The 71,078-nt window shown below is 48.3% G+C and overlaps 1 protein-coding gene across 2 annotated transcripts; it reads left to right on the forward strand.

Annotated features, from left to right (window-relative positions):
• The first annotated feature begins 2,381 nt into the window (after positions 1-2,381).
• TGFBI (transforming growth factor beta induced) lies at positions 2,382-37,731 on the forward strand. 2 transcript variants are annotated; one of them, XM_081495600.1, is made up of 17 exons: positions 2,382-2,679; positions 7,717-7,815; positions 19,561-19,625; positions 20,839-20,999; positions 21,314-21,478; positions 21,708-21,854; positions 23,897-24,038; positions 27,021-27,233; positions 28,069-28,206; positions 28,801-28,946; positions 29,794-29,930; positions 30,767-30,897; positions 33,296-33,420; positions 34,891-34,993; positions 35,577-35,656; positions 36,612-36,636; positions 37,095-37,731. In XM_081495600.1, exons 1-17 carry the CDS (start codon positions 2,546-2,548, stop codon positions 37,133-37,135), a joined length of 2,052 nt encoding a protein of 683 aa, XP_081351726.1. In that variant the 5' UTR covers positions 2,382-2,545; the 3' UTR covers positions 37,136-37,731. The 2 variants fall into 2 exon arrangements, with proteins under 2 accessions (XP_081351726.1, XP_081351727.1); XM_081495601.1 differs by lacking the exon at positions 36,612-36,636 and having other exon boundaries at positions 2,450-2,679; positions 35,577-35,676.
• The last annotated feature ends 33,347 nt before the right edge of the window (positions 37,732-71,078 follow it).

Genomic DNA, 71,078 nt, shown 5'->3' on the forward strand with positions numbered 1-71,078 from the left:
GGGTCCAGCTTGGACTCTGTGCCCCACCTGCTGGTGCTGGTGGCTCTCCAGTGGCCTCTTGGGGTCTCCCTGGGCCTCCATCCTGTCAGGGTTTCTACTCTGTTTCCCCTCAATCTCTCCAGATGGGTGCTCCCCAGGGCCTGCCATCTCCTCCTCCTCTTCTCCCACACGTGTGCTCAAGGGAACCTGCCCAAGTCCAGGACTTCAGCCACCACCTGCTAGCGTGGTGACTCCAACCTGCATCCCCAGTGCTCACCCCTCTTCTGAACTCAAGACCTTTGAAGACAGCTCGCGCCTGCACACCTCCCCTGGGATGGCCTGTCAAGGACCTGTGATCACACCTGGAGACCACCTCGCTCCCCCAGGCAGCTAGTCCAGTGTGCACTTTCCCTTGGGTGCCCATCCTACAGTCCTACATCTGATCATCCCAGCTAGAGACCTTGTGTGGTCCCTGACTCCCTTTTCCCTCCTTGCCCTCCAGTTTCCCAGTCTAGTCAGTGCCACCCACTGTAATCCCCCTGAAACCTGACCCGTCCTCTTCTCTCCCTCTACCATCCCCCCAAGTCAGGCCCTCCATAGCTTTTACTCTCTCTCTACTCTGCCCCTCCTCCAGCCCCAAACTGCTCTGCTCCAGCCCCCTCCTTGCTTTCCCTCTCCCCACTCTGATTATCTCTCTCTTTCTTTTTCCATAGCTTTGACCCCCTCCTTCATCCCTCCTTTCCACCAACGTCCTAACACGTCCAAGCCTCTATGGACGGTGTCCGCTGTCTTCCACCGTGATTCTCCCCTTCCTTTCTCACACAATCTTCTTGGAAGAGTCATCCACACTCTCCACAACCCCATCACTCCATCAAACCACCATCATCTGGCTTTGTTCCTCCTGCTCCCCACAGCCAAGTCCCCAATGCCTGTCTGCCTCACAGCAGACGCCTTCAGATCTCTCTGGTATTCAGCGGTACTCACTGCTCACAGCCCCCTCTTTCTGGGGCTCTCTGTCAGCACTCCTTCGCCTCCTTGCTGGCTGCTCTCTGCCTTGCCTCCCCTCCATCATCTGTCATCACCCACCTCTTGCTCCACATGCTTACCCAGAGGATCCACCCACTCCCACGGCTTCAGCTGCCCGTAGCTGAGGAGGACTCCTATGTCTGGATCTCCACCCCAGAACCCTCACTCCAGCCCCAGATCTTTATATCCAGCTGCCCACAGGACACCTGGATGAACCACAAGCACTTAAACTCAGTGTGTCCAGAACCACTTACCTTCTCCTCGTGAATCTATGGCCCCCTTCATATCTCTCATTTTAAGAAGGATACCACCAGCCACCAAGATGTCCCTGCCAACAGCACTTTAGTCATCCGTGAGTCCTCCTCCTCCCACACTCCCTGGGTACAGTGTCCAAGTTCTGCCAAGGCTGGTACCTCCTTGACACACCTCAGTGCACTAGCCCTCTTCACACCCACCTCTACCTCCTGCCTTATTTTATGTCATCCTCTCCTAGCCTGCTCCTGACACTGGCCTGCTCCTCTATCACCCCTGCAGGACTCTGAGCTCAGGTCTGGGCCCTGTGACATGCCTTCCCATCTCTCTTATCTCTGACTCCCCATGCTTCAGCCAACAGGACACCTTGAAAACCCAGAATGTCCCCATTTTGCCTGGTTCCTTCTCACCATTCCAGCTGAGAGAGGGAACAGGTGTCACTTCCTGCCCCTCCACCCAAGGCCCCAGATGCCCCTCTCCAGAGTACTTTGTTGACTGGCCCACAGGCGTCCCAACTGTGAACTTTTTAAGAAAAGAACCTGGATCTCATTTGTCTCCTGGGGCTAGCAGTGCCAGATAATTGGTGGGTGATTAATAGGCGCTTGAGTGAATTACCTCCCTCCCAGGTGACTATTTGTTTACTTGCTCTGAGCTCCTCCAGGACAAAAATCTTTGGTATCTCTTTGCAGCATCGTTCTCACATATAGTGCTATACAGATGTTGAGTAAAACAGACAATGAGTGTGTACTAAGGTGGCATTCCTGCCCCCCTCCCCCAACCCCGGCACAGTTTCCAGTTGGAGTCGAACAAAACCTGTCTTGTTTTGGCTTCTGTCAGTCATAAGACTTACTCTTTATCCATCTTAAAGTTAGCAGGCCTGGGGGAGAATAGGGGTACTTGTGGAATGCCGAAGCAGATGTGATGGATAGACTATTGAGAAAATCAGCATGGCCTGAGACCGGTGAGGCATCTTTGAGCTCAGGACCTGACAGACCTCGAGGAGGGAGTGAAGTAGTGAGGCCCTGTAGACCTGGGTGCCGGGGAACCCGTTGGGGAACGCCGGGGAACAAGGGAAAGAGGTGCTGGTTGCGAACGGTCGGGCGCCGGGGGAGGGGCGGGGCGGCAGGGAGGCGGGGGCGTGGGGAGCCCGCTGCCCGCCCTCCTCCGGCTCCCCGCCCCTCCCCTCGGGCGGCTCCCTGCGATCCGCTTACTTAACCTGCCCGCGGCCGCAGCGGCGCTAGCACTCCCCCACCACTCGCCTGCCATCGGTTCCGCGCGTCCTCTCTCCATGGCGCTCCTCGGGTGGCTGTTGCCCCTCGCTCTGGCGCTGGCCCTGGGCCCCGCTGCCACCCCAGCAGGCCCCGCCAGGTCACCCTACCAGCTAGTGCTGCAGCACAGCCGCCTCCGGGGCCGGCAGCATGGGTAAGCGGGCGCCCAGACGGGATCGGAGGGACCCGGCGTCGGGGGGACCGTCGGAGCGGGCTGGGGGGGCGTAGGGGACAAAGCCCGAATCAAAAGCAGGCCACTGCGTGGGACACTTGGAGGGACCAGCCCTGCAGGGGATGGAGGGAGGGAAGTGGGAACGGTGGAGGAAAGTCAGCAGGAGGCACTGTGTGGAGGAAAAGGATAAAAGAGTTGACCCGGGACCTCCACTCAGGCCGAGAGCATGAGCGGGATCCCGGGCTTTGAGCTTCTCCAGGCGGATAGGAGTTGGAGGCTGTCTGTGCAGAATCACCGTGGGAAGGTGGCCAGGGCAGGCAGGGAGCCCACCTAGCAGGGCATGGGTTCCAGTCCAGCCAGGTCCCTGTCCAGCACCTTCATATGTGACACTGGGACCACACAAGGTGGGAGCATCCAAGGCCCCCAGGCCCCTGGTCACCCAGCCAGGCCCTAAACCCACCACCTGGCACCAGACAGGGCCCTCCAGGCACAGCAAGGGCAGCATCTGCTCCCCTGCTGGATGAAGAGAGGAGAATGTGCTGGGACTCACACACATTGGACAGATGGGGAAACAGTCTGGAGTGGAGCGGACACACCACTTCCTCACGGTCCAGCAGTATGTATGGGAGCTGGGATCAGAACTGCTCTTAAAACACTGGCTGAGTTTGTAAATTTGGGACGTTATCATTGCATATATTCCTTTGAGACACTGAAGATGTGTTGGTTTTCCAGGGGCAAACCCAGGCAGCAGGTCTGACCTGGTAAAGACCCTGGCCCAGACCCAGGCAGAGGTGGGCTTGTTTCTATATCCCAAACTCAACCATCCTGCTTGACATATAGCCAGGGTTTGCTGCCTACCTGGGTGCATCAACTCCTCTGTGACAGTTAGGTAGAACTATATGTGGATAGGAAGGAAATGGCAACCCACTCCAGCATCCTTGCCTAGAAAATCCCATGGACAGAGGAACCTGGTGGGCTACGGTTCATGGGGTCACACAACTGAAGCGACTTAGTGCATATGTGGATAGAGTTGTGTCGCAGCCCAAATGCCCTTGGGTCTGGCATTTGCTCCCAGTTGGTGCCCAGACCACACTTTGACTGGGCAGATCTATACTTAGATCAGAAGTGATTGGAGTTGACTTCATAGGGTTCTACAAAGCCTTGACTCCCTGCCCTTAGAAGTGGCCCCTCGTTGGGAGAAGCGTCCTTGTTCCTCTGCCTGTGTGTGCCTGTGGTCTTACTTGGCCTTTCAGATGCCCAGGGCTGTGGGGAGGAGACTATGTTGGCAGTGAGTCTGGCCCCTCTGCAGAGTGAAAGCCATCCAGGCCATGCTGCAGCCTCACACTGCAGGAGAGAGGAGAGCACGGGGGTTGTCCCGGAGTCTTTTAGGAAGTGAGAGACTCACCTTTGACTTCTGCTGGGTACAGAAAGGTGAGGGGGGCAGGGCAGAAAGACAGGGAGGGAACGAAGCATCAAGTCAAAACATGAGCCACTGGCATGTTCATTGTCTCTGCCCAGCTCACTGTTGTCCTTCTGCCCTTCCTACCAATGGAGTGTGTCCTGTTTGGGTGCCACAGTCCCTCCTGGGAGGTTTCTGTTCCCTCTGTATCTTCTTAGGCACTCAGTCAGGAAAAGGCATCCATAGCATTCTCTGTCACCTAGAATGGTGGCTCGGGGCACTCCACAGTGAAGCTTCCCAAAGGTGTTGATGGGTCTCCAGCAGGAACCACCTCTGTAACAAACCTCCTTCCCTTTGAAGCCCAGAAAATTCACAGACCAGCTAGAAAATAGTTGTGTTTTTTTTTTTTAATGCAGTGCTCTTTATTATAAGTTTCAGCTATTAAATCAACTTCCTCCCTCCCCTCCCTTCCCCCACCCTGCAAGCTAATCCTCTTGCAGGGCACCTGGAAAAGCCTATAGCGGTCTGTGATGTCTGTGATGGGCAGGATGGGCTACGTAGTCCCGGGTGTGCTCTCTCCCCCTCAGTAAAGTCTGGACACGTGGGCAGGTGGACTGTGACAAACGGTTGCAGATGCAGTTGCGTTTACTCTAACAGCCCCTGAAAACTGACAGGCTGCCTGGCTTAGCCCATGGGGGTGGTACCCTGTGCAAAATGGATAACCTTGTTCAAACTCCAGCCCTCTTTCAAAGTGAGAACTAGTGAGAAGGGAAAGGGAAGCTCTTTTGTTAAGGAAATGTAGTGTGCGTGCTTCACAAGACTTGAAGGAGGAAATAGCAAGTGAGTCCTGCTCACCATTTGGGTTCCCAGGTGGCACTAGTGGTAAAGAACCTGCCTGCCAATGCAGGAGACATAAGAAATATGGGTTCGATTCCTGGGTTGGGAAGATCCCCTGGAGAAGGGCATGGCAACCCACTCCTATTCTTGCCCGGAGAATCCCATGGAGAGAGAAGCCTGGCGGGCTATAGTCCATGGGGTCACAAAGAGTCAGACATGACTGAAGTGACTTAGCAAGCATGCTCACCCTTTATCCATCACCACTTTTACTTTCATCTTCACCACAATACAGTGAGCGCTGTGGTAGTTGTTCCCATTTTACAGATAGAGAAACTGTGGCTTAGTGATGTGGAGTGACTTAGTCCAGAGACAGAAAGCTGTTGGGAGAGTAGCGACTGTGATGCTGTCTCTCGACTCCCGGGTGTTATCTGTGTTGCTATAGAGAAGGAAAACAACAAAACTGAAAGAGAAGTAAAAATGCAGTCACACTTCCAAATGTCAGCAACCAGAACTGGACTGCAGTTTCTGAAGCACTTGGTTTTCAAATCCAAGTTGAATAGCAGAGCTGTTGTGCTTGAGGCAGAAGGCCCAGAAACGGGGTGCTCATGTCAATTAAACTTCAGTATAAATTTCCTATGCACACAGCCCACCCCTCCCACCCCAATGTGAGAGAGAGTGGGTCACAGAGACCCCCAGCCTCCGCTCCTGTCTCAGAGGGCAGCAGCAGTGGAAACTCAGTCCGCAGAGGAATGTTGGAACCACATCCACCAGAGACTCTGAAGGTTCGCCAAACGCCTACAGAGAGTTGCGGAGAATTCATCGACAGTAATTATTTCCTGCTTGGTCAGATAGAACTTCTGAAATTGTACAGAAATAAACAGCACCTCCAGCTGGAGTGTGGCCAGTGGGGAGTCTCTCAGGGTTATTTGGGGACTGCTGTAACCTATGAATACCAGGCAGCAAACTGAGAAACAAGGTGGCTTCTGTAAAAATCCTCTGGAGGCTGTGGGCATTTGGTCAGATCCAGCTGGGAGTAAGGGGGTAGGAGCTGTCCTCCCCCTTGGCTTGAGGTTTCCTCTCCAGCCACAGCTTCTTTTGCCTTCAGGTCCCTACAGTAACTCACAAATATTTGCTATGCCTCCTTGGCCCACTCGGCTTTGCCTGGGGTGAACCACAGACTGAACAAGAGGTGACATCACGTGGTGAAAGAGACAGGACAGAGAATTAAAGGGTCCGTGTGCCCTCCCTCCCACCCAATAAACCGACTCTGAGTATTTGAGACCTGACCAAGTTCCTGGAAAAGAAAAAAAAGCCATGCATCTCAAATGATGGCTCTTGATTATATTTGTAAAGTATCAGAGGAATTGGTATTTAGAATTGACATACCTGAAGTTCTCTGGTCTTCGTTGCTGCACGCAGGCTTTCTGTAGCTGCGAACAGCGGGGGGTGGTGCCTAGTTGCGGTGCATGAGCTTGTCACTGTGGTGCTTTCTCTTGTTGCGGAGCTCAGGCTCTAGGCACACAGGCTTCAGTAGCTGCAGCAGGCAGTCTCAGTTGCAAGTTGCTGGCTCTAGGGCACGTGGGCTTCAGTAGTTGCGACACAGGGACTCATTATTTGTGACTCACGGGCCCTAGATCTTGCATGCTTCAGTAGTTGCAGCATGCGGACTCAGCTGTGGCTCGAGGGCTCGAAAGCCAGGCTCAGTTGTGGCACATGGACCCAGCTGTTCCTCTGTGTCATGTTGGAATCTTCCTGTACCAGGGATTGAACCCATGTCCCTTGCATTGGCAAGTAGATCCTTATCCACTGAGCCACTAGGGAAGTCCTGGGAGCAGTATTTTTGACAAGGCTATTCCAAGTTCCTCTGCATCCAATCTGGTGCTTAGCCCCACCTAGAATATAAAAGAAACAACAAATCAGAACACCTGCCCTCAGGGTTCTTTGGAGGGTAGCTGAAGAGAGGTCACACACACCCTGATTAGTTTTGGGTTGTGTTCGGTACCCAGCATCAAACAAGGGCTGTATCACACACAGGTCAGCGGTGGTCAGAAGAGTATCACCTGGGACACCAAAAGAGGGCTTTCTGGGGGGAGTGGGATGCAAACTGGGGCCTAAGTAATAAACGATTTAGTTCAGTGAGTGACCATCTCCTTCCGAGGTCCTAACAGCAGCTGGCTTGGCCATGCCTGCTAATTTCCAGGGTGGGCACCCCAGATAGGCTGTGTTTGGGAGCCAGGCAGCTGCCTAGGGATGCAGAGGATGTCTATGTGTGGAGCTGCCTGGGGAGTGCTGGGGCCCGGACCACAGGACCAGTGATGCCTGCTGGGAGGCCAGGTTAAATCCTGTGGATGTTTGGGCTCAGTGCGGAGTAGGGGTACAAAGAAAGTCTGCGGGGCCTCTCTCAAAGCTGCTGCTGTTCTTAATCAAACACCACTTTCTTTTTAAGCTGGTGTTCTCCATCTATATAACATGTAGCCTAAAAATCTTAGAACTTTTTTATTTTTACTTACTAAATGTCAGTGTCAAAGAAAAATGTTTAAATGAAATGATGTCACTGTATGATATATACTTTGACAGTTTTTGAGTTTGGGGGGATATTTTTTGGGGGGATGATGGAAGTCTGGATCACGAGGACCAGAATGTACCCCCAAGCTGACCAAAATGACTGCATCTTCTCCATATCTAGAATGTTCTGGTGACCCAGGAGGGCCCACGTGGTGGGAAGGACGAGGAGGTGGGTGACATGCCGACAGTATTGCTAACACTACAGCTTTTGTTTTCAGCCCCAACGTGTGCGCTGTGCAGAAGGTCATTGGTACCAACAGGAAGTACTTCACCAACTGCAAGCAATGGTACCAGAGGAAGATCTGTGGCAAATCAACGTGAGTATCTGTAACCACCGATGACCACCAGCCACCCAGGAGGCTGCCATCGGTGTGCGTGGGTTGCAGGTGCCCCCGGGCGTGGGCCAGCCTTTTGAAAGGTGGCACCGTGTGCAGAGCCATGGAGATGCGTGTGCACACATGTCAGAGAACTATGTGCTTGGGAGTGGCATTTTCAGTAAGCTGGCCGATTTTGTTTTACACTTTTAAGGTGCCTAATAAGACTTGGATATGATTTTTAGGGCTGACTTGGGATCGCAAGAAACATGAAACTGTGTGTGCGTGCATACTTCTTAATCCTCACTAAATGGTACAAATACAATGATTCAGTGTAGAAGCCACCAGCCTCTGACTCTGGGAAAGAAAACCCATTGGTGAACTTATACAGGGTTCCTGCTCTGCGTTTCAAAGTGCGTGCATGCTATGTCGCTTCAGTCATGTGCAACTCTATGAGACCCTGTGGACTGAAGCCCACCAGGCTTCTCTGTCCTAGGGATTCTCCAAGCAAGAATACTGGAGTGGGTTACCGTGCCCTCCTCCAAGGGGTCTAACTGACCCAGGGATTGAACCCGTTTCTTTTATGTCTCCTGCATTGGCAGGTGGGTTATTTACCACTAGCATTTCAAAGTAAATACCCCCCAAAAGACTGAGGGTGCCTAAAGATACGCACATAGTGAGGTAGCATAGCATGTTAAGAACACAGGCTCAGACTCTCTGATTCAAAGGCTGGCTCTGCCACCTACCTGGGCAGTTGGCTTCACCTTTGGAACCCTCAATTGCCTCATCCATAAAGTGGGTATAACAATAGGACTACCTTATGGGATTGTTGAATGAAATCATGCACAGAAGAGGCTAAATTTGGAGCCTGGCACATAGTTAAGTGCTCAGTAAATGCTACCTGCTGTTATTTGCAAATCTCAGCTGCATAAACAGAAGTGAGACGCCAGGGGTTGTGACCCCCTGTCGTTACAATAGAGCTTTCTGGTGCCTCTAGCATCATGAACAGCATGGAGGTAGGTGACGTTCACCATGACTGCCTTGCAGCCTGTGTGTTCTGACAGAATTCCAGGGAAGCCTAATCTATTTTGGCACCAACCATCAAAAGATTGCAAAGCTGGCTCTCTTCTGCAGATGGAAAGATGTGCTGCACAGAGCTCTCTGAGACACTCGTGAGGACCTGGCCTTCCTCTTGTCTGTGTAATAAGAGGATTAAGAGATGCTGAGCCACTATCTTGAACCCTTTCCTGTATTAGGGGTTTTTAAATGTATTGCTTGTGACCCGCTTTGGAGCAGATGTCTCCTCTAACTGAAGGAAGGGAAAACACTCTTTCTGTGAAATGCACATGGAAATAAATATCCCAACTTGTGACACTGACTGTGTCCTAACAATTGTCAATCCTAGTATGAATCAGGGAAATTGTGGATTGGGCAGAGGTGGGGCAAGACCAGTAGCATCCTGTGAGCCTGTCAAGGGCAGGGCAATGACAGTTGGTTCCTCGCTTGACCAAGCCCAGCCCCAAAGCCAAGAGTTAAGTAAGCTAAGAGGACTCACCTCCCAGATTTAGGGAGGGAACAAACCCTCAGCCAGAATTCTTGCTGTTGAGGACAAGAAGAGATTATGTAAATTATATGCTACTTGTCCTTCCCTGGTACCCAAGTTAAAAAAAAAAAGAAAAATTTCAGTACTTTTTGACTTTTCCCATGTGGGTATATTATCAACTAAAATAAACACTTAATTAAACACAGAGCCAGGCCCCACATAATTGCATCTTGGAAGATGACCAGAGCCCTGGGTTTTAAGACGCTACCATTTTGTTTGTTCTGGTTTCCCTAAAAATGGGACCCACTTGTAATGTCAAGCTGGCAAGTGGGGTGCCATTGGCCATGGTATTTCAGCCTGGCCCCATGTTGAAGCGTTTGCCTGACCAGTTAAAGTAGCTTGGGGACATTTCAGCATTCCCCGTGGACGCTGCTCTGGTAATGAGTTACCTTGGCTGATTGGCTCTTGGTACCTACCTCCTTCTCCACCGATGTATCAGGATGGACGCAGGCAGCACGGCTGTGTGTTGTACAAATGTTCTTGATGACGGGTCATCAAGACGTGATGGTGCAGCACCAGAGAGCACAGGGGGAGCCCGGGCACTGGGGGGAGGAATAGATGGTAGATGTGGGCGGGGAACTCAGAGTGCAGAGTTGGGCCCAGGGCCCAGTCCCAGCCATAGAGCTGGTCTTACAAACCCGCAGGGGATAATCTGAACCTACAACTCTACCACGTGCTATTGCTCTGGGCAGCTTTAAAAAGAGGAAGTGGGGATAGAAAATCATGAGTTGATTAAAAAAACCTTATGATCCAGGATAAGGTCCCTCCCTGGAACATCACGTGCAGCAGCAGGAAGGTGAAGCTGACTGGGGGGAAGGCAAGAGAACTTGGGGAGGGAAAGGGGAAGTGGGTGGACTCATCTCCGTTGTCCCCGAGAGAGCTGAGAAGAAGCAGCCTTGCAGTTTGCTTGTGCCCCGGGGCTGAGACCCATGAAGGAACTGCCATCTGGGTCCCAGGAATTTAGTGCCCGTAGGTGGTCGGCAGGGGAGGAAAGAGGGCTGTGAGGGCTGCAGATGATGTCATCCTGGTGAGAATGGGCCCTATGGTACATTTACCTGGGTGAGGACCAAACTGTGAAATGGGGAGCACGGTGGTGGTTGGAGCAAAGAGGGCCATCTCAACATGGGGCCAGCCTGGGCAGTGGGAATTTTCTCAGGGGTGAGGCTGGAGCCAGGGGTATGTGTTGGCGTGAAAGGGAGCCAAGTGTCACTGGAAAGGGGCTGCACAGGTCCCCAGGGGACCCCAGACCCACAGGAGAACGTGAACTTGGGAGCAGATAAGTGGCACTAAGTACAGGACCAAGGCATGAAGACTTTGCCATTTCAGGTCACACAGGGACCCAGGAGACTGGAGCCAAGTGTCTGCCGCTGGGAGGCCCTGACTTCACCTCCAACAGAGGAGGGAGCGGCATAGTCACAGTGGGCGCTCAGCAGCTCAGCACTCCTGTCAGGCCACTGCATCCATCGTCTGCAGACAATAGCTTGTCTGCATTGTCCCAAAAGAGGCCTGGTGCTACTTGTCAAGCCTGATGCATGGGTTTTATTACGGGAAGTAGTTACCAGTGGGCCCCTCTTCAGTGATGCAAGTGAATTTTATTACTTAGAAACTCATTTTATTTCAAATGCTAAAGAGCACCAGTGTGATACAGCAGCTCATCAAGCAAAGAGGGTGATTTTGGGTCTCCATCTGATCAGTAACCATAACATTTTTATGTCCAGCAGCTGAAGCAATGGTGCAGGAAATGGTGCTCAGGAAGCCCAACAGGCCTCCTTTGTATGAACCCCCGTGAAAGGGAGGCCCATTTAACAGCCAAGTCAGAGCTGACATCATGGAGATGTAATAAGCACAGCAGGACCCCAGGCATCCTCAACGTGGCACAGGGAGGGCCAGCACGGGAGCCAGCAGGTGGGGGTGGCTGCTCTCCATTCCAAAAGCTTGCCACTGTGTCACAAGCAACATCATTCACAGGCAACAGTAGCCATTCTCTAGAGCCAAGATGAGCTGGCAGGACACCCCCGTTTCCCCAGTAGCAAGCATGGCTTTGCCCAAAGGCTGAACTATTAACGCTTCTTCAACACTGTGTTCAGGCTTAGGCATTTCCCTTCTACTGAAGCCAGCCAGCGTATGGTCTAACTTTTCCATTGGTTCTATCGGAAACAGCAGAGCTCTTTCCTATAGGTCTCATTCGGGCAGGTCACCCAGGGACATCTGCAATGAAGCTGAGCAAGACCCTTCCTTTCCTTGCCCTCCTTTATCCCACAACCCTGGTCCCAAACGAAAAAACAAGAGGATGGTGAGAAGCCATCTAGGGATGGCAAGCTGTCCCCCAGACCCACAGCAGCACCTCCTCCCCTGCTTCCTGTTCCCTGTGCAGCCCCCTAGGACCCCATGGCCAACCTGCTCTGAAATAACTGAGGTTTGACATACACCAAACACCAGGGTTTTACTAAATGCCTCTACTGTGCAGGGCTTCCTGATGGTTCTGTCCCATTCTGTACACTCCTAGCAGGCAGCTTTGTTGTTCTTGTTCATTTGCTTAGTCGTGTCCGACTCTTTGCAACTCCGTGGACTGCAGCACGCCAGGCTTTTCTGTCCTTCACTATCTCCCACAGTTTGCTCAAACTCATGTTCATTGAGTCAGTGACGCCATCCAACCATCTCATCCTCTGTCATCCCCTTCTCCTCCTGCCTTCAATCTTTCCCAGCATCAGGGTCTTTTCTAATGAGTCAGCTCTTCGTATCAGATAGCCAAAGTATTGGAGCTTCAGCATCAGTCCTTCCAATGAATATTCTGGACTGATTTCCTTTAGGGTTGACTGGTTGGATCTCCTTGCTGCCCAAGAGACTTTTAAGAGTCTTCTCCAGCACCACAGTTGGAAGGCATCAATTCTTTGGAGGCAGCTTAGCTGACAGGAAACCTTGTTCTGTTGAGTATGTACACGAGTCCATGTACCATTTGGGTAAGGCCCTATGGTAGGCAGAATGATGTCCCCCTAATACTATCTACAGCCTCACCCTGAATGTGTGAACATGGTACCTTACAAGGGAAAAGAGACTTGACAGATCTGATTAAGTGAAGGCACTGGGTGGGAGTGTGGCAGGGGGCAGATTATCCTGAATTATCTGATGAGACTAATCATAAGGGTCCTTATGAGATGAAAGCAGGAGAGTGAGAGTCAGAGAAGGCGATATGATAATGAAAACTGAAGTTGGAGTGATGTAACCACAAGCCAAGAACTGTAGGCATCCTCTCAAATGTGGAAAAGACAAAAATAGATTTTCCCCTAGAATCTCAGAAAGGAATAGAGCCTTTGATTTTAGCCTCATAAGGCCAGCTTCTGACACTATCACCCATAATTATAAGATAATAAATTTTTGTGGTTTTAAGTCACTATCACTAAACTTGTGATAATTTGTTACAACCACAGTGTGCTTAGCCGCTCAGTTAAGTTCAATTCAGTTCAGTTCAGTCGCTCAGTCATGTCCGACTCTTTGCGACCCCGTGAATTGCAGCATGCCAGGCCTCTCTGTCCATCACCAACTCCCTGAGTCTACCCAAACCCATGTCCATCGAGTCGGTTATGCCATCCAACCATCTCATCCTCTGTCGTCCCCTTCTCCTCCCGCCCCCAATCCTACCCAGCATTAGGGTCTTTTCCAATGAGTCAACCCGTCGCGTGAGGTGGCCAAAGTATTGGAGTTTCAGCTTCAACATCAGACCTTCCAATGAACACCCAGGATTGATCTCTTTTAGGATGGATTGATTGGATCTCCTTGCAGTCCAAGGGACTCTCAAGAGTCTTCTCCAACACCACAGTTCAAAAGCATCAATTCTTCGGTGCTCAGCTTTCTTCACCGTCCAACTCTCACATCCATACATGACCAATGGAAAACCATAGCCTTGACTAGACAGACTTTTGTTGGCAAAGTAATGTCTCTGCTTTTAAATGTGCTATCTAGGTTGGCCATAACCTTCCTTCCAAGGAGTAAGCGTCTTTTAATTTCATGGCTGCAGTCACCATCAGCAGTGATTCTGGAGCCCCAAAAAATAAAGTCTGACACTGTTTCCACTGTTTCCCCATCTATTTGCCATGAAGTGATGGGACCAGATGCCATGATGTTAGTTTTCTGAACGTTGAGCTTTAAGCCAACTTTTTCACTCTCCTCTTTCACCTTCATCAAGAGGCTCTTTAGTTCTTCTTCACTTTCTGCCATAAAGGTGGTGTCATCCGCATATCTGAGGTTATTGATATTTCTCCCGGAAATCTTGATTCCAGCTTGTGTTTCTTCCAGCCCAGCGTTTCTCATGATGTACTCTGCATATAAGTTAAATAAGCAGGGTGACAATATACAGCCTTGACATACGCCTTTTCCTATTTGGAACCAGTCTGTTGTTCCACGTCCACTTCTAACTGTTGCTTCCTGACCTGCATACAGGTTTCTCAAGAGACTGGTCAGATGGTCTGGTATTCCCATCTCTTTCAGAATTTTCCACAGTTTATTGTGATCCACACGGTCAAAGGCTTTGGCATAGTCAATAAAGCAGAAATAGATGTTTTTCTGGAACTCTCTTGCTTTTTCGATGATCCAGCGGATATTGGCAATTTGATCTCTGGTTCCTCTGCCTTTTCTGAAACCAGCTTGAACATCTGGAAGTTCATGGTTCATGCATTGCTGAAGCCTGGCTTGGAGAATTTTGAGCATTACTTTACTAGCGTGTGAGATGAGTACAATTGTGCGGTAGTTTGAGCATTCTTTGGCATTGCCTTTCAGTTGTGTCTTAGCCGCTCAGTTGAGTCCAATTCTTTGCAACCCCTTGGGCTTTATGTAGCCCACAAGGCTCCTCTCTCCATGGAATTCTCCAGGCAGGCCCTATCTATTAACTTAGATAGCTGTGTTATGGGGAATTTATTACATGTGATTTGATCAGTGGTTTCATGCTGGGCATGGCTTTTGATAAAGTTATTAACCTAACTTTAATTTAAAGTACCTGGGATTTTTTAAGAAGCAACTCAACAACTGAGTGCCTAGTAAATATCAATCATCTGGTAAGTGTTTTTCATAGGTTAGCTTGTTCGGTTCTCACAGTCACCCTTTAAGATCAGTGTGATCATTAGCCCATTTACAGAGGGGAAGACTGAGGCTGAGAAAGCCTAAGCAACCTGCTCAAAGTCATCTGCTGGCAGGTGGGAGGCCACCCAGTTATTCTATTGATACTTGCTGCCCCCAGGGAGAACTGAGCCCAGCAGCTAGCATTGGTGACATGGGGAGAAGTCAAGTGAGTAACCCTGGAGGAACTGGGTCATCTCCCCCAGGTCTCTCTCTTCAGCCCTGAAACTTGTGACTCTGGGTTCCAGGGAGAAGAGAAGGCCTCCTTTGGGTTCGCAGAGGCCCTCTGACCCAGAAAAACCAACCTTTTCCTGGCTGTTCACCCCCAGCCTGGCTGTCATTCTGAACCCCTGTTGCAAGGGTGCTGCTGCTGCTGCTAAGTTGCTTCAGTCGTGTCCGACTCTGTGCGACCCCATAGACGGCAGCCCACCAGGCTCTGCCGTCCCTGGGATTCTCCAGGCAAGAACACTAGAGTGGGTTGCCATTTCCTTCTCCAATGCATGAAAGGGAAAAGTGAAAGTGAAGTCGCTCAGTCGTGTCTGACTCCTAGCGACCCCAGGGACTGCAGCCTACCAGGCTCCTCCATCCATGGGATTTTACAGGCAAGAGTACTGGAGTGGGGTGCCATTGCCTTCTCCGCACTCACCATCTGGACCCTGGTAAATGGGGTGGTAGTGGAGTCTTTGTTGCAGGACAGCAGGTTAAAACAAGCCCTTTCTTACCAGGAGTTCAAGAGTTTGATTTTCTCCGGGGAGGCTTAAGATTGAGCTCAGTCGAGTGCAGAAAATGAACCCCCGCCCAGGCAGGCGCATGTCTAGACGACCTCGGTCTGCATTTGCTCTGCAATTCCCTCAGAAATCATGACGTGCTGGATGGTTTACCTTCGGTCACAGGAAGCTGGCTCTCAGGCCCCATTCCTTATTCCACTGCTTCAGAGTTTCGTCAGTCCCTGGGCATTTACAGCCGTCCCAGCCGCCAAAACTGTGCAGCATGCTTGGGAGAGAGTGATTGTTTTAACTTATTATGTTAACTCCTTGGACAGTTATTCTGAGGACAGAAAAAAAATTATGCTTCTCTCTTTATCCAGTTGTGAGTAAAACTTTGGAGGGGAATGGAGGAGAGCTCTCAAACTCTGTTTCAGCTCTTAGACCTTGGATTGGCACTACTTTTTGTCCCCCACCCCCTACCTCCCTCAAATTCCCTTCTAAGTCATGCATCTTTTCTGATTTTATTCCTCAAATTGCTCTTCTGATCTGGGAAGCTGGAACAAGAAAATTTGTGTCTCATTGCCCTAGAGGATGTGCTTTTTCTGAGGTTTCTGCTTATTGGACTGTGCCAGGCCAAGGAGAAGCCAGGAGGCTTTAGTCAGAGCAGCTTTTGCTGATAATATTCAAGTCAGAGACCAGCAGACTGATCCCCTCTGTGCAGGGAAGCCAGGGAACTGAGGAGACACGGACGGGGGCTCCCTGTGGTTCTCATGCTTTCCTGCACTCACCCTCAGACCCACAACTGTGTGACTACCCCAGGCCCATCTCCCACAGCGCAGCGTGTGTGTTCTCCCCAGGGCCAGAGCCCCAGGAAGGTGACACACGGGGCTGAGAAGAGGGTGTGCCAGTCCTGAAAGATTTGGTCCAGATCGACTCAATGGGCTGTCTTCTTGGGCTGCGGTTTCCAGCTGCCCTCTTCCTCTCTGGGGCCAGGCAGCTGGTTCTAAGAGCTTGTGTTGTTGGGATGGTTGAGCAGGGAACCGGCCAGCTATGGAGGTGTTTCAACCCAGAAGGCCACTAAGCTGAGGTGAGAGGCTTGCTCACCCCATGCACCCAGAAAGTACTGGGGATGCCAGGCTGTGGGTAGCACTCGGGCAGAGGAGGGAGAGGCCAGCAGCATGAGAGGATTAGGAGACGGTCAGAAGGTGTCCTGGCAGGAGCCGCACTGGGCTAACCAGGAGAGAGCCTTTGGCAGGGGGTTGGGGGGCTGTGCCCCTGCAAGGGTTGATGTGTCCCCCATGTCCAGAAAGCCCACCTGGAGAGGAGAGGCAGTGAGTGCTGCCAGGGGTTAGCTTTCATCACATCGGAGAGACCCCCAGGGTCCTTTTGATGTTAGGCTTTTCCAATTAGTCCACTTCCTCCCAAATGTGTACACTGTCAGCAGCAATGGAGGAGGGTCTTGACTTGGTGAAATGCGAGGGGAGTCCTAGATCTGACCCTCCCCAGCCACAAGCCTTGGAAGTGCCTTCACCCCCAAAACATTTGCAGCTTTCTGACTCCATCCCTCATTTCCTCCTTCATGCTGAGATGTCCCTGCTTTCATCTGTCCCTGCTCTCCCACCTGCCCGGCAGCCTCCATTTCTCCTGTCATTGTCTCCCCTCCTTCCCCTCCACATGTGGCCACCGGTAAGTTCACTCTTGGGGACCTGGTTTTCTGTTGTCCTCAGTGAAACCCCGGTGAGCCATTGAGCTCTCCTGTGGTGTTTTAGAATGGAACTCAGATGCTGACACTGTGGAAAGAGAGTCTTTGACCAGCATGAATGAAGGTGCCAAGGCATGCAGGGTCAGCCCTGTGCCCTCAGGGGACCCCAGAGATGAGGACTACTTCGAGGAGAAGACTCCTCCTCCAACTCCAGGGAGTGTCACCCAGGCATTTTTAGAAAGAAGCTATGCTTTGTGAGACTTGACCCCATCCCACTTCCTCGACCCCCACCACAGAGCCCCGGTATTTATCAGACAAAGCCTGAGAGTCCGTGCATGCGTGTCCCCAGTCCTGTGGGCTTGAGGCTTGTGGCTCTCCCTACGTTTAGCTATGAGACTCTGGCAGACACTCTCCTTTGAAAGAGTGCTTTTCTGCTCCCTAGGAATTATCCCATTGGTTGGAATTGTGTGAGATTTAAGGAAACTTGGAGATCATCTGGTTGAACTTCACCTTCTTTTGTAAATCAGGAAACTGAGACCCAGAGAAAGAAATGAACTTTCAAGGCCACCCTGCAAGTTACTGATAGATGACAAGCCTAGTCTCCTAATCCTATTTAGTTACCTCACGTTGCCTTTGAAAGGCAGTCAGATCTCACTTTTGTTGCAGACGATGACTGGTTTCCAAAAATAAAACTGTGAGTCAGTCGAGATCAGTCCTGAGACCACCAGCCTGTTTCACCCTTTTAAGCAGGGCTGAAAGGTTCAAGAGGACTGGGATGGGAGGAGGGCTGAGAGAAAAGGGGGGAAGAAGGAGTCAGAAGGATGCAGAAAGAAGGACAGAGAAGAGTGCGTGTGATGTCACTCCTCAGAAATGTCCTAGGGGCTTGTTCCTGGCACAGGGACACCTGTAGCTCCCTGGCAGCCTGAGTATCCTAATCTGTGTCTGAGACAGCCCCCTGGATGACAGATGAACTGGTTCACATGACACCCAGAGCTTCCCCGAGACAACTCCAGTGGAATTAGTGACAGCAGAATGTCCCAGCTCATTGAGAGCAGCACCCCCTCCCTCCTACCCCCAAAGCTTAAACTTCTGCCCCATCTGCCTGCTTCTCTTCTATCTATAATGTCATTAAACAGCCTGTGAGAGGCTGTGGTGAGCAGTTCGGAGGTAAACCCACTGTGATTCAAGGCTATGTTCTCTCCTGTCCTGAAGGACAAATGGGCAAGAAAGGAAGTGGCTGGACATGGCTCTTGGCTTCAGGCCCCAGGGTTGCCAAGGAAGGGGCTGTGCTCACAGCGCTGGTGCAAGAGTGGCCTTCGATGGGACAGGGGGTTTTGATATGAAGCTGGTCTTTCCTGGAACACTTACTTCCTTGTGTTGCTCTTTGAAATCTTCAGTCTTTTGGGTTTCCCTGGGATGTTGGGTTAACTGAAGCTTTATGTTTCAGACCTCCAGAAGGTGGTGAGTGTGCCATGATGGGCTGGTCTAAGTTTTAATGTCAGGTGATGTCAAAGTTTAAAACTATAAACTGCCAGTCTTGTTCATCCATATACAAAGAATCTCACAAACTGGCAATATCAGTTACCTCCTGGAAGGAAGATTGAAGGATGAGGGTGGATGGAGAACACATTACTATCGAATCCTTTGTAGATTTTGAAACCATATAGAGGTTTTCATTGATTAAAATTCTGTTTTTAATTTAAGGAAGCAGTAAGCATCTTGATACGGAGAAGGCAATGGCAACCCACTCCAGTACTCTTGTCTGGAAAATCCCATGGACGGAGGAACCTGATAGGCTGCAGTCCATGGGGTCGCGAAGAGTCGGACACGACTGAGCGACTTCACTTTCACTTTCCACTTTCATGCATTGGAGAAGGAAATGGCAACCCACTCCAGTGTTCTTGCCTGGAGAATCCCAGGGACGGCGGAGCTTGATGGGCTGCCGTCTATGGGGTCGCACAGAGTCGGACACGAATGAAGCGACTTAGCAGCAGTAGCAGCAAGCATCTTGATAAAAAGAGCTTTGTTTTAATTGTAAAGTTTGGTTGTGAAAATGGAATAAAACTTGATGATCATAAATATGCTACCCTTCATGGTTATTAAGTCAGAGAGCTAGAATTTCATGGGCTATTTAGTCCGATGACCATCACACAGTACATGTCTACGTCTTATAGATGAGGAAACTGAGGCCCAAAGAGGAGATAAGACTGTATGGCAAGGCCCGGGTTGGTTAGTTAGTGGCAGACTCAGAACCAGAAAACTCCAGAGCTCCTCCTCCTCCTTCCTGCTGCCTCTCAGCAATTGTTCCCACTGGGTTCCTCATGAATTATACTGGAGATAAATTTCAGGTGAGGATGTTTTCTAATGCCACTGTGAATATGCTGCCACAGTCCTCTGGCTGTATCCCAGTTGCATGACTGTAAATGACGGCATTGCTAGTACCATATACAAAGCTGAGGAGGTATGACAAGCTCCTTGCCAATGAGAGGTGCAGAGATGACCGAGTGTGTGATCTCCTCCAGGAGCAGGCTGTGTGCTCGCCCCATCATGTCCCTTCCCAGAGCGAGGACCAGTGACACGGGAGGGGAGGGAAGCCCTGCCTAATACATGTGTGTGTCTCATTGCAGAGTCATCAGCTACGAGTGCTGTCCTGGGTATGAGAAGGTCCCAGGAGAGAAGGGCTGTCCTGCAGGTGAATAAGCCTTGCCTATTGGTGCAGATGGAGGGGAGGAGGGAGGGAGAGAGGAGGGCCCATGTGAAGGACAGCAGAGTCTGAATGGGGGTCTAGAGGAAGGAGGCTGGAAACAGCCAGTTTCCCATGGTGTCCTTCCTGTGCAAGCCGACCTCCTTAACACGCTGGAGAAACAAGACTCTGGTCCTGACCCGCCTGTGCCCTCCACACCAGGCATAGGCTCCTGCCTTTGTGCTCTCTGGCTGCAAGAGATTCTAAATACATCCAGCATTGCTGAGCAGCCCTGCTGGAGAGCAGACAGGGCAGGCCTGGCCTCCAGCTGGGCTGGACACATCAGGCCACCCCACCTAACTGTTGGAACCTGGCCCCTTTGGAGCTCATAGGGATGGGAGTAGCAGGCTGGCTTTCCCGGAGTCAGCCAAGGGTACCATCTGGGCCCACAGACAGTGTGGTACCTGTGAATTCACCTGTGTGAAATCAGATCCTGTCCTTTAGTCCTGCACACCTCTGGGGACCGTGCAAGGAAGATTTTTTGTTTTAACTTTGAAATCTTTGCTAGTTCATTAGTTGAGAGTGTGAGATTGAGGTTTAAGAGGTAGGGGGGTGATTTGGTTGGTACCAAGGTCACAAAGAGGGTGACAAGGGCAGGGGCTGCAGCCTTCCTACTGAGTAGCAGGACAGGCCCAAAACGTGGGAAGAGAAGGAACTGGAGGGGGCGGGGTGCCTTAGGGCCTTAGTTTCAGCTCCTTTAAAAGGAACATGAGAAACTCCCGGTGTGAGAGGAATGTCCTCCAGAGCTTCAGGCTATTTCAGGAAATAACATTTTTTACTTGCAAATACCCAGAGCACTTCTGAGATCTCTTTCATTCTAGTGGAAGCCATTAAGGAACCAGTTTCAAAAACAACTAGATAAGTCCTTAAGACTAGCTTGTAATTGGGCTATCTGTTTCTGGTGTATGTTCCTACCTGTGTTATCTGATTGTCTATGAACAAAAGCTTTGCTCTGCTGTAGTCAAAAATGACCGATCCCTTGAGCTCACATAGGGAAGCCCTTGGCTGTGGAGCTGTTCTGAGAAGCACGTGACTGGTCTCTTGGGCTCCCCACAGCAGGCTGTCTCTGGCCTCCTCCAGTGGGTGTGCTCAGACAAGGAAGGGTGTGGTCTGGCCGCGGGAGTCCCCCAGGCCATCCCTACTCCATCCTCTGCCCCTGCAGCCCTGCCACTCTCTAACCTGTACGAGACCCTGGGAGTCGTCGGCGCGACCACCACTCAGCTGTACACGGACCGCACGGAGAAGCTGAGGCCCGAGATGGAAGGACCCGGCAGCTTCACCATCTTCGCCCCCAGCAACGAGGCTTGGTCCTCTTTGCCAGCTGTGAGATGACCTCCTTATGCCCAGGGCTCTCATCCCGGGGACCGTCTTACTGAGACTGCAGTGGTTTCCCACCGTCTCAGGACATGTCTTCTTTAAGCCCTCAGATAAAGCCGTGGCTCTTGAGCTAAATATACCTCCCCAGGTGTCTACCAATGCCCCATCCATTTAGGTGGCAAGACAGGTCTCAGTGCTCACAGAGGAGAGGTCTTTGGAGGAATGGGGGTCCCCGGGGCAACTTTCCCAGGGTGGCAGGGCCCCATCTGTTGAGCATGGGGCCTGCAGCCCCCTCACGGCCATGCTGACCCTCCTCCTAGGAAGTGCTGGACTCCCTGGTGAGCAACGTCAACATCGAGCTGCTCAACGCCCTCCGCTATCACATGGTGGACAGACGGGTGCTCACGGACGAGCTGAAACACGGCATGGCCCTCACCTCCATGTACCAGAATTCCAACATCCAGATCCACCACTATCCCAATGGGGTAGGGAGTCCTACTTCCACGGCTCTGCCCCATGCCCACCCTGAGCCAGCGCCTGGTCCATGTGTGGGCGGGTTTCTGGGGTCGTGTCCTGCAGGTGAGGTCATCTGTGGACAGTCCTCTGCCTCCTGCACCTGCTTCTCCACATTCCGTCCTGTGGTTTCCCCTCCTGGGGCTTCTAGGCTGTGCCTCCATGGTGTTAACCGCTCACGCTCACTCCTTTTCTGGGCAGATCGTGACCGTCAACTGTGCCCGCCTGCTGAAAGCAGACCACCATGCAACCAACGGCGTGGTGCACCTCATTGATAAGGTCATCTCCACCGTCACCAACAACATCCAGCAGATCATTGAGATTGAAGACACCTTTGAGACCCTGCGGGTAAGGGACAACCCCGGGGCGGGGGAAAGCCTGGGGATACACCACCTCCCAAGAGGGCCTTCTTCTGTGGGAAGGGTGGAGGATGTCTCTATGCTCATGGGCATTTAGGTGACCATGGAGCAAGTTCCTCTGATGCCCATAAACATGGTGAATTTACTAGTTAGGTGGTCAGTTTGACCACAAGAAGACATCATAATCTTCTGCTGGGAATGTCCACCTGCCGGACTTCTCCCTTGTAAAGTTTCTTTTCCTTGACTCCCCTGGAAAGTTCCAAGGTTGTGGCTGTAGCTGTACTGCAGCCTGGGCATGCATTGTGCGTTCCGGAGTGGGAAGGCTCCTCCTGCCAGGGGCTGGTACTTACCTGTGGGACTAGAGAAATGGCCTTTCAGGCTGCATGGTCTTCTGGATCACATGTCCCCACCATGGGATCCTTGTTCCATTCATACCTCCTGTTTCTTTGGAGCCCAGACCAGCAGAGAGGCCACGAGTATAGACACAGGAGCCTGGGAACTGACATCTGGCTTGGCTTCTGCCTGCTCTGAGTCCCAGAACGCTGTTCCGGTCCCCCTGCCCAGCAGGCATTTATCTTACAACTGTGGTGGCAGGCGGGCGTTCCTCTTAGCCACAGCTGCCCAGAGGAAGTTAGCACAAGCTTCCCTGTCAGGGTTTTTGCCCTGATTCAAGGAGAACTTCCTGACCACAAAGGATGCCAAGTGGGAGTGGGGTGGTTCCTCCCCTGGAGATCTCCAACACAGAGAGACAAACACCCCCAGGCTGGGCTGGCACTTGAGTGGACTCAGGAGGAGGCTCTGGGGGCTCCTGGGGACCCCATTGTCCACCCTCTTCCCCTGCCTCCTTCTGGGTCACTCAAAGGTTGGGGGTCTGCAGGGGGCTGCTGTTCCCACAAACTTGGTGGCACAGCTTTTGATTAGTGGTGGCTGATCCCCACTGAGTAACTTCCTCTTGCTGTTCAGATTTTGCAAATATTCCTTGCTTTCTTCTTCCCTTTGGCTCTCCCTAATACCCGTCTTTTCTTCTGCTGACATGTACTCATTAAGCCCCTGCTACTTCCCTAGTGTGTTCAGAGGAATAGAGGAGAATAAGTCAAAGTCTGTCTTCACTGGCACTTACATTCTTGGGAGACACAGACAAGAAACAGACAAGGCCGTCACAGATGATGCTGAGTGCTGTGAAGTCAGGCAGTGAGTGGTGAGCAGGGGAGACCCATAAGGTCTAGTTGGTCAAGGAGGTGACTTTTGAGCTGAGGCCTGAACATTGGGAATGGCCAGTTATACAAGACATGGGGGCAAGAGCTAAGTTGGCAGAAGGGAGAGGGGGAGTAAGGCTCAGAAGCAGGGCGAGCAAGGAGGCCTGCAGGACTGAGTGAAGAGCACTAGGGAGCCAGCAGGTGAGGTGGGAGTGGCCAGGCTGGAGGGGCCAAACCCGGTGGGGCCTTGGAGACTGGATGAGGACTATGGCTTATCCTGATAGCAGTAGGATGCGTTTAGAAGAGCCGTCTGGCTGCTCTGTGGAGAAGGGGTTATCATCCTTACGCTCACAGAGCTCACACACATAATCACCACCCAACAATGACTGAACTGCAACGTGAGGACAGCAAGTTGTGCGTGTGTGTCTAATCCAAAGGTACTTGTTTTCATCAGGGGGTAGTAGGCGGGGCAGGCTGGGGTAGGGATGGAGGGCAATGCCAAGCTGACTATCTAGAGAAATGACATTTCCGTCAAAGCCCAAAGAAGAAATAGGAGGCAGAGAAGCAAGGAAAGGACAGAGGGAACACTGCAGGGCCAAGGCCCAGGGTTGGAAAGGAGGAAAACAGGGCAGCAGCTAAGGATGACCAGAGTGGGCGGAGCCCCCTGGAGGGATGGGAAGAAGTGAGCCTTGGTTTGGTTTGTCTTTACATCTGGGGCTTCTACAAAAGCCGGGAACCCTCCAGAGGTGCACTGGTGAGACCACTGGCGTGTGCCTCCAGTTGGTGAAGATTCCCAGAGCCCTCAGGGAATGCTCCATCTGCTCCCTGCCCACAGGCTGCTGTGGCTGCATCAGGGCTCAACACTCTGCTCGAAAGTGATGGCCAGTACACACTCTTGGCCCCTACCAATGAGGCCTTCGAGAAGATCCCCGCTGAGACCTTGAACCGGATCCTGGGGGACCCAGAGGCCCTGAGAGGTGAGCACCCTTGGGCTGCTGCTGCGGCTGCCTCATTAGAGTAGCCAGATGAAGCCCCAGGCTGGTTCTGGTCCAAGACCTGCCGCCTGCCATCCTGTCCCATTGCTCCTGGCTGGACCCTGTCTCCGCAGAGACCAGAGCAGAACCCTGGTCAGAGGGCCCAATAAGGAGTCCAGCAGCCTTGTCTAGGGACACAGCTGGGCTGAGGAAGGATGCAGAGCTGGAGGTCCAAAGTAAGGTCTGGCCAGAGTCAGGAAGAGTTAAAGGCCCAGATGAACAAAGCCAGGGCAAGGCTGCCAGCATGGACAGCAGCTTGGAGGTGTGGGGAAAGGGTGGCCTGTCCTGACATCCTTAAAATGGAATCATCATGCTGACCCTTGAACTCTTCCTGTGTCTGGCCAGGGGACTCAGGGATAGTCCAAAATTATAATTAAAAACCGGTAACAGTCAGCTCTTGATTCTTCATTGCTCAGTCCTTCCTCACCTTCTTAGGCTGGTAAGTTAGGTGGAGCATTGGTTACTCCTAGAGGAGAGTGAAGGACCAAGCTTATGAGGGAGATTAGGAGGGGAGGCCAGACTCTGCCACCCTCCCCCCAGCTCCAGGACTCCTGAGACGCTGCCTGTGGGTCCCTGAGTTCCCTGCAAAGGGAAGTAGATCCCTGGTCCCCTGTGTACCCCAACCCTCCAACCACACTTACTCCTCCCAAATATAATCCAGGGATGACTTCACTTCTTTTGAATCTATTTAAACCCACCTTTGAAATGTGCTATATAAAATGCCTAATGCATTTCAGACACCCCATAAATGTAAAACGTTCTCCTTGCAGCTCTGCAGAGATGGGAAAGGGCACATTTCTGAAGGCACAAATGGGGAGCTGTTGTGTCCAGACATTGTGGGGCCAGGAATCCAGGCTGCCAAAGTGAATGCAGTCCAGGTCAGGGAAGGTTAAGTCTAGTTGGTGTGGTGGCTTAAAAGCAGGTCGTTGGGATCTGATGTGCTGAGTGCAGTGATGGAGATGCTCCCAAGGTCACGGGGATGAGGACGGCGGGGGGTGAGGGAGGGGGTGGTTCCCGCAACCTGAGGGTCCTGAAGGCTTCCGAGGAGATGGGACTTAGGTGCATCGCAGCATTTTAGCTTTTTATTTAGAACTGTTTTCTCCCTAAAACATGTTTTGTACCAAGTACCTTTTTATTTTTATAAGTATCAGAACACTTTCTTATAAAGTGAGAAAACACCCCAGGTTTATCCCTTTTGCACTCCTGCCTTTTCCCACTCAGGAAACTGTTTGCTTAAAGCCAGGGCCCTCTGTGAGGGGCTGTGGTGGCAAGTGGGGAGGCAGGCAGTCCTGGTCCCCCTTACAGAAGGCTGGTGATTAGCGGGTTAGCTGACAGATGAGAAGTGGCCCTGGGTTGGTGTGCCCATTGGCAGACTGGCTTCCAGCCTTGGCCTGGCTTACCCTCCCGTCAAGTCCCCCCACCCCACCCTAGCCTTCCCTTTCTTCCTGGAGAAACTCAATCCCCAAGACCTCATTCCCATAGCGGTCTTGCAGTCCTTTGTCTTCCCCACTGGCCGAAGCTGGTCTGTGCTGGCTTTTATGGCCTTCAACACTTGTGCTGGGCCTCAGAGCTTCCTCCTGTGTGTGACAGTATGGTTTTGGTTCCCACACTCAGGACACATTGAAACTTGCCTCTGTGTTGAGAACACAAGACAGAGGGCCCCCATGACCCTCAGTCCTGGAACAAGCTCTGCCTGGCAGGGGATGGGGTACATCTCCCTCCACTGCTCCTTGTAGCCTCAGCACCCCCAGGCCCTGCCCTAACGCTAAAGCAGCACTTGAACAAGCACGATTCTGTTTTTGCTTTACGTATGGGGTGAGTGGGGCAGCAGAGACCATGGCTTACTGATCACCATCCCCAACCTCTCAGATCACAGCAACTAAGTAGACCCTTGTGTTTCTGTTTGTCATTCAGTTGTGTCTGACTCTTTGCAACTCCATGGACTGTAGCCTGCTAGGCTCCTCTGTCCATGGGATTTTCCAGGCAGAAATACTGTTTGCCATGCCCTTTGCCTGGGGATCTTTGTGACCCAGGGATCAAACCCGGGTCTTCCACATTGCAGGCAGACTCTTTACTGTCTGAGCCACCAGAGAATTGCGTTCAAACAAACAAAAACAAGATCTTCAGATAATTCAGAACTTTCATATGCTACAGTTTTTCATCTTTTCCTACCACACTTCATTTTTATGAAAGGTCAGTAGATAAAAAATCCCAAAGTAAACACATCTGAGGTTTTCCATCCGGGTGGTTCAGATACACATAAGAGAATTCACCCTGAAGTTCAGGTGTATGCTGTGTGTTAAGTTGCTTCTATCACATCCGACTCTTGTGACCCTGTGGACTGAAGCCCACCAGGCTCCTCTGTCCATAGAATTCTCCAGGCAAGAATACTAGAGTGGGTTGCCATGCCCTCTTCCAGCGGATCTTCCTGACGCAGGAAGACCCATGTCTCTTACATCTCCTGCCTTTGCAGGCGGGTTCTTTATCACTAGCGCCACCTAAGAAGCTAATCACTAGCATTTGTTGGGCATTTACTCTGTCGTCAGGCACTGTGCTGGGTGCTTAGATTTAGCTTCATGTCATCCTTACACCAGCCCTAAGAGATGAATGCTGTGTGTGCTTCCTCTTAACCAGTGAGGAAGCTGAGACTCAAAGAGGCTCAGTGACTTGCCCAGGGTCCCACAGCTGCTAAGTGGCTGAGGTGAGATTTGAACTCAGGCAGTCTGACCACAGAGCCCTAGGTAGTTTTAGAGGCTAGGCTAGGAAGCGAGGAGGAGAAGGATCCAGTCCATGTGGTGCCCCAGGCTCATCTGATTGTTAGCCTCAGAGATGATGGAATCCTCCCAGCTGTGGACAGGCGGCGAGGTGACGCCTGAGGTCAGCCTGGCCGGCACTGACTTGACCTGTGTCCTGTTCGGCCCCCAGACCTGCTCAACAACCACATCCTGAAGTCGGCCATGTGTGCCGAAGCCATTGTGGCAGGGTTGTCCTTGGAGACCCTGGAGGGCACCACGCTGGAGGTAGGCTGCAGCGGGGACATGCTCACCATCAACGGGAAGCCCATCATCTCCAACAAAGACGTCCTGGCCACCAATGGCGTGATCCACTTCATCGACGAGCTGCTCATCCCTGACTCAGGTGAGCCAGGCCTCGAGGGCCTTGGGCCTGTCCGGTCCACTGTCCCCTGTGCCACCCATGGTGGTGTGCCTGGGGGAATTCAGGGATCTTGGGAGCTGTTTCCTTGCCTGTACCTGGCTCACAGCATCCCAGGAGAGATGGCCTGGGCACCTGGCAGGTTTTGCCAGATTGTGAAGAATCTAGAGCTGCAGGCTTGGGAGTCCAGGCTTTATCTTGTGAGCAGGGTAGGGCCATGGAAGGTGTCTGGGGAGGCTCAACCACAGGAGCCTTTCAGAAGCTCTGCCTGTTCTGGTTGGGCACAGAGGGCCATTTGCTGACCTCAGAGCATTTGCTTTCTCAGTTGTGCCCAAGCATCTTAGGGTCACTGGCCTAGGGAGAAAAGAGAGAGTAGACTTTGGCTTGGGCTCCGTTCAGCATCTTTGTGCCATCTTGGATTTCCAGGGAGTTCTACTAAGAAGTAAGAGGATTTCATAGGGGAAAAACCAACCCAGAAGAAAGCTTTCCATGGGTGTGGTCACTGGCACTGTCAGCTCTTCAGAAGCCATGGCACAGACCATGTGCTTTCTTCCTCCCCAGCAGCAGACAGGACCCCAACCAAGGGCTGGGACAGAGGCCCCCTGCCCACCTGAGCCTCATTGCACTTCCCCATCCAGTGAGGTTTTCTGGGGGACCATTCCCCCGATGTCACAAACCTTCTGTGCCCCAGCAGCGTTTTAGAGGGGTTGTTTGCTCAAGAAATGACATTCCTGCTGATGTATGTCATACTCTGGGATGGATGAATGGTAAATGAAAACAGCACTTTTAACTTTTGAACCCACTTTCTCCTTCCTTGTAGCCAAGACGCTATTTGAGTTGGCTGCAGACTCCGATGTTTCCACAGCCATTGACCTTTTCCGACAAGCTGGCCTCGGCTCTCATCTCTCCGGAAATGAGCGGTTGACCCTCTTGGCCCCCATGAATTCTGTCTTCAAAGGTATCGTGGGGAAGGCAGCCTGGCACATTTGTCCCTGGGGGCAGCTGTCCCTCTGCTGTCACCTCCGCGACATGCTGCCCGATTTATAGCTCCCCACGGACTGTTCGTGCTTCCACCCAGCTCAGCCGAAAGCAGATGTGACTTCACCAGAAAGTGAAGAGGTGCTGCTGTTTCGTTTGGCAGAGCAGAGGATGCGTATGGGGACCTGGTCCTCAGAATTGAACTGTGCATCTGTCGGGAGAGCAGAGTGCTCCCTTGTTGTTCTCTTTGTGAGGTCGATTGCCATTGTGACAGTCGGGAGGTCATAGTGAGGATACAGCTGAGCCACGGCCATGGGGAAGGGCAGAGAAGGGCCAACTTGTGTCCAGGCCTTCTCTTCCCTCTTAGGGCAAAATTCCAAACACACTTGATGATCTCAAACTTTTTTTTTCTTTTTTTAATTCACAGAAGATACCAGATGTTAAGGAATATTGGCAGCCTTGCTGGATTTCTCAATCTCCATTTCCAAAAGGGGGATCAGGCTTTCTGCTGCATGGTCTCTATTCTCTTCATTTCCAAAGTCGGTTTCAGACCTGACCACACCTTTTCTTGCAGATGGAACCCCTCCGATTAATGCCCGGACGAAGAATTTGCTTCTGAACCACATGATTAAAGATCAGCTGGCCTCCAAGTATCTGTACCATGGACAGACCCTGGATACTCTGGGAGGCAAGAAACTGAGAGTTTTTGTTTATCGTAATGTAAGTTCTGGGTCCTAAATCATGCTCTTTCTTTATCTCAGCTCCAAGCAATGGAAGTTATATTAGTGTTTTTAAAAAAATAAAGTGCTTATTAAGTAGGAGCTTGCCTGAGAACTAGTTTCTAATAAGGAAGGAAGGAAGGAAGGAATTTTAGAAAGAATATCTGATATCAAAGTATCAAAATGGAGTTTTGCCAAAAGTGTCTGACCCCCTTTTGTGGAGGCCTTTGGGAATTAATTGCACATCTGACTGGCCTGGCTGGGTAAGCAGCTGTCCAGCCTGAACCCAGAGTGATGAACGAAGGGAGGAGGTATAGAGGGTTTGGATCCGTCTTAGCTTTTGTGAAGAGAGGTCGCCTGAACTAACCACACAGCCCTCCTTGACCCAAAAGCTTCTCTTCTCTCTTCAACTGTTTCTTCTCTCTCTTCAAACCCACCTATTACCTTGGCATAGCAAACAGGAAGTACAATACAACATAGCCCTTGCTCAGGACCAGCCAGCACCATTTGGCTAAAGATGGTTGTCATCTGTTAAATGAATAGATCAGTAGACTCTGTCACTTCATTTGATCATTGTCAATGGCCCTCTCGTATCACACAATAATCTCATTATGAGCCCTGTCTGTAAATTTCTTGGGGCCTCGATGGCTCTTCTTACCTTAAGGAATACCATTTTTATTTTTTTTCTTTCTTGGAGAAAGCACATCCTTTTATCCTAGTCTTAAGGCTGCGCCCCATATATATTCACTGATCTCTGTGGATGAAGCCACCAGCACATGCCCTGAACAAATCGGGAGGCCCCTGCTTTGGGTGGGGAGTAACCTGGCCTTTCTCTGCACCTCTTACAGAGCCTGTGCATTGAGAACAGCTGTATCGCAGCCCATGACAAGAGGGGGAGGTACGGGACCCTGTTCACCATGGACCGGATGCTGACCCCCCCAATGGGGACTGTCATGGACGTCCTGAAGGGGGACAATCGCTTCAGGTAACTGGGCCTATGCCCAGGGGATTTCTGCCATGTGGTCACACTAGGGCAGGACGCTGGGTGCCAGTTGTCCGTCAAGCTTCCCACTTCTTCGGGGGTTAGTGAACACTGGCTGTGCACCGATGTGACCTCCCTGGCCGGGGATTCAGAAAGGATGAGGGTCACCTTGAAAGCTTAGGTTGAGAAGAAGGGTTGCTTCTGGAGGGTAATCTTCAAGTCCATGGGAAGAGGGAGGGGCTGCACTTTTATCCTCAAGTTCGAGGAAAGCATCCCACTCTCCTTTTTAAGTCCCAGGGAAGCTGAGCACGCCTGGCTCTGCGCCTGTAGTGAGTCGCCCTGTGAAGTGTCCTCTTCCAGGCCCTGGCAGTTTCCTGGCTTCTCCTTCTCGGACTCCCAGTGACACTCTGGTTCCTTGCCCTGCTCCCTCCATTTCTGACCTGTTCACTCACCACTGGGTGCCATGACATTGAGTGGTTCCTGCCACTGAGTTCAGCCACCTGCATAAGAACCTGGGAGACCACCCACCTTTGCCACACCCCCAGCCCCCAGAATCACGTCCCCAGGGCCCTTGTGGCTCGGTCAGTCTGTAGGTCAGTCCTGCTCTGATCTCTCCCTTTGTCCTTCCCCCTCTGGCCAATGACTTGTGGCTTGTCACTGAGCTTTGCATTTATGGAGAGAAGATGCAGACTGGGATTGTTCCCTGTTTGTACAAAACCCAGCAAGGGTGTGAATGCCAGTGCTCTGGGCTCCACCTGCCCACAGTGGTGCTGGATTTGGGCACATGACAACCCCCTCCACCCACCGGCAGGTGATGTGTTCCATGTGTGTATCCACAGCATGCTGGTGGCCGCCATCCAGTCTGCAGGGTTGACCGAGACCCTCAACCGGGAAGGAGTCTACACGGTCTTCGCTCCTACCAATGAAGCCTTCCAAGCCTTGCCCCGTGGAGAACTGAACAAACTCATGGGTAAAGACGCACCTAAGTACATTTGTCTACTTTTCTCAAATAACCGTTTCAGTCAGGATTCCAGCAGGAAACCATTGGCAAAGGGTTTGACTGAAAGGAATTTAAGATTATTTGCAGAGCTGTGGGCAGGGTTAAGGGACCAGGAAAGGGTGATGATACAAAGGGGTGAGATACCTTTTGATGTTTATCACCGCAGACCTGGGGGTGCTTGAGGAAGCAGGTGACTGAGGGAGGGCATGACCCGGGAGACCCTAGGATGAGGGGCACAGGACAGCGACTGGAGCCACACACTGCTGAGGTCAGAGCCATGGCAAGGGGGCCTCTAGGTGCCACGGCCTCCCTGAGCAACCTCCTGGCAGCTGGCTGCATGAGGACAAGGGAGCCTGAATGATGCACTTCACGGCAGTCAGCCTGTCTGGGCAGCAAACAAGATGGAGAAGAGGAGAAAGGAATTGAGGATAGATGACAACCAGCCCAATCAGCAGGGCATGTCTTCCCCTGAGGATCTGTGAGAACCTGCTCATGAAGCTGTCGCCCTACACCACGTCCCCCTCCTCGAGATGAAAGCTTTACCAAGAAGCTAGTCAGGGCCCTGAGCAGTTGAGTTGGGATGTTTGAGAGACAACCTAGTGGTTAGGAGCTTGGGCTCCCGGATTATCTGAAAGCAGGTCAAACCCTGGCTCTGCCAGGGTTAGAGTGACCTCTAACAAGTTGCTTAGCCTCTATGGGCCTCAGTTTTCCCATTAGAAAGTAAGAGTGGTAAGAATACCTTGCTTAGAGTGTTGTGAGGATTAAATAAACATTGCCTGTGGTGTTGGGCATGCGTTCCCCCATCAGTAACAGCGTCATGGCCATGATGATGGGAGGTGGGGTGGGCTTGCGGTGTGTACGCTGATGCGTGCCTGGGAACCAGACTGCCCTCCCCCCACCACAGAAAGGTGAGCCTGAGGAAGAGGAGGAAGGACCTCAGCCAAACTTTGGGGCCCACATCATCTATACCTCCCCTGCCTCCGCCACTCCAGAGTGAATAGAAAGCTCTGGCAGCTGTGAACTGAGTTTGTGTCCTGTTCAATTTTCTTTATTGCTAAATGAATGCCTGTGTCTATGGTGCTGACATGTGTTCCGGAGGAGAGAGGAGAAGCTCATTCTGAACATAAACTTTCCATTCTCTCTCTGTTCAGCAGGAATGGAATATTCCCCAGGTGACCCAGCCTGCTCGGCTTGCCTTTCATTTTCAGTTGTGCAGGAGCTGAGGGAGGGCTTGGGCAAGGCTCCCCAAACATGCCCTCCCCCAGGCTTGCAGGCAGGATTAGACCCCAGCATGCCTAGGGGTGACGGAGCCCATCCAGGTGTCCGAGGTTGACCCAAATGTTAGAGATCTAGAAAGAAAGAGACCCCTCCCACCCCAGAAGCCAACTGGGCTCGGCACCTCCAGGCTGTATTTTTGTGGAAGAAGAACTTGTCAGCTCCAAGCTCCGGGTGTTTGCAAATCACTTGGTACCTGATGGCTCCATTCCATGGCACTCGTATGAATTCAGCAATAGCCAAGTGAACTCCCCACAGTGCTTTCAAGCTTCCTCTGTTCTCAGTTTCAAGATGCTGGAAATAGCCATCCATGAGCCCTGGGGGTATCCAGCCATTTGGCTGGTAATATGAGTATTGGGAAGGCCATGATGAAGCTGCAAGGGCAGCTGGCGGCTTTAAGAATTGCCTCCCACACTTAATTGGGGAAATGCCTGTGCACCTTTATGAGCAATTGGCTGCTTTCCGCAGTTGGTGGAGAAGCTGATGTGGGCTGGAAGGAATGCTGAGACGTGATGAGGAGGGACGCCGCGGAGGGATACCCCCCTCGGCCCTGACCTCATCGGCTCCATAGCTCCTCCAGACTGCAGCTGTCGACTCTTTTAAAGTTCTCCCTTCAGGAAACAGCCGTCTCAGAATATGCATTTGAGGGCAGAATGTGTAAACATTTCAGTGCTGTGTTATAACTGTTGGGAGCCATGCTGATGATGAAATGTCTCAGATGCCGGTGCTGGAAAGACCCCTGGCTTCCCAAGCAACTATTTAGTCATGGAAACATGAGTCACACTCATAGAGGAGTATGGATTAACTCCTTCTCAGCATCACAGAAGCGTGTACTAAACCTAGCAGCACGGGTAGTGTCAAATGCATGGGTAGCTTCATGGCCACCGTCATATGACTTGTTCCCCTGATCATTATGCAAATGATGGGGTAGAGGGCTGAGCAAACAGTAGGTACTCAATAAGTGCTTATTACCTGGGCAGGGGATTCTCTGTTATAGGGGTGACCACCTGCATCTTCTCCTTTGGGCCCTCCTTGACCACACCAGTTACCAGCCTTAGGATTAACTCTGCTTTCTTTTCCCACACACCTGCAGGCAATGCCAAGGAGCTTGCCAACATCCTGAAATACCACGTTGGCGATGAAATCCTGGTGAGCGGAGGCATCGGGGCCCTGGTGCGGCTGAAGTCTCTCCAAGGCGACAAGCTGGAAGTCAGCTCAGTGAGTGTGTGTAACAGTTAAAAGGCTGGCAGTGCCCTGCCACTGGGGCTCCAGGACACAGCTCATCCCTAGGATGGCATTAGACACACACTGTGTTTAAGATGCATCTTGAATCTCTGAGTGTATTTTATCAGAAAAGAAAAGAAAAATGAGTCTTCCGAAGAAATTAAGGGAGATTGTGCTTAGACATGAATAAGCACTTCCAGATTTGCAGGGGAATAAAGCATCTAATAGGCATCTGAGAGAAGCTATTAAATATAACCCCCCCTTAAGGAACTGATAAGCAATTACTTACATGTCTTGAAAGATCCATTCCCACTCCATCACCCCCAAGTCCAGGGCCTCACTGAGCTGTACCATGAACCAAACCAGCCCAGAAGAAAAAAAAAAAGGCTTTTTCTTCTGATACTTGATCTGTGCCCCTTCCCTCACTCTGCATGTTGATGATACCCATTCTCCTTTGGAGCCGCCTCAGAGGGTCCCTACCTCAAAGTGAAGCTGCTGGGGCCTCCCTGCCTACACCGGCCAAGGCCACTGACTGCCCCACCCTGCCCTACCCTGTGGACAGCCACCTTGCAGCATGTGGCCAGCTTAGCTTCTGCTCCTCATGCCTCTCCTGGCCTCCAGCCATCCCTGTGCTCGCCAGCTTCTCTCGGGAGTGTGGGAAGGCAGGCAGCGGGCAGGGATGGCCTGACCTGTGACTTCTGCAGGCTATCTGAGAGCCTCTCAGCACCTGGTTCGGGGTGTCAGGGTCCTGTTGGTCTCTGGCTTCACTTCCCCCTTCCCCCTTGGGTCTGATTCGTGGGTCTTTCAGGAAAGCCTGAGACAGATACACCCTGTGAGAAAATCTGAAGCCAGACATGGAGAAAAAGTGGAAAGAACCCTCCCCCCAGAGCTGGACACCTGGCTTCTGTCCCCAGCTGTCCTCCTCCTCAGCTTAAGGTGGCACTTGGGCTCTCTTGAGTTTCCCATTCTGTCAAGTGGGGCCTTAATATCTACCTTCTCACCATGCACTGCTGTGAGGACTAAGTGAGTCATACAAAAGAGCGTTTGTGAATTGCAACGTGCTGAGTCCACATAAGGGATTAAATTGAACCCACCACAACAAGGACCTACTGTATAGCACAGGGAACTCTGCTCAGTGTTATGTGGCAGCCTGGGTGGGAGGGGAGTTTGGAGGAGAATAGATACATATGTGTATGGCTGAGTCCCTTTGCTGTTCACTTGAAACTATCGTGGCATTGTTAATCGGCTATACTTCAGCACCAAATTAAAAGTTTAAATAAATACCTAGAACCCACTAGACCAGTGGTCTATCACTGGCAGTAACTATTCCAGTTACTGGAGTGTTCTTAGTACTTCGCATAGGATCTGGCATCTAGAAATGCTCAGTAAACATTTGCTCGGTTGAAGAATGGATGGAGATAAGCAGGGTCCACGTTCAACAATCATTGTCTCTATTTCTCCCAGAAAAACAACGTGGTGACTGTCAATAAGGAACCTGTTGCTGAGGTGGACATCATGGCCACCAATGGCGTGGTCCACGCCATCTCCAGTGTCCTGCAGCCTCCAGGTAAGGCCCTAAAGGACCACATCCCACTCAGCCTGCCACCACTCTGTCTCTGCACATGGCCATTAGCACTCAGTAGAAACACTGCTCTCGGCAAAGATGAGAATGAATGTGGAACGTGCAGACTGAGCATCCGTGAACAGCATGGCTGGGGCTGGTTAAAAAGCGACTTAGAAACTCTCAGCCCAGATGCGCTACACCAGTAACTGAAGGAGAGCTATCTCTCTGCTGAATTGCCTCACTGTCTCAGCCCCACGCAAACAGAGCCCAGTTGTTTTTCACATGTTGGTGCTGTGAACGTGGGTCAGAGCACATGCCTCCTATAGCATCCCGCCCCGGCTGAGCTCTCTTTACCTCCAACCAAGTTACAGTGGAGCCCAGCCTCTCCCCTCACTTGTGCATTCACCTTTCTTTGAGCTCTCTCCCCATGGGCTAAATTCCTCCACAAGTTCAGGAACGTTATGAAGGCAGACTTCATCTGAGGATGTAAGCCAGAAAACCCAACAGTGCCCCTCAGTCCTGGCAGTTCTGAATGACATGCTAATCATTTCTCTCTCATCCAAGCTGCCTTTTCTTTTATCTGCAGCCAACAAACCTCAGGAACGAGGTGACGAACTTGCAGACTCTGCGCTTGAAATCTTCAGACAGGCGTCTGCATTCTCCAGGGTATGATGCCAGCTCTGTGGGCCCCTGGCCTGAATAGCTGTGGGTCCTGTGCTCGGGCCCGTGGAGGGGACTCTCCTGTCTCCTTTGGCTGTCTGTCCAGGGCTCTCCCGTCATTTCTCCCCACTCCCATTGGAGTATCCTTAGCTCTGGCTGGTGGGGAGTTTGGAATAAAAACCTAGGAAGCCTGTTTCCTTTGTGGGTGATAGCCCAGGCCTTCAAGCCTCTGTCTGTGGGGAAGCTGCAGCTGGTGAGAATCCATCTGACCAAGAAGGACAGCCCATCCTGAATTTTCCTGATAGTGGGCTGGCCTGTCTGAGCCTGGGCCTCCAGGTCACTCTTCCATCTTCTGTGACATAGCCCAGCGTGGCTGATGCCGGGGCTCTGCTGGGCAGTGGTGTGGGTTCTGGATTCTGGGCCAGCTCGAAGAACCACCCCTCTTACCCCCAGCCTCACCTCCCTCTCAGAGCCTCTTTGACTTTCTGTGCTGCTTCTCCTGCTCCCCAGCTTGTCCAGGGATCCCATGCAGGCTCCCTTGCTGCTTTGGGTCAGGTGGAGTCCCTTGGGAATATGGAGTGTGTTGCAGGAAGTTTGCATTTTAACACACAAGGCTGCAGAAGGTGGTCCTTAACCCAAAGACCTGGAGGTGAAATATGTCACTTTACGTTTGGACAGAGGGGGGTCTCCTTAGTGCTCCCTGAGGAGGGTTCTTGGCCCAGAGTTCCTGTCGTGATCGCCACCCCTTGTGTGGTCCTAGCTCCCCAAGGTCCAGATGATAGTCTGGGGAGAAGCCTGGCTCTGGAGCTCCACAGGGGCTAGCAGTTCCACAATTCCCCTTCCTCTTCCTCACCCCCACCATTTTTTTCTGAGTAAGGATGGCCCTAGGCAAAGCCAGTGCCATGAGCAATTGTAGGTATAACTGCTGCTAGAAACCTTGACACCTTGTGTTTCCTTTCAGGCTACGCAGAGCTCTGTGAAACTAGGTAAGTCTGGTCTGGGTTTGACGTTCTCATAGACTTATTTAAGTCTTACCCCTAAACAGGCCAAAACCTGCCATCTGCTGTCTGTAGAAAGAATATCATGGTGCCATGAAACACGGCCTTTGGGGTCAGGCACAGAACCCCTGGTTTCCTTCTCCATAAGATGGAGATGATAAGAGTACCAACCTTTCAGGGTTGATATGAGGTTTTGGCTTTGGGAACCTGGGAATATTGCACGGAGGCTTGGCAGGAGCCTATGGTGAGGATATGGTCCCAAGCTGGGAAATGGAGGGTACCTCAGTTCCGATCATCACTAAGTAAGATTGGAAGTTTTACAAACCAGAAAGCATATGCTCTGTGCAGGAGAGGGTGGCAGAGGAAGGCTGTTGGTCTCATGACAGTGTCCTAGACAGACGTGGGAAGTCTGCACCTTTCTCACCTCTCCAATGTCTCTTTTTCAGCCCCTGTCTATCAGCGGTTATTAGAGAGGATGAAGCACTAGTGCGAAGGACCGCAGGAGGAATGCATTTCAGCAGCTCCCTGCCACTTTCTCTCATTTTGCCAAAGAGACTGAATGTTTTTAAAACCAAATTATCACACTTTGATGTCCATGGGCCACACCGTAATGAGATCTGAGCCTTGGGAGGGTGGGGGGTGGGGAGGAGGGAGAGAGATAGACTTTTCATTTTTGCCCCCTAAACATGGTGGTTAGCCCACTGCAATGCAGAGTCCTGGATGTCACTGCCTGACGTTGACTTCCAGCAAGGACCTGTTGGAATTTCCTGCCTGTGCCACGTACACTGGAAAAGGGAGCCAAAGTTTCTGAAGCTCACAAAACATGAATCAGGCCATCCAGCGTCGCGAGGGCGACGTGGCACGGTGTTTTTAAAGCTCTTTCACAGTTGGAGAAATGGCATCCTTATAAGCTATGAGTTGAATGTTTCTGTCAAATGTTTTTCGTGCCTCCATGTGGGTTGGACCCTTCTGTGTGACCCTGTCCACTTAGAAAAGAGAGGGTCGGTGAGCATGAGGAGCTCAGGAGTCCCCAGGTGTGGCAGAGCCATGGTGTGTTTGTAATAATAAAACCACAGAAACATATGTGTACGTGGATGGGAACAGTGTGCTGGCCTGGGTATTCACAGGGTTGGGATTCTGTCTTTTGGGGCTGTGACATTCCACCCACTGAAATTCCACCAGGAGCAGCTAGGCGAGAAGCCCTGAGGGATGGTCTATGGGGATGATCATGGCATCGACTTCATAGGTCCACCGTGAGAATGAAAGGACATGGTTCTTATAAAACACTCAGCATAGCGTTAAGTATCCTTATTCTTAACCGTGCTGTCTGGAACTCCTCAGGATTGGGGCAGCTGGGAGCCTTTTTGTAGTGTCTTTCCCAAAGGCATCCTGCTTCCCTGGAGACTGGGACAGTCCTGCCCTCCCCACTTCACTCGGCCAAGGCTGACTTAAGGGACCCAACAACCCAGAGATGGTGCTGCCAGGGAAAGAGCCGTGGAGGAGCAGACACAGCCCCTCCCCAGTATGGCTCCACGTCTGCGGAAAGACAGCCGTTACACATCATCCAATACAGTCATCCATGCCTTCATTCCTTAGATATGAGTGTTAGGCTTGGTCAGGAGACAAGGCCCTGTTCTCAAGGGGAAGAGACTCATTGATCTGCTAATGGCACTGCCTGTCGCCTGCCCATCCACATGGACTCTGAAGGACTCCGTGACAGGCAGGAAGGAATCTGAGCAAGTGGGGCCTCCAGGAAGTGGGAGGAAGTAGGAGGAATTGAAGGGGCTGACCTAGGGGTGGTGAGGGGGAGGTCAGGCTGCAGGAGGCTGGGGAGATGTCCCGAGAGGTGAGGGTTAGCCTTCTGCACATGCTTGGTCGGGCCACCCGCCCCTAGGGGTTCCTGCAGGCTTGGCTACTTCTGACGCCCTGCTCATGCTGGGGGTGCTGCAGCTGTGCTACTCTTTGAGAACCCACATCCACACACCTGTGTGTTGCAAGATGCCATCAGAACCCAAAGAGGCTATTAGCGTAACTTTTAAAGATCCTTTCGTGGAAAACAAAAATCACCACACAATTCCTTAAAAATGTCCAAGCCCCACCATCTGTCCCTGTGTCCCCAGCCCGGTCCCATCCCAGCCTCCTCCATAAGCAGGGCTCTGTCCATTCTACCAGCTGGATAGTCCTCCTTGTGACAGAACCATGCACAGCCATGGCCCTCCGTCCCTCTCCCAGCCAAAGAAGACTGAGCTCCCTTTTGGGTTCTAAACATCCCCACCCCTGCATTTCCCAGAGACTCAGGCTAAGCTTAGGTGCTGCCATCTGAGGATGGACACCCAGGGCCAAGGGGTCGGCCTCTGGATGTTTCCAGGGAGGGGTGAGCACTGGAGGAAGGTGTGCGATGCCCTGTGTTGTATCAGAAGGTAAGAGAGCAGCCAGGAGGTTGCTGAGGCCACGCTGAGCCCTGCCTGCTGAGCCCCAACCAGACAAAGAAGGCAGAGGAGAAGGGAAAGGGGCTCTGCTTGGTTCCCTTCACTCCCCACTGTCACTCTGAGGCTCCCAGGCCTCTGAGCTAGAGAGGACCACAAAGACCCTCAGCATCGAAGCCCCAGGGCTTTCCCATAGGAGGCCAGGTCAGTGATGGGGCAAAGGAGGGGCCACTGCGTGGCTATGCTCCTGAATGCATTATCTTTTCTGTGTCTTCCGTCAGCCCTGTGAAATGGGTAAGGACTCATGTGTTGCTTCAGTCGTGTCTGACTCTTTTGTGACCTTATGGACAGTAGCCCACCAGGCTCCTCTGTCCACGGGATTCTCCAGGCAAGGATACTGGAGTGGGTTCCCGTTTCCTCCTCCAGGGGAACTTCTGGGCCCAGGGAGATGGAGCCCGCATCTCTTGCTTCTCCTGCATTGGCAGGCAGGTTCTTTACCAGTAGCGCCATGCAGGAAGGCCAAGGACTCATAGAATCTCTACTTTACTGCTGTGGAAAAGAAAGCTCAAAGAAGTGAGGTAGTTTGCCAGGTCACAGTGTAGGTAGGGACTGAAACATAAACCAGACCCTAAACAATTAGCCACCCCTGTGCCCCACCCACCCTAGGGTCCAATGAGGAGGAGCCCTGGCAGCCATGGACGAGTGGGGCACAGGTGCTGGGGGGCCTCCTGGGGAGACCCGGTGGCCTGGGATCTCCTTGCACAGCCTAGACCACCACTTGTTTACCTGCTGCTGGGGGGCCGGGAGTGGGTCAGTACCAACTGTGGACACCCCGGCCATGTGGATGTCAGCAAAGAAGGGAGACAAGAGGGAGTTCCCCTGTGGAGGAGAGTACCTTTGTGCTTGAAACAATAACTCAGTGTCATGGCCTGAGCGGAGCTGCCCGGAATATTGTGCTCAGAAAGCTTTCTAAAGCCAGGAAAGAAGGCCACGGAATGAGGGTTGGGCCTGATGCCCTGCCCCAAAAAGTCAAATGGGGCCGCCTCCCTGGCTGTCCCTGCCTGGCAAGGAAAGGAACACATCCGCTCGACGGGGTCCTCTGTTCACTTCCCAGACTGAGCCAGTTCAGAGAATAAGTGCAGGGGTGGAGGGAGTCTGGGATAACCCCCTACACACCCACACACGCACCCGTACTCCACCCCCACACACACACCCAATGGCCCAAGAGGCCCAAAACGGAGCCTCGGGCACAGATGACTTGCTCTTCACACCTACTCCTGGGTGGTGGGAGGACTGGGTGAGGAGGAAGGGAGCAATTGAGGTATGGTTGCCGCATGGGAAACTTCCAGCTCTGGCCTGTTGGAGACAGGCTCCATAAAGCCACCTGCACCCCCAGGCAGCTGCAAGGTCCCTGCCATCAGAGCTCCATCCATCACAGGCGTGGCCGAATTGACACTGAGACCTGCAGAATGAAGGGCTAGAGAAGAGCGTTTGACTGAAAAAACAGTGTGCATAAAGTCCCTGGCACATGTGGCCAGAGGGGAGTAGAGAAAATTCATCTGCTGAGATAGATATCTGGGAGTCAGACCATGCCTGACCTTGTGGGCTGCGGTTATCCTTCAGACCATGAGGAGCCATGGGGGGTTTTAGTTGAGGGAGAGAGATGATGAGAGGTGTGTCATGATCAGATTTTTTTTTTTTATTGTGGTAAAATACATGTAGCATGGAGTTTACCATTTTAACTCTTTTTAAGTGAATAATCCAGTGGCATTAAACACATTCACATGATTGTGCAACCAATTTCCAGGATTCTTTCCATCTTTCATAACTGAAACTATATCCGTTTAACTTATTCCTCATTTTCCTTTTCCCTCAGCCCCTGGTAACGACTGTTTGACTTTTTGTCTTTATGAATTTGACTACTCTAGAGACTTCATATAAATAGAATCATACAGTATTTTTCTTTTTGTGACTAACTTCTTTCACTTAGCGTAATGTCTTCAAGGTTCATCCTCATGGTAGCATGTATCAGAGTTTCCATCATTTTCAAGGCTGGATGATACTCCACTGTGTATATACCACATTTTGTTTATTCATTATATTCATCAGTGGACAGTTGGATTGCTGCTGGCTACTGTGAATAATACTGCTATGAATGTGGGTGTACAAATGTCTGGCCTTGATTTCAATTCTTTTCGGTATATACCAAAAAATGAATAGAAGAAAAGCTGCCACTGGAAGGAAAGTAAGGTTTCTGCTTTGTATATTTTACATTGAAGAAGTCGTTAAACATCCAAGTGGGATGTCAAGGAGGCTTTTAGGTATTCAAGCCTCAGGCTCAGGGAAGAGGTCAGGCCTGAGATGGGGTGTTGGGTGTCATCAAACCCTATAGGTATTATTCAGAAACACTAACTGGGTGAAATCACCTAGTGAGGGAATATACAGAAAAGACAGTGCCGGGGACAGAGCCCGGGGCTGGCTCAGCATTTAGAGGCTCAGCAAAGGGAGAGCAACCAGCAAAAGGGCCTGAGGAGTTGTGCGAGGAGGCCTGGAAGCCACCAGAAGAGAGCTTTTCAAGAAGGAGGGAGCATCAACCACGTTGAATCATTGGTGTGTCCATTGGATCTGGCCACATGAATATCATCAATAACTTGGGCAGGAGGACTTAAATCTGGAAAGAGGGGTGGTGAGGATACAATTTCTGACTTCAGTGCTTTGAACGGATGCTGAATTTTGATTTTGAATTTCAATGACTGAGAAGCCTGTAGGGAAAGGAGAGAAAATGGAAGTAATCCATTTGTTCAACCTCATCCTTTCTGTTGCATCAGAAGCCCCTCCCTCCATCCACTGTGCACCCATCATCACAGCCCTAAGAACTTATTTGGAATAATCCCTGACTTGCTTTTTGACTTCCCTTCCTAGGGAGTAAGCTGCCGAGAGGGAGGGCCTTGTCCCACCCGGGACCCCAGCACCTAGCACAGGGCCTGGCACACAGTATTCAAAAGGTGTTACCCCAAAGCCTGGTTCCCAGAGTTCAGATGGTCCTTTCACTCAACACGCTGGGCTCAGGCCCTGGTTGCTCTCTGAAAAGGAAGAGGAGGCTTCCTAGACCCTTGGGGGATCCTGGGTGTTTCTCCTGCATGGGGGTTGGAGGAAGCCTGCATAGCATGCTCCTTGGGTCTCTTCCAAAAAAGCAGGTGGTGGCCTTGTGAGCACCACTATCCCTGGGGCAGCCTCAGCCCAGTCTGGCTGGGAAGGCTCCCTAATAAGAGAGCACACCCACGTGTCAGCAGTCCCAGGTCAGTGGGAACATCTGAGTCCAGAGGACAGACAAATGGCTGCTTGATCACACGCAGAACCCCTCACTTCATCTTGAGCAGGTGACCTGACCCTCTCCCAACTTTGGGGAGGAAGTGTTATGCTTGGAGAGCTACTCCTCCTTCCAGGATCTTCCTCCTCCAGTTCTGTTAGAAGGAAGAAGGTCTGAGATTTGGGAGCAGCAGAGAGAGAGAGAGAGAGGAGAAAGACTTCTGATTAAATATCCTCATTTGAGCAGATATGAGTTTCTGAGTGAACAGATGGAAAACCACTTTCTCCCCTGTCAGGAGGGCTGGGGAGTCCACATGGATTCTTGGTGATGGCTCATACAGAATTCAAGTTCAACGAAGCCATCTGCACGCAGCACTTCCCTGATGCCAGCTCTCAGTCGGGCTCCCAGAAGTGGGGTTGAGGGAAGCAGTTCTAGAGGAAGAGAAGGTGAGCCCCTTCTCAGCAGGGAAGGGGAGGGAACTCGGGGCCGGGGTGTAAACACCCTGTGACCTCAGTCCCTCCTCCAAACATACCTGAGAACAAAGGAAGAACAGCCCCGGAAGTGCCCAGGTGCAACCTCCAAGCCCAGCCCAACTCTGAGAAGGAATACCTTCATGCAGACCCTAGTCGCTTCCAGCCTAGAGCCGGGATTCCTAATCTCCCAGAAAGCAGCGACCCCTGACAGAAGCTGGGGACCCTGTCCTCAGAGAAATGCACAGGGACCGATAGCACAGGTCTGAGGACCTCTCCCTCTTGAGTCCTAGTCTAAATGCCTTGATACGGTCTGAGTTCCACAGCACTGCACACTTCTTGAGGCGACAAACAAGTCCTTTGCCCCAAAGCATCTAGCTTAGACACACAGTGAAAGTTAAAGTCTCTCAGTTGTGTCTGACTCTTTGTGACCCAGGCCAAAGAATTCTCCAGGCCAGAATACTGGAGTGGGTAGCCTTTCCCTTCTCCAGGGGATCTTCATAACGCAGGGATCGAACCCAGGTCTCCCACATTACAGGTAGATTCTTTAACAGCTGAACCACAAGGGAAGCCCATAAGATACACAGTGGGTCGTCAATAAATATAGACTGAGCAGGCCATCAAAGCGCAACCCAGTTTCTGAGGCTGCAACACGGCCCCGTGGCCGTCCCTCCATGGGGCACTGGCAGCCTGACAGCAAGAGAGGAGAGAGAAGTCATAACCCTACCTGGTGTGAGGTGGAAAGGCCTTCAGAGAGATCTCACAGGGCAGACCACCTCGGCAAATGTGCAAATGCACAAACGTGCACTGGTGAGATACCCTGCGAGTGTCAGGAGTATGGGAAGACCTTGACTGAAAACCCACACCGCTTTCAACATGGGAGAATTCACAGTGATGGGAACCCCTGGGTACCTGAATAATGTGGAAACACCTTTGAAAAAGTGAAAATGTTAGTCACTTCATTGTGTCTGACTCTTCATGACCCCATGGACTGTAGCCTGTCAGGATCCTCTATCCATGGGATTCTCCAGGCAAGAATACTGGAGTGGGTATCCATTCCCTTCTTCAGGGGATCAAACCCAGGTCTCCTGCATTGCAGGCGGATTCTTTACCATCTGAGCCACCAGAGAAGCCCATAAACACCTTTATTTATGGTTTATAGTATACATACTTGAGACATTGAACCAGGAGAAATACCCATTATAGGAAATAGATCTTTGAATGTATGTATCACCCTTTTTAGGAGATTATGGAAATCATACCAGTGGATGATTAAAAACAGAAGCCCTTTGTCATCTTCCTTACCATGTTTAGTTTTAGATCATAGTTTTACATTTAGTTTTGTTTTCTAATGTGTCTATCATTGTCTTGTTAACTTTTCAATCCAATTTGAATTTGATTTTCTCTAAGATGGGAATTTCACCTCTAAATTTTTATCTCATCCCCAGGAAGTCAACAGTTCCTTCCTTCCCTATTATTTTGTTTTGCCTTCTTGGAGACAGATTTGATTATTCATATCAGCCTGTGTCTCAACCACATTTTCTGGTCTTTGATCCACATATCTGTGTTTGAACCTGGATCTCACCACCTAAATTGGTGTTAATTTAGTAGCTTTTAACATCTAATAGAGTCAGGTTTCCTGGCTTTTGAAGTTAATTTTCCTTTTTGTAAAATTAACACTTTCTCTTTGCCAAAAGGTTCAGAAAGTTTAGAGAAGTAGAAAGGAAAAGTAGAGATGACCTGTAACACTAAAAACTAGAAACAGTCTCTGTCACATTATTAGAACAGATTCTTCCAGATTTTGTTTTTGAGGAAAATGAGAGCATATGTCACACATTGTAATCCTCCTTTATTGTGCCCAAATACATTACTAAAGTAAGGTTTGAACTAAAACAGGCCTTGTGGTAGGCCAAATTGTAAGACAGACTTCGTGACCTCATTACTGCCTCCATGGTGAAAAGGAGGCTGGACCCAGCTGGGCCCAATATCATCACAAGCCCTTCATTGAAAAGCAGAGTTTCTCCAGCTGGTGGCAGAAGAGGCAGCTGGAGGTTAGCCATGTGAGGAGCACTCCGTGCAGAGATGCTGGTTTGAAGATGGAGGGGGCCAAGTAAGAAGTCATACAGATGGCTCCTGGGAGCAGGGAAGAGCCCCACTGCCAGCCAACAGGGGAACGGGGCCCTCAGACCTTCAACAGCTCCCACCTAAATGGGCATGACAACCAGTTCTTCTCCAGAGCCTCCAGATAAGAGCCTGCCAACGCCGTTATTTCAGCACTGAGCAGAGAACCCAGGCAAGTCCACCCTGAATTCTCATAGAATTGTGAAATATTAATAGTTGGTGCTGTTTTAAGCTGCTAAGTTTGCAATAACTTCTTGGATGGCAATAGAAATTAACATAGGCATTTAAACCAGTGAACCATTGAAAATAAAAACCCTTTGATCAACTTTCTAACTGTATTTTCAATATTAGAAAAATCATATTTGGGGATAAGCCTGTGAGGTTAGTTTCATTTTCTGTACTCACGGTCTACGGGGGCCTCTGAATTGCCCTCCCTCCATGAAAAGCCTGCGTCCTGGCTCCGGATGGGGTCCCTGGGGTGGGGCTTCAGAAGGCCTCACAGGCTCTGTGAGGCCCCACTGGGCAGGTCAAGGCCCTTCCTCTGCAGGAGGTGATCCCCTGCCTCTAAAACTGTCCCAGAGCCACATGAGACCTGCTGAGAGCTGGGGGTACAGAACTGCCTTAGGTTGGCCACATTCCCTCCTCACACGTGCTTGGGTGTGCTCCCTGGTGGGCTAGATGGCACCCCAAGGGCACCCAGACACACAGTGGAACTACACTTGACAATCAAATGATGATACCCATCAGTGGGTGTTCGCAGAGGCTTCTGGGAATAAGTGTCCACTTTTGCATTTAAAAAAAAAATGGGTGTCCAGTGCTTAGAATTAAAAGGCTGACTTTTAAATTGTTTATTTATTTTTGGCTGTGCTGGGTCTTTGTTTCACATACAAGCTTTCTCTAGTTGTGGCAAGGAGGGGCAACTCCCTAGTTGCACTCTGCAGGCTTCTCATTTCAGTGACTTCTCTAGTACAGGCTCTAGGCATTTGGGCTTCAGTAGTTGCGGCTCTCGGACTCTAGAGCACGGGTTCAGTAGTTGTGGTTCGTGGGCTTAGTTGCCCCGGAGCATGTGGAATCTTCCCGGACCAGGGACTGAACACTTGTCCCCTGCATCGGTAGGCCGATTCTTAACCACTGAACCACAGGGAAGTTCCCAACTTTGCATTTTAACACTCTTAACAGCCTGCAAGTTTCTATCCTATAGCAGCCCAGGGGAGCTGCAGAGCTGGCTGGTAAAAGGACAATTGGATCACAAAGGGCCCTGGAGCTCCTCCAATACCATCCTCTGGTGCCAACCACAATAATCTGAATGCTAGGACACATTCTCTTTTATCATCTTTTCTTTGCTTTACAAAATGGGAAATGGGCTTAGAGAGGTTGTGTAATTTACTCAAGGAGGCACCATTAATGGTTGTCAGAATTCTGACCCAACTCTGACTCTTAGTTCTTCTAACCACTACTTTGGGTAGCTAAGGGGAACCCATACATCCAACAGAGACCCAGGAGCAGTGGGTTCTCAATCTTGCTGCCTGTTAGAATCCTAAGGGACTTTTAGTTTTTTGAATATTGATTTAGTTAGGTTGCACCCGGTCTTAGTTGTGGCATTTGGGATCTTTGTTGCATAATATGGATCTTTTACTTGCAGCATATGGGATCTAGTTCCCTGACCAGGGACCAAACCCAAGCCCCTGCAATGGGAGCATGGAATCTTAGCCACTGGACCACCAGGCAAGTCCCCTCGTGTTGTTGTTCAGTTACTCATCGTGTCTGAGTTTTAGCGACCCCACGGACTGCAGCATGCCAGGTTTCCCTGTCCTTCGCTGTCTCCTGGAGTTTGTTCAAATTCTTGTCCATTGAGTCAGTGATGTTCATCCAACCATCTCATCCTCTGTTGTCCCCTTCTCCTCCTACTCTCAATCTTTCCCAGCATCAGGGTCTTTTCTAATGAGTTGGCTCTTTGCATCAGGTGGCCAAAGTATTGGAGCTTCAGCATCAGTCCTTCCAATGAATATTCAGGGTTGATTGCCTTTAGGATTGACTGGTTTTATCTCCTTGCAGCCCAAAGGACTCTCAAGAGTCTTCTCCAGTACCACAATTTGAAAGCATCAATTTTTTGGCACTCAGCATTTTTTATGGTCCACTCTCACATCTGCACATGACTGCTGGAAAAACCATAGCTTTGACTATCCAGACCTTTGTTGGCAAAGTGATGTCTCTGCTTTTTAATGCACTATCTAGATTTGTCATAGCTTTTCTTCCAAGGAGCGAGAGACTTTTAATTTCAAGGCTTCAGTCGCTGTCCACAGTGATTTTGGAGCTCAAGAAAATAAAGTCTGTCACTGTTTCCATTATTTCCCCATCTATTTGCCCTGAAGTGATGCCATAAACTTGAGGGATAGAGCCAGCAATTTGAACAAGCCTCCCAGGTGATTCTGATGCATGGGTGAGTCTGAGAACCACTGTTACAGAAATAGCCACATTTGCTGGGACAGCAGCTCAGGGCTGGCAGAGAAGTGGTGTCTGGTTCTCTCAGTCTCTGCTTTGGGCTCCAAAGGCAAAATTTTGTTTCCCCAAGGGGCCAGGTTAGGATGAGCAAGAAGCAGACTAAGATTCTGCCAGCCACATCTGGAACCCAGCATGAATCCCAAGTTTCCAGCCCTGTTGGTATCATTAGGCAAAATGCAAAAAGCAACATTCTTAAAGGGAAGCCATTGACTTTACGATTTTAATGAGATCTGGCTCAGCCTGTTCTCGAGATGTCTATTTATTGGTTCACCAACAGCTGCCAGGGAGATGCAATACAGAGTTTGTTTGTTTTCTCAATTTAATGCATCAGTTTCTGGAGCCTAAGCATCCCCTTCTGGAAAGCAGTGGGATTTCCCTGACCTGAGAACATAGGGGAAGTTAGCCCCTCCCTGAGAGGAGCGGCTGGGATTATCCTTCTGAACATTCATTCTTTCAATAAATACATGCTGGATGCCTGTTGTATGCCAAGCACTATGCTAGGAAACAGGGAGAAATAGCTCTGGTAGGAAGGTGAGGAAATTCTCCTGGATGTACATGAACTTCCCATCAGTTGGGAAGGAGATAGGGAATAATTCTCCTGTACTGAGTTGCTCAGTTGTGTCTGACTCTTTGCAATCCCATGGAGTGTAGCCCGCCAGGCTCCGCCAGAATCCCATGGGGATTCTCCAGGCAAGAATACTGGAGTAGGTTCCATTCCCTTCTCCAGGATAATTCTCCTAGAGTTCTTTAAAAAATGCAGATTCCAGGGCAGCACCCAAATGGTCCTGACTCAGCTGTCTGAAGCACAGCCCAGGAACCTGAAGCTTTAACCAGGTCATCTTCTGATGACTCTTGGTGTGAAGCCCTCTGAAACAGAGCAGTAAGGGTTTGTCGTTTGTTTTGCTTTAAGTAATTTCTGTTCTTTAGGAAAAATCAGACAATAAGGACTGAACAACATCCAGTTTAACACTCCTATCCCCCCAACTTCACCCACCCTCATCACTGTTGATAGATCAGCTTCCAAGCTGGACTTAGTGCAACAGTTTCCTTCTCACTCAGTTTCTCTCCCTTGCAGGGTTCAAGGTCCTCTGGTTGGTTTGGGGAGGGGGATCCTCTTTCTGAGCCAGGACTATCTTCCCTAATAAGGATGTTTGCCTTCAGGCTGTCTGTTGCTCCCAGTCCCCTTTCAGGATCCTGCTGCCTATTGGGTAGGGAGCAGGTGTGAGCGACCCTCCCTCCGAAGACTTCTTCCACAGGCCGGTTTGAGGCACATCAGGGGACCACACAAGGCTTTGTCGCCCACCGTGCACACCCCCAGAGGCTCCCTCCTCCTGAGTCAAGGGCTGAAAGGAGGTGCTCCGAACTCCAAGCCTGATCCAGGGCTGCAGGCTGAGCTGTGTGCAGTGAGGAGGGGGAGGCAGGGTCTCTGCAAAGACTGTGATCAAAGGTGTGTGTGGCTTTTCAGAGCCAAGGCAGGTGAAAGGCAGGGTCAACTGGTCTTTGGTCCCCCCCACTCAGAGTTGAGAGGAGAGTCAGAAACATAGCCTGAGAGTGCTTCCAGGGGACCCTCTCTGTGGCCCTGAACCCCTTCCCCCAGCATGCTGTCTCCTCCTCCCTGGGGCCCACTGGGATTTCCTCCCCTGAGAACTAAAGCCCCTCCCCATATCAACCGGGCCTTTCTGGAAGGAATGTCAGTAGCACTTATCTAAAGCCCTGAAGATAGCAACTCCATGCTCAGGCATTTAATCTGAAAACTACATGTGTGTGATGTGTGTGTCTGTGTGCTCACTCTGGCCTACAAAGTGCTGGATACACTAGTGCTATCCACTAGTAGGGTGGAAGTTCCTACCAATGTGGGCTTATCCCCACATTAAACCAAGTTGCATAAATTGTCTGGAGGCCCTAGGAGTACTAGACAGAGATCAGGTGAAGAGAAGGTAAGAGAAGAGATCTTTGGATTGGGAGGCGGGCGACCACTCTACAGGATTACCACCGTGGTTGCTGCAAGGGAGCGTGGCTGAGGCCTAAAGAACTGGAGGTCTCAAGGCCTTGCTCTGTGGTCCACAGACCAAAGTGCACACATATAAAAAAGGCAGTAAGGATAAAATAAGCGGCAGTGATTGTATCAAAGTTGCAGAGGCATTCTCGTTGTACTTGGATAAGTATGATATCATAATCCACACCACAACCTGAAGGTCCTGGCGCTCTGACCTTGACTGTGAATCTCTAGTCATGCATTATGTATATATATATATATATATATATAATTTTTTTTTTTTTTGCTGGCACCATCCAACCTTGCAAGAGATGCTAGTCAGTCAGTCATCTAGGACCAGGTTGACTCGAAACACAGGAGTGACCTGTTCCATACACTCCATCCAGCCATCAAATCTACCCTGATTTATGTTACCAAAATTAAGTTACGATGAATTAAGTTATTGGGCAAAACGAGTGGTGATCGAGAACATATTAAATTTTTGAAGAGATGGAATTCTGTTTTAATTCAGTAGACAAAAGGGTCAGAAAACACCCACAGGTCTCAAACCTCAATACAGGTATCTGAAGTCCTATGGGTCAGAGCAACCGCTTGTGTTAAATCTGACCAAGGTAGCTAGTAGTGATCCTAACTTCTACAGGATTATGGAGTGATATGGAGGGGCGGGGCTACATCTGCTCCACGCCCCCAAGCTGTCTGCACCACCTTGTCCTACCCTGCTCCCAGCTCTGGGCCCCAGAGCTTATCTGAGTTGTTAGAAGGCCTCAGCCCGCCCTGCACCCTGCTGGCAGAACCACTGAAAGGGATGGGAATTCATGACTGTGGATGGAGGGTGTGGATGAGCAGACTGTGAGCTTGAATCAGAGCAGACAGCCGAGAAGTCCTTTCCTTCTAGAAACCCCTCAGGATGTCCCTGAGCAGATAGGGGGAGCTGAAGGCCCTCCATAAAATAGTCCATGAGCAGTTGTGAAGCCTGCCAAGGGCTGAGGCCCAGTCATTTATCTCTATGTCAGGCCTTGAGCTGGGTCCTGTGCTTAGTCGCTCGGTTGTCCAGCTCTTTGTGACCCCAAGGACTAAAGCCTGACAGGCTCCTCTGTCCGTGGGAGTTTTCAGGCAAGAATACTGGAGTGGGTTGCCATTTCCAGTCCTGGGAACACAGAATTAGCGGTCAGCAAATGTTATTTGCATGGCAAATTGAATGAATTAATTAGGGTTTTCAAGTCCAGGAGAAGGCTGAGATGGAGCCCACAGGCCCAAGAGTTTAAAGCCCCACAGCTCAGGAGAAAATCCCTGCCTAGGATAAAGTAGCATGAATGGCTCCTACTTTCCCCCACCCCACCCCTTTTTCTACCGTTCTTTCCTTTTGGAGAATTCAGAAGCTAGGTGGAGACCTTACGCATAAATTGCTAACACAGAGACTGAGACCTCAAGGATCGTACTGTCTCTGTTTATTGAGCACCCAGCAGGCACCAAGCTCTGGCTTAAGCATTTTCCTCATTTAATGGCCAGAACGATTCTGTGAGGTTGTTAATGTTGACCCATTTTGCACATGAATCAACTGAGACTCAGAGTTAAAAAACTGACATGTTAGAAAATCTAAAAACGTGACAAAATTATTCAGAGACGGAACCAATATTTGAACTGTCAGGAAAGGGGAAATGTTATCTGTAGAATCTGTCTTTTAAAATATTTCAAATAATTAGTAAGGTCCACTAGACAGAGATCTTTTCTGGTGCTCTTTACCGTTTCCATATACCTAGCACAGGGCCTGGTCCACAGCAGAAACTCAGGAAACACATGGTGAGTGAATGAGGAGAACAGAACCCCGTTATGTTGGGTTGGCCAAAAAGTTTGGGTTTTCAGTGAGATGTTACAGAAAAACCCGAACGAACTCTTTGGTCAACCCAATACAAACTGTGGTACTGCCAACCTGGGTTGAACCCTAGTGTCCCCTACTTCCTAGCTGTGAGACTTCAAGCTCACACTTTGCACTGTTTTTTTATGTTCATGCTGTATGATACAAAAGGGCTTCCCAGGTGGTGGAATGGTAAAGAATCTGCCTGCAATGCAGGAGACACAAGAGACTCCGGTTTGATCCCTGGGTCAGGAAGATCCCCTGGAGTAGGAAAGGGCAACTTCCTCCAGCATTCTGGCTTGGAAAATTCCACAGACAGAGGAGACATCGGTTACAGGCTATGGGGTCGCAAAGAATCAGATATGACTGAGCACACATACACGAAACAAAAAGCACATGAAAAATTAAAACCAATACAGTCGATGAAAGCCATACTTGATGTAATCCCAGCTTTCAATCCAAACCCCTCCCCAGAGGTAACAGCTATTTTTGAACAGTTGGCTATGCCTCCCTCTAGTTCTCTTTCTCTAAATTGACATATAGTACTAAATACAAACACATGGCTTTGTTTGGGTTATGGCTCTGTTTTGCTTGATGTGATAGGACTGGACTGCACCAGCTTTGTGGGAAACTCCACTGTATGTCTGAGACATGTTCCCACAACAGCATCTGGAGAGCTCTCATTATTTATAATAGCTCCCCAAGAGGACACGAACCATGATTTATTTTGCCATTCTCCCCATAGGACTGGACATTGAAGTTGTTTCTGTTTTCTTCACCAGTTTATAGATAGTGTTCCAGTGAACATCTTTGCACAAACCTCTTCACGACCAGAGACAAATACTTCTTGAGGATAAATTCCCAGAAGTGGAATTGCTGGGCTGAGTAACACACAATTTAAAATTGTAATTGCCATCCAAAAATGGGCCTGATGGAGGCCTGGGGAGTTCTGCTGTAAAGATGTGCCTCATTCAGGCCAGGCACACAGTAGGCTCGGTGAGCACTTACCAAAGCAGTTGCCAGTGGATCACTTCTCTATTCTGCATTCCCAGCCCCTGATCTGAGCACGCCCTGGCTTTGGCGCCTGGAGCCAGGTTGAGGAATGAGAACTGGCCAGCAGACAGGGGAGGACTCAGCGGCTGTGTTCCAGGTGCTCCCCCTGGTGGGCAAATGTCCCCGGACAGTAAGCTATCCCCCATCTTTGTAAGCCCTAAAGCAGATCACAATCCTTCCCGCCCAGAACCCTGAAAGCCCTCCTCTCCTTCTTAGACTCTGACCCAGACTTCATCTGCTGGCTGTTCCAGTGCCTGCCTTTCTAATAATACCTCGCGCCCCTCTCCTCTTCCCTTGTTTTGTTGCAGTCACATTCCTTTCTCTGGCTTTCTCAAGGGCGTCCTTTCTAGCTCCTTCATTCTTTCTCAGCGATCTTCCCACCCTACAAGCTTGTCGTTAATACTCAACTCATCCGCTGCCTCTTCAGAGGGCCCTATCGAATACATTCTGTCTCAAGGGCCACCTCTCTCCTCTCCACATACCTCCCCCTACCCTTTACTCGTTGCCGAATCAGCCTGTTTTTCCTCCATGAACAAGTTCCCACTGAAATAAACCCAGACATTTCCAAGTGTGGCAGAGTACAGTGTCATGAGAACAGGGACCATTTCTGTCTTACCCGTAGTCCCTGTCTCCCAGCGCCTGCCGGTAGCACCTGGCAGTGGCAAGCACTCAACATTCGTTGAATGAATGGATGAATGAGTAACTGAATAACACTAACAGGCAGGAACAGAAATGACACTGAGAGCTCACAGGGGCCAAGGTAGAGCATATTTCCCAAGGTTTAGGCTCTCTTTCTCTGCTAGATGCCCTCCTATGATCAGTAAGAAACAATTTCCCTGGGGTAAACTTTAGCCAGAGATATCATCTTGAGTATAAGGGGGTAGGGTGAAGGTGACAGAAGGCGGGGGTGGTTTCGACACCTGTACCTCGCTAACCTCGCCTTAGACTGCGAGGTAGGCCATATTTTCTGGATGAGCAAACTGAGACTCAGAGAGGAGAGTAGGATATACAGCTGGCATCAGTTCAAAGAATGACAGTGTCTGGTAAGAGAAGGGCTAGTAAGCCATCGTTTCCTCTAATCCAGAAGGACACACGGTCTACAGGAAGTATAGCTCACACTTACGGCATGGAGCCCCTTCTCAGTGGAGAGATCTACACCGGGATTAAGTGGTGGGCTCGTCTATTCAGCACACCCTTAAAATCGACTGTGTGCCAGGCAGCTCAACCATGATTAAGAGGTTAATTCAGCTTTCCAAAGCTTCACAGTCAAGAGAGAAAATAGACCTTTGTTCTGTAGGAGGTCAAATGGTATGTTTGGAGCATGGACAAGCAGGGCAGCCATATGGCCAGCTTGTGCATACCTCAGATGCAGGCATTGCCCTTCACAATGACCATCATGTGAATGATGCTCTTGGAGTTGAACAGCAAACAACCTGAGCAATTGTATGTAGCTCCTCAAGGGGATGAGATAGGTCATCCGGAATGAGATGATTGGTCTCAGAAGAGAGAGTAGATCTCAGGGGAGCACTAGTATGTAGGAGTCTGGAAATAGCAAAAGCCGGAGAGGCAGGAGGAAGAGCAGGCTGTGAGAGAAATCAACAGAAGAGGAATCGAGATGGAGAGGCAGCCGAGAGCACTGAAGGCTCTGAATAGTCAAGCAGAGAAGGGCTCCCAAGTGACTGGCAGCAGGACTTGGTGACCTTGACAGGAGTGCTGATGATGAGAGTTATGTTTGTTGAGAGGTAAATAGGAGATGGGGACAGAGTGAGAGTGTTCAGCTCTTTCTGGAAGTCGGGCTGTGAAAAGAGAGAGGGAGCAAGGGTGGTGAGGGCCTTTGGGACCCAAGGAGAGCTTTGTTTTATGGTTAGTCTTTGAGATGAAGGCCTTGTGCTTGTCTCAATGCTGTTGGGAAGGAGGCAGTCAAAAACTTATGAGAGAGTGTCTTTACCAGTATGACTGACAGAGGAAAATGGGAGAAGGGTTAGATTCAAAGTGGGTAAAGCTTCCAGATGATGGCTAGACAGGATTCTAGAAGGCTTCATGGAGGTGGTGGGCCCTGTGTGTGTATGTTAGTTGCTCAGTTGTGTCTGATTCTTTGCGGCCCCCATGGACTGTAGCCGGTCAGGTGCCTCTGTGCATGGAATTCTCCAGGCAAGAACACTGGCATGGGTTGGCATTCCCTTCTCTAGAGGATCTTCCTGACCTAGGTCTCCAGGTCTTCAGCATTGTAGGCAGATTCTTTACTGTCTGAGCCACCACGGAAGCTAGCCTTGGGCAAAAGGAACCTCTGCCCAATGCTTACTGCCTCTCCACAATGCAAGAAAGAATTGTCGAAGAACCAAAGGAAAATGCATAGCCAGGACTATTGTAGATCATACTCTAGGTAACCCAGATATCCAAATCAGCTCCCAGAAGGGCCCTGATAATCTTCCAGGGTCTTTTTGGGCCTTTTTCTCAGGATATCCTCTCAAGAACGGACCACACCTAAGGGAAGCCAATTTATTTTTATGTTGCTAGCATCCCTCTAATATCACACCAGAAAAACTCATTATAAGAAAGCAAGAGACTGACATAGATGTAAAATGAACATATATGTAAAAATTCTAAACAAAATCTTAGCAAATTGAATCTAACAATCTATAAAAGGAGTAATATATCATGACTAAATAGGGTTTATCCTAGAAATGAAAGTTTTGTTTAGCCTTCCTGTAGTTGGTTAACTAACATAGTTTACTATATTAACAAACTAATACACACACACACACCACATACATAGACACATACACATACATATGAAATCATAGCAGGTGATACAGAAAAGGCATTTAAAAATCCGATGTCCATTTCTGTTTTTTTAAAAAATACACAGCAACCTAGGAAGAGCAGGAAACTTCTTCAACCTGGTAGTGGGCATCTATACAAGGCCCACATCCAATATCAAACCCAAATGTCAAAGACTGAATGGTTTTCCCCCTCTAAGATGAAGAACTAAGTTAGAGATGTCCACTCATATCACTTTTATTGAACATTATACTGAAGGTTATAGTCAATGGAATAAGTCAAGAAAAATAAGTTATCTAATTCAGAAAGAAATGAACCTCTTCTCATTGACTGATGACACAATTGTCTATGTAGAAAATTTAATGGAATCTGCAAAATCTACTAGACTTAATAAGTGATTTTGACAAGATTACAGGATATAAGACCAGCATGCGAAAAACAGTTGTATTTTCATTTATAGCAATAAACAGCTGACATTTTCAAAAATACTATTTACAATAGCAACAAAATTCATGAAATACTTCAGGGTTAATATAATAAAGTATGTGCAAGATCCATAGACTTAAAACTGTAAAACAATGCTGAGACAAATAAAAGAAAACCTAAATAAATGGGAAAACCTACCTTGTCGAAGGGTCAGAGATTCATTGTTGTCGTTCTTCTCCAAACTTTTCTGTAGATCCAGTCAAAATCCCGGCTAGCTTTTTAGGTTGAAAATTGATAATCTGATTTTAAAATTCATAAAAAAACGAAAGGAACTAGATTAGCCAAAACAACTTGATGAAGAAGAAAACCCAAGCACTAACACTACCTGATTTTAAGAATGCAGTTGTCAAAACAGCACGATATTGGCATGAAGATGGACAAATAAGTCAAGGAAACAGAATAGAGACTCCAAAAATAAATCCGTGCATAGAGAGACAACTGATTCTTGATGAAGTTGCAAATGCAGTTCAGTGAAGAAGTCTTTCCATAGGATGAGGCTGAAATAATTGGTTATTCATATGCAAAAAAGTTTGAGCCACTCTTCCCACCACATATAAAACTGAATTATTTTTGTTTAAATTAACGGATGATGAAGCATAGACCTACATGTAAAATCTGAAAACTGTAAAACTTTTAGGAGAAACTATTTTTGACCTTGAGTTAGGCAAAAGTTCCTTAAATGTGAGATCGAAAAGCATAATTCATAAAAGAAAAAACTGCTCTTTGATTTAAAGATTTAAAGCTCTGCTCTTTGAAAGATGCTATTAAGAAAACAAGCCATGGACTGAAAGAAAAATCTTTGTAAATCATATACCCGATAAAGGGCATACAAATTATATACAGAATATAAAAGAACCCTTAAAACTCAATGGTAAGAAAATAAGCAGCTCATTTTATTTTAAATAGGCCAAAGATTTGGACAGTTCACCAAAGAAGATATGTGGATGGAAAATAAGCATGTGGTAAAATATTCTTTATATAATACATATTTTATTTTATTTTTTTATTTACTTATTTTTGGCTGTACTGCATCTTTGCTGCAGCCGGCAGGGTCTACTCTCTAGCTGCGGTGTGTAGGCTTCTCATTGCAGTGGCTTCTCTTATTACAGAACAGGAGCTCTATGGCACATGGGCTTCAGCAGTTGTAGCATATGGGCTCAGTCATTGCAGGTCCCAGACTCTAGAGCACAGGTTCAATAACGTGGTACATGGACTTAATTGCTCTGTGGCATGTGGGATCTTCCCAAACCAGGGATCAAACCATTATCTATTGTATTGGCAGGTAGATTCTTCACCACTGAGCCACTAGGGAAGCCCAAGCATATGGTAAAATATTCTTCATATCATTAATCTTTAGGAAAATGCAAATTAAAACTATGATAGAGTCCCTTGGACAGCAAGGAGATCAAGCCAGTCAATCTCAAAGGAAATCAACCCCGAATACTCAATGGAAAGACTGATGCTGAAGATAAAGCTCCAATACTTTGACCACTTGATAGGAAGAGCCGACTCATTGGAAAAAGCCCTGATGCTGGAAAAGATTGAAGGCAGAAGAAGAGGGCGACAGTGGATGAAATAGTTGGATGGCATCACCAATTCAATGGACATGAGTTTGAGCAAGCACTGGGAGATGGTGAAGGACAGGGAAGTCTGGCGTGCTGTAGTCCATGGAGCTGCAAGGAGTCAAACATGACTGAGCAACTGAACAACAACAACAGGATATCGCGACACATTTATTAGAATGGCTAGAATGAAAAAGACTGACCATTCCAAGTGCTGGCAAGAAGGAAGGAACTGACACACTCGTGTACTGCTGGTAGGAATGTGGAAAGGTGCAACCACTCTGGTGGGAAAAGAGTTAGATGGTTTCTTAAAAAATGGAAACATATACATATCATATGATCCAGGCATTCCGTTCCTAGGTATTTATTCAAGAGAAAAGAAAGCATGTACAGAAACAAAATCTTGTACATGAATATTCCTGAAACTTTCATTTGAAATAGTCCCAAATAGGAAACAACTCAATATTCACAAATAGGTTAATGAACAGTCTGTCATATCCATACAGTAGAACACTGCTCAGCAATAAAAGGAAATGGAATGTTGTTACTTGCATCAACATGGATGAATCTCAAAAGTAATTATGCTCAGCTCAGTAAGCCAAACAAAAGAGATACATACTATATGGCTCCGTTTATATAAAACTCTTAAAAAAAAAAAAGAAGCAAATTAATCTCTTTCAACAGAAAGCAGACCATAGTAGCCTGAAGGTGGTGGAAGTAGAGTGGGAGGTATAGGAAGCTGGAACTATAAAGGGGGAGGTTTGGGGGGAGTATCAGATGTTTTCGCGATACAATTATGGTTTCATGGTGTATGCATGTGTCAGAACCTGTCCTGTGGAGTTTGTTGTGCCCATTATACTTCAGTAAATCTGTTTACTATATAGGCCCATAGTATACAGACCTCCCTTAATACTCTGCCTTTTGGCCCATGAATGTTAGAAACGAGCTTAATGATGGCCATCAATTGATAAGAGTGAAACATTTAGAAAGATGAGAAGCACATAGATGTTTCTAGGTGTGTATGTGTGAGTGTGCTGCATTTGTGAGTGAGAGAAAGCAAAAAGACATGTTTCTCAAATCCCCAAACAGCCAGAGGTTTCAAAAGTCACCAAATATAACTTACAGCAAGTACTTTTTTTTCTTAATGAAGTATAGCTGATTTACAATGTTGTATTAATTTCTGCTGTATAGCAAAGTGACTCAGTTACAGACACACATATATATTCTTTTTCATATTCTTTTCCATTATGGTTTATCACAGGATATTGATGATAGTTCCCTGTGCTATACAGTAGGACCTTATTGTTTATCCATTCTCTCTCTAATAGCTTGCATCTGCTAATCCCAAACTTCCACTCCATCTTTCCTGTCCCCTTTGGCAACTACCAATCTGACAGCAAGTGTTTATTTAGCAACCAGCATAATGCCAGCCTTGAGCTATTCTTGACAAATATATAGTAATCCTTTTGACCCTCCAAGCATTTACTTTGATGGTTTAGAAAACTGAGGTTCAGATACCTCAAGTCAACTCTCCAAAATTGCACAGCAAAGAAGCAGCAGGGCCAGGACCCGTGGGGCGCCACATGGCTGGACCGGCTCCCTCGCTGTCTTTGGGGACCCCTCCCAGTTCCCAGTTGGGCGGCTGTGGCTTCTGACTGCGCATGGGCGGGTGTTAAGACAATAGACCAAGCCTGTCCAAGTGTTCAGCCCTCTTCCAAGGTTAGCTATTGTACGTGAAACTATATATAGCCAACTGTGGGGAAGAAAGAGAAAATAAGATTTACTTTTTGGAGGCTGAGAGGAGTTAGACAATTTGAAAGGTCCTGACAGCCTTTGCAGAACAGGGCTGAAAGGTCATTGGCTAAACACACTTGGAGTGTGGTTTTTTAGTAAAGGAGGAGAAGTCCTGGCCCAGGGAGGTGTGACATGTCTCTCTGCTCAAAATAGAGACCAGCCATTTCCTGAATGAGAGTCAGCTGGAGGTGGGAAGGCAGGCCCAGCCCTAAGGCCTCTGACCACTGGAGGGGTTGGCAGCCCTGCTGGAGAGTAGGAAATGGGGTGAACATTCAGGGCCCTTGAGGGCCTCGGGCTGGGGTTGTTGTGCTGTGCTTCAGTGGTGTCCGACTCTGTGTGACCCCATGGAATGTAGCCTACCAGGCTCTTCTGTCCTTGGGATTCTCCAGACAAGAATACTGGAGTGGGTTGCCATGCCCTTCTCCAGGGGATCTTCTCGACCCAGCGATGGAACCCACGGATCTTATGTCTCCTGCACTGGCAGGCTTAGGGGATGGCAGACAAGGGCAGTGAGGAGGCTGCTGCATTGAAGATAGGCAGCATGGGGTGGGGGTGGGGGGTAAACCGGCTCCACCTGGGCCTGGTATGGAGGCTGGGGAGAGAGGGGCTCTTGGTTTCCAAGGAGAGCCTAGTCCCTGCCAAAATGTGATGGTGGAGGTGTTTCTGAGGCTACAGGTCACTGGGCATGGAGGGAGATGACGTTTCCTGTGCAGGTAGTAATCAAAGAGGGTCCAGAGGAGCCAGAGGCTGGCTGATGACCCTAGCAGTGCCACTGAGTATTCAGAGGGGATTTTCTAACGGGGTGAAAATCAGCAGTGCCCTCAGGTTAAGATCGTCTGCAAAATCTAACTCAGTACTGGCTCCAGGGCTGACAGCGAGCTGGTTTGCCACCCTAGGGGCTAAACGTAGAATACTTCTGTACTGTTTGGTAACTAGCCAAATCCCTAAAATGACCCCCACCCCCAGCATCACAACAGTCCCTGCCCCCACTTGACCCACGTTAGCCTACTTCTTGTCTCCCACGAATCCAACCACCAAAAAGTAAATGCTTAGCCTCCCTCTGTTTGGCTGCTGAATATCATCTTTGCTGGACCCCAAAGCATAACAGTAGTCAGTTACTATTTGCTATGTGCCAGACACCCACCGTTCTAGAGGCTTTACCTGCTTTTACAAGAACAGCAATAATGATGGGATAACAATAGCTAACTATTATTGGATGCTCCTTAGGTACCAGGATTATGCGAGGTGCTTTGCTTTGATCATGAAGTTTTAACGCCCACTTATGCCCTGTAACCCTATGTGGCAGGTTCTGATGCTATTCCTGATATTCCTTCCTCCATTTTGGAAGGAAAAAAAAAAACCAAGGCCCACCCAGAGAGGTTAAAGAACTTGCTTTGGGTCTCATAGCTATTGTGGCAGGGCCTGATTCAAATCTAGGTCTCACTGACTCTAAAGCCCTTGCTCTGGCATTATTCTATATTTGAGAAATAATTTGTAAAAATGCTCATAATATGGAAAACCTGTTTCTAATATTAAAAATGTTCCCTTCCTTTCTGATCTGAGAATCTAATGTCTTCATTAGGCAGTTTCTCCAACTTTGCTGCTTAAATGTTTCTAATACATCCTCGAAATTTGATGGGTATCTTCTCCTGTTGTGAAAAGAAGTTTGTGCCAGGAATTTCCTAGTTAATTTGGCTGAACAGTGGCTCTGAAATACTCTGTCCAGAGGATGTGAGTGAGTTCTGGCCAATGTCTACAGGAGACAAATGGGAACACAGAGCCTTCCCCAGATCTGTGCTGTCCATTTGCTGTCCAGACTCCAGGCTGTTCCTGGAAACCCTCCTTCCTGATTCCTTTTTTATTGTTGGGCTGATGTCAGTACAAAGGCCATTAATCTATGCAGTGTCTCATTGGCAAGCCTTATAAGAGATGCCCTTTTCCTGAAAATAGGCCTTCTTCTGCCTGTGTTCCTGGAACTGCCCAGTGTTTTGATGGCTGGTCATTAGACTGCAATCATCCATTCACCAACCTTCTAGGGAGGGCCAATCATGAGTCAGGCATTGTTCTAAATTTGGGGAATAGAACCTTGAATGAAATAGACCCTGCCACTGCCCTCATGGGGCTTGTCATCTAAGGAAAGGTAGAGGTATTGGACACAGGTGACAGAAATACAGCTAACTGTGTATTTATGCTCTGTGATAAATGCTATGGAAGAAAAGTAAAGAGTATAAAAAAAGTTGATGTCAGATCTTAGAATAGATTGTCTCGGAAGTAGGAAGAAGGAATATTATGAGTAATATTCAAGTTGACGCAAGAAGAGTCAACCAAGTGAATGAAGGTGAGGACCTCTGAAGAAAGTAATTTCCAGGCAGGGGGAACAGCATAGATGAAGGCCCTGGGGTTGAGCAAAAGCCTGGCACTTTTGAGATTATGATAGGAAAGAGAACAAAACCACCATATTTAGAGTTTAATGAGGAGGGGGAAAAAGTGAGTTAGTGAGCAGGGGCTAAAGTGAAAAGGGATGAGGCTGAACAGTGGTCATGGGGACAGATTTTCTATGAACAAGTGTCTTTATTTAGAAAATGCAGATGAGGACTTAGGGCCTAAGGAGGGCAGTAGAACCATCTCAAAACAACACACTTTGGCAGAACAAAGATAATGGTAGGAGGAGGAGGGCCTTCAGATTTTTTTTCAGCTGCTCCATGTGGCATGCAAGATCTCAGTTCCCTGATCAGGGACTGAACCCGTGCATACTACAAGTGGAAGCATGGAATCTTAACCACTGGAACACCAGGGTTTTTATTCTTAAGGAGAATGAGGATGGCCGTTACTTTCATAAAAAAATAATTGTCTTGGGCTAAAATCATATCATAATGGCAAGGAAAAGCATTCCTTATTAAAACAAACCCAGACAGCTCTTGTTAGTAAAAGCATCCTGAAGTTTTAGGGGCTAGGACATTGCCTTAGTCAGGATTCTTTTAGTTAACAGTGACAGAAATCAACTCTAATTAGATGAAGTTAAAAAAAGAAATGGGGTTTCCCTGGTGGTCCAATGGTTGAGAATCTACCTGCCTGTGCAGAGGACGCAGGTGGTCCTGGAAGATACCACATGCTGCGGAGCAGCTAAGCCCATGCACCACAACTACTGAGCCTGTTCTCCAGAACTCAAGCTCCGCAACAAGAGAAGTCACTGCAACGAGAAGCCCACAGACTTCAGTGAAGAGTGTCCCCTGCTCACTGCAACTAGAGAAAGCCCGCGTGCAGCAATGAAGACCTAAGCACAGCCAAAAAATAAATTTATAAAAACAAATGCATGGATTCAAACCACTGGGAAGTTTAAGTAGTAAACTGGCAGGGTTGAGAGATTCAAACTGGTCACTTCTGTCCCTTTCGGTCTTTGCTCCCCCATTCTCTCTTTCTTCCTCTTTCCCTGCTCTGAAGTGGTTTCTTTCTAAAACAAGCCATGGGGACTTCCCTGGAGGTCCAGTGGTTAAGACTTAGTCTTCCAATGCAGGGGGTGCAGGTTGGATCCCTGGTTGGAGAGCTAAGATTCTTACATGCCTTATGGCCAAAACAAAAAAACAAAGCATAAAGCAGAAGCTATATCGTAACAAATTCAATAAAAACTTGTAAAATGGTCCACATCAAAAAATCTTCTAACAAACAAACAAGCAATGATGATGTCATGCTATATACTTCAGATAAAAAGGCTAGGTTGTTATGTACAATCTGGAGTTATAAAGCCATATACTCTTAGATTGTATACCCATCCCTGAACCAACTGCCAGGAGGACAGAGCTGTCTGATTGTCCAGGATCAGTTGTGTCTAACACATGGCTCAGGGAGTAGGTACATGGAACTGGAAGATTTAGTCCCCAAAGGGGCCCTGGCAAACCAAAACAGATCCTAGTACTTAACAAGGTGTAAAACTTGTCCTGCCTCCACAGGTAGAATTTAATTGTTCCATTATTTTTAGAAATTAAAAAAAAAATACACATAAACCTACCATTGATTGTTGATACTTTTCTACATATCCTATCAATCATTCATGCACATAGACATATACACATTTCATTGACTTTATTTTCTCCTTTTTTTTTTTTGTAGTCACTTGGTTGGATAATTTAAGTCCAATGGTATTAATTTTTAATTGTTTTCCAAAGAAATTTAAACCTCTATTCCTCTCATCAGTGATGTCCCAAATGAAACTCTTGTTGACACTCCTTGACATAAACTTCAATCAAAAAGTTTACTCCTTTCCATCTTTTCTAACATGTAACACTGATATCAAAAGCTCCAGTCACATTCTCATCATTTGATTTTAGATTCAATCATAAAGGCTACAATGGTCTTGTTCCCAAATATCTTTGTACTTTTTGTCTCACCATAGCTTGCTTTCTTTATTTTCTGATTCAAATTTGACCTATTAGAATACTTTCCTTAGTCCTTTCTCCTAGAAAACACTAGTGTACTTTCTGAGTCCCTGTGTATCTGAAAAAAATTGTCTTCACACATGAATGATAAGTTGTAGGATTCTTGGAATGTAGCCCTTTACTTCCAAAAGGGTCACTTTTTCACTGTCTTTTAGTTCTCATTGTTGTAGATGAGATGAGACGTTTAATACCAGTCTGGTTCATTTTCCTTTGTCAATAAGCTTTCTCTCTGCCTGGAAACATGTTGGGTTTTCTCTTTAACCTCAAATCTGAGAAAGTTCACCAGGACATGATTAGTATGGAGTTTTTTTTGTGCAACCTGAAAGTTGATAAGTCCTTTAGTCCTGAAACTGCAAGTTTTTCTATATCTGAGAGCTTTGTTTCATGATTTCTTTAATTATTATTTTTCACATCTATACCTCTTGCCTTAAGGATCTCCTGGTGTTTGCATACCAGGTCTCCCAGAGCTACCCTTTCTGAACTTTATCGTGTGCCCATGATGTGCATGTATGTGGGGATTTTTTGTCTTGTTTTGATCTCTGGGTGTGTGTGCTTCTTCCCTCATTTGGTTTTCCAGAACACAAATTCCATTCTCAGCAGGAATTGGTGTCCTTTTCCAGTTCTTTCATTAATTAAAAAAAATTTTTTTTTTTTTTGCAATTTTCAGGTTATATCATCTTTAAAGTTTTCAGCGTTAGAGATTTTTTGTCATTTTTCTATTATAACTGCTCCCTTAGGTGCATCAGTATCTATCGGGGACTTGACTTCTCTCCTTTAAATGGCTGTGAGCTTTCTTTCCTTGAAACATGGACAGTTTCATTCCACTGTTTGCTGCTATATTGTATTGTTGAGGAATATTGTGATACAAGGCTGATTTTCATTACTTTGTAAGACACCAATTTTCTTTCACTTGAGTGCCTAGAAAGCTGCGCCTATGCTGAGGCTGGTGATGAGGTGGCTCCTGTCTTTAGTTAGGGAAGGTGACATCTAACAAGCTGTGGACCACACTAAGAGCAGTTAGAAATCCCCCAGCATCTTTTTTCTTTCCTACCCATGATCAGTCCTGGGTGTTCATTGGAAGGACTGATGCTGAAGCTGAAAGTCCAGTACTTTGGCCACCTGATGCGAAGAGCTGACTCATTGGAAAAGACCCTGATGCTGGGAAAGATTGAGGGCAGGAGGAGAAGGGGACGACAGAGGATGAGATGGTTGGATGGCATCACCGACTGGATGGACATGGGTTTGAGTGGACTCCGGGAGTTGGTGATGGACAGGGAGGCCTGGCGTGCTGCAGTCCATGGGGTCGCAGAGAGTTGGACACGACTGAGCGAATGAACTGAACTGAACCGACCCATGATTCCATCAATCAACTGTTGAGCTTTAGCCAGGCTTTCACTGATGGAGAGTCCTCCTGATGTCTAGAACCATTGCCCAGTAGTCTGGTGTCTAATATTCAAGATAATTATTTGTTCACACGGTTAGTTCTGTGAGAAGATGGTGGGGAGGGAAGAGAAATGATTCTGGATAGTAGTTAAACTAAACTCTCTCTCAGTTGTATTATTTGAAAATTATCGGCGAGCTCCAAGAATTGAAGGATGCATTAGAGAAGCAGGCTTAAAAAGTGGGTAGAAACCAAAGGATGTAGGGTGATTGGGAAGGAGACTGGGAACAGTCTGGCTACTACACTTTGTCATTTCTTCTCGCCCATCCTGCTGCTAGATTCTTATCTAGCTACTGCCACTGTGAACCATTCCTGACTGCCCCTTCAATATTCGCACCACTCATGCATTTCAAACACAGCGAGCAGGGTACAAACATTTCCCATTTGGGCTTTCATGGTGGAAAGGGGGTTCAGCCTCCCTTCAGGAACTGTAGAATAAAGGAATCTCTCCCAAAAGGAAGGGGTTTTAGATGTTGCCAACCAAACAGGGGTCACATGTCCATCTTAGCCAGCATCAGTAGGTTTCTTATTTCTTCCGTTGAGCAGGAGTCTTTAGTTCTGTTTGGGAATTATAACACTTTCTCAGAAATGATAAAGTAGATGCTGTCTTTGCCCTGCCCGTACCCTCTTGGCACTCATCTGTCCCCAGCCCCCGATTACTCCGAGCATCTGCAACTCTGGGCCAGCTACAGGAATGCATTTGACCTCTACCCAGGGCAGGCTGGAAGAGTCACATACTTAATGCCCCTTGATTCACTTCTCAACCAACAACAGGTCATGGCCTTAACGGATAAGTACACCAGCTTCCAGTTCCACGGTTGGGGTATCTCTGGGGTGTATTCTATACTCTTTCCTCATGTTTCCCAGCAGGATTCAACACCAGCTGCCCACAGTGGGAGGTGTTTTGATAACACACCCTTTATTTCCTGTCTCACTTACCCATTCCCCTACTTGTATTTCCTGATATCCCCTCCCAAATAAACTACTTGCACTTGAATACTTGTCTTGGGGTCTGCTCTCAGGATTACCCAAAGCCAGACAGGTAGTGAAGCCCTGTTTGGAATGGGGTCAAGAGTAAATGGAATGAAGGGGCAGGACTGAGGAGTCCTGATCCCTTTCCCACTTTTCACTTAGATCTGCTGAGGAAGAATTAAGGCTTTATCCTGAAATCCTACCCTCTGTATGCCCTTTGACCCAATGATTTCACTCCTAGCACTTGATCTTATCAAAGGACTCCTACTTGTGTGCAAAGACAACATAAAATGATTGTAGCTTTGATTGTGATATTCTTTCCATGTTTCCATTTTGTTTTCTATCAATTAGGTCAAACAAATTACATTGCCTCCCTACAATGTAACACAATGCAGCAACAAACAATAATGCTACCAGTTGCCAGGAACCAATATGGAAGGAGGCCCAAAATATACTGTGGGGACAAAAAAATCAAATTGCAAAACAGCACTATAGTTTTATTTTGCAAAGAGATATCTCAATAAATATTTATGAGGTGTCTATGTGACAGGCTTTCATTGTCCTGTTATTTTAAAATTTCAACTGTTCTTTTACTCAATTGTGTTTTTATTTTAAAAAATGGCTTCTCTTCCAAACGTGTTCAAAGAAGATAAGAAAAGGGGGATTTGCACTCCAGTACTCTTGCCTGGAAAATCCCATGGACAGAGGAGCCTGGTAGGCTACAGCCCATGGGGTCGCACAGAGTCGGACACGACTGAAGCTACTTAGCAGCAGCAAAATGTTTATAGAATAAGATCACACAACTATTTTAAACATTTAAAATAGCAAAAATTGGAAGTAAATGACAACAAAATGTCAACAGTAACTGCATATAGGTGATGAAAATAGATTCCTTTTCTTTCTTTTATATTCCAGATGGAAAAGTCAGACTTCATCTATACATGTAAACTTTTTAAAAATTAAAATGCTACAGAATAAAAAAAAAAAAGAAAAGGGGGATTTGGGGTACCTTTGGAAGCTGTTTAGAGTTAATAGCTGGAACACCTATATAGAAGCATTTTCTGCCATTTGTTTAATGAAAGACCTGATTTGAAGATTATATATGAATATTTGTACACACATCTGAGTTTCAGACAATTGTGAAACCTAGAATTATAAACATATACATGTATCCCTTCTGGGCTATTTTAAATTTTTACCCCTACACACACAAACTCCAGTACTTTGGCCACCTGAGGCGAAGAACTGACTCATTGGAAAAGACCCTGATGCTGGGAAAGATTGAAGGCAGGAGGAGAAGGGGATAACAGAGGATGAGACGGTTGGATGGCATCACCGACTTAATGGACATGAGTTTGGGTAAACTCCGGGAGTTGGTGATGGACAGGGAAGCCTGGCGTGCTGCAGTCCATGGGGTCGCAAAGAGTCGGACATGACTGAGTGAGTGAACTGAACACACACACACACACACACACACACACACACAGCGTTTTCTCTCTAAGTCTCCCTTCCTGGTTAGCGGCTCCCTACTCTTTGGAATCCTTGCCCCTTTTTCACTACCAGATACCTCTTGATCTCCTCTGAACTATCTAACCAATGAGGGCGAAGAGCCATATTTTTTTATTCTTTTTATTTTATGTTGGAATGCAGCCAATTAACAAATATTGTGATAGTTTCAGGTGGACAGCAAAGGGACTCAGCCATACGTATGTTCTGTTCATACAGAACATACATGTCTCAGCCATACATGTATCTGTTCTCCCCCTAACTCCCCTCGCCTCCAGGCTGCTGCATAACACTGAGCAGCGTTCCCTGTGGCAAAGAGCCATAGTTAACCCTCCCAATGGGGCCGTGTTCTTTGTTCTAGTGCCCTAACACTTGCATCTCTTCCAAAGATATTCAAAGGAGATGAGGAAGAATGCAGGGGAGAGTGTTTTAGAAACGTTCAGAGTTCATAACTTGAATACCTTAAAGCTTTAAGACTATTTTTTTCCATGAAAGACTTAAGTTGAAGAAAAATATACTGTGTCATATTTTCCCTGCGCCCCACCCTGTGCATGACTGGCATAAAGCGTTGCTCATTGTAAAGCAATTGGTTATTATGACTCCTTCCGCAAATTAATTTACCTCAGGAAGCCACGTTCCTCCATAAAGTGGGAGAAACAATGGGATCTTTTACATTCTCAATAATATGGTGTTCATTAGCTAAATGCTGACTTTGTTGGGCTCTGGAACAGAACAAATTATCCTAAAGCAAGGTCATGGATGTACCAAACTGGAAAGAAAGGAGACGCTCACACCTGTGTCTGAGTCCTGGGTGGGGAAGGAGTGGGGCTGGGCATCTAGGGGGCAGCTTGCTGCCCAGGTGGCCTCTTTCCCAATGGTCTCCTGTTTTGTTTTGTTTTTTCCCCTCCATACTGTTTTGATCACAGCTACCTCTCTTGGTAAAAATGTCTGAGCATATTCTCCCAATATAAATTATAATGATACACTATTGAGTATCTTATGAATGAAAAGAAGTCAACATTATATAGGATGAGATGTTCAAATAAAGAGGAATTGAAGTGTAAATATAAGACTACTCGAGAGATACGCCAGGAGCACTCAGCCCTGTGGCCCCCAAATGAATCACAGAATGATCCTTGGAACTTGCAGCTTTAAATATAAGCAAGAGGCCTCCTACCAACCCCTAGCCCCAATATCCCACCAAAATGTTTGTGAAGGTACAGAAAAGTCTCAGGGCTGACACTGCTCAAAGGATAGACTTCAACTGAATTTGTTAAGAATTTTCACCAAATATAGAGCAGGACAGAGGGGGGAAAATGGTGACAATTCTTGCCTCATCCATTAAATAGAATATCCCATTTTCCTAGAAGGAAGGCAGGAAGCTTCTTTAGCAACCTTCATTTTCTACACTTTAGGAGTTCTGTAACAGCCATGTTATCAGATAGGCATTACAGAACACCAGGAGGCTGTCTCCTGCAGAGCCCTGAGGACCACTCCCCACAACACAATAGGTTCTACATCCATCCAAAGACCACATATCACAGAAAGGAGAGCAGAGAGTTAGGGGGTGGGTGAGACAGAGAGAGAGGAGTGGGTGGTACGGGGAATTTTAAAGGGTTAAGGTCCCAAGGTCAATGCTTTGACAACAGAAAAGAGCAAAGAAATCTTCACAGCAGCACCTGATGAGGGTGTGTGTTTCTCATTTATTCTATCAGTTCAACCCATCAGAGAGCAAGGGACTGAGAAGTAAGGGGAAAATCTGCCTTAGGACAAGAAACATATGATATTGAGAGCCCTTATCCTTTACTTAAACCAAGCTTTTATGATACTATAGATTTTTATGTCAGAGTTCCAAGTAAGACCTTTTCTGGAAAAAAAACAAATCTGCTGAAAATCATGACAGATATTCCTCCTGGACACTGGAAATTGGGTCATGAGCTACTGCAGCCACCTACTCTTCTGCTGAATTGATGAGAAGAGGAGCTGGGCAATCACCCACTAATCTGCCCCTATAGTTAGTTCTCTCTTTGTCCAGAACCAAGTAGGGGAAGGGGAGCCTGACAAGGGACAACTAAAACCCTCATGAAGAATCACAGGAACAGAAATAACATCTTAAAAATTCAGAGGAAGAATGTAACAACAAAAATGGCATACAGTAAAACCCAGAAGAAAATTTTGGAAACCTGTTTGGCACCTTCCACAAGCAAAGCCTTTATGACATAGAAATAGAAAACCGTAAGAAGAAAACAATATGAAAGGGATAGAAGGAGGGTAAGGAAACTGTGGCATTAATGGTAGATTAAAATCATCTGAATTGGAGGCAATAAACTAAATGCCCAGGAAATCAAATCATTGACATGAAGGACATGACATGAATTCTAGTGGTCTACAAAATGCAGAGGAAGTGGGGAAAGGCAATAAAGATTATGAGAAAGGAAACAATCTTCTTGGAAATAAATAATAGAGACTAATCCCAAGAACTGTAGGCTATCCTAAGTAAGAATCAAAATAAGTGGGTGTAGAACCAATAAAACATAACTGAAACATTACAGAGATTCTTTAAACGGTAAGGATGTGAATCAAAGACAAAACCATAAAAGAAGAAAATGTAGGTGAATGTCCATCTGAAGCTAGGAGGGTTAAGAACTCTCTAAATGGACAAATAACATTAATAATAGCAAATATATTTATCAAAATCAATGAATTTAGATATATAATTGTTTAAGTTAAAGAGCATCACAAAATTGAGGTGAATTATAAACTTTGAAAAAATGTCTGTGATAACAATGATAGAAGAGTAATATATTTAATATATAAAGAACTTTTAAAAATAAATAAAAATACAGATACCTACCCTGAAGATCTTGGGCAAAGATCATAAATAAAATAAAGACAAATATCTGACAAATATTTAATGACATATTTAACTTATTTATTGAACGTATTCAAATACAAAATAATGCTGACATATAAATGTTTGCTTTTTATGCTTGTAGTTTTTATTTAAAGCTGCAATACTTAAGTGCTCAAGGCAATTCTAATATAGTTGGTTTTTGAAGAGTATAATCGGGTTAGTACCTACCCTCATTTGAAGAATTCTTCTCCTTCAGGTTTCGATTTTATATTCACTTCCTCCAAATTTTGTCTGACCACCCAGGCCTGGTTATGCTCTCCTTTTATAATTTTTCATTGCACTTTACACTTTGTGGCATTTATCTCAACCATATTGTGACCATTTGTGTGATTTATTTATTCAACATCTAGCACCTCACAGAGATAGTAAAGTCTATATTGAGAATTTGCTTTGTGCTAGGCAATATTTAAGTGTTTATGTGTTTAAATATTGCTAGGCAATATTTATGTGTTTTTTCTCATTTAATCATCCCAATAACTATATATATATGTATATATAGTCACCTTATTTATTTAATTTATATGCAAAGTACATTATGCAAAATGACGGACTGGATGAAGTACAAGCTGGAATCAAGATTGCAGGAAGAAATATCAATAACCTCAGATATGCAGATGACATCACCCTTATGGCAGAAAGCAAAGAGGAATTAAAGAGCCTCTTAATGAAAGTGAAAGAGGAAAGTAAAAAAGCTGGCTTAAGACTCAACATACAAAAAACTAAGATCATGGTATCTGGTCCCATCACTTCATGGCAAATAGATGGAGAAACAATGGAAAGAGTGACATACTTTATTTTCTTAGGCTCC

Source organism: Giraffa tippelskirchi, chromosome 6 (genome assembly GCF_054371585.1).
Source record: "Giraffa tippelskirchi isolate mGirTip1 chromosome 6, T2T-mGirTip1v1.2.pri, whole genome shotgun sequence".
Taxonomy (NCBI): Eukaryota; Metazoa; Chordata; class Mammalia; order Artiodactyla; family Giraffidae; genus Giraffa; species Giraffa tippelskirchi.

What these genes read in the sequence shown, in the direction of transcription:
- TGFBI (XM_081495600.1), top strand. Translation starts at nt 2,546, where the DNA reads ATGGCGCTCCTCGGGTGGCTGTTGCCCCTCGCTCTGGCGCTGGCCCTG. An exon ending in CTTGGTCCTCTTTGCCAGCT is followed by an intron (nt 21,000 to 21,313) that starts GTGAGATGACCT and finishes CCCTCCTCCTAG; the next exon opens with GAAGTGCTGGACTCCCTGGT. An exon ending in GCAGAGCTCTGTGAAACTAG is followed by an intron (nt 36,637 to 37,094) that starts GTAAGTCTGGTC and finishes TCTCTTTTTCAG; the next exon opens with CCCCTGTCTATCAGCGGTTA.